This window comes from Pavona decussata, unplaced genomic scaffold, assembly GCF_977016875.1.
Source record: "Pavona decussata unplaced genomic scaffold, jaPavDecu1.1 SCAFFOLD_88, whole genome shotgun sequence".
Taxonomy (NCBI): domain Eukaryota; kingdom Metazoa; phylum Cnidaria; class Anthozoa; order Scleractinia; family Agariciidae; genus Pavona; species Pavona decussata.
This window is the reverse complement of record NW_028145505.1, coordinates 664,689-736,777: the sequence shown is the minus strand read 5'-3', so window position 1 is coordinate 736,777 and position 72,089 is coordinate 664,689. Positions and strand designations below refer to the sequence as shown.

The 72,089-nt window shown below is 37.8% G+C and overlaps 3 protein-coding genes across 4 annotated transcripts in view; 1 reads left to right on the top strand and 2 right to left on the bottom strand.

Moving 5' to 3' along the window:
- LOC146474577 (uncharacterized) overlaps nucleotides 1–10,773 on the top strand; it is an 18,733-nt gene extending 7,960 nt beyond the window's left edge. The window contains exons 5-10 of the mRNA XM_085116906.1: nucleotides 1,968–2,025; nucleotides 2,498–2,601; nucleotides 3,200–4,173; nucleotides 5,242–5,426; nucleotides 5,762–5,849; nucleotides 6,154–10,773. Of these exons, the coding sequence (XP_084973032.1) occupies nucleotides 1,968–2,025; nucleotides 2,498–2,601; nucleotides 3,200–4,173; nucleotides 5,242–5,426; nucleotides 5,762–5,849; nucleotides 6,154–6,253 (1,509 nt within the window). The 3' untranslated portion in view covers nucleotides 6,254–10,773. The remainder of the gene's footprint in view (nucleotides 1–1,967; nucleotides 2,026–2,497; nucleotides 2,602–3,199; nucleotides 4,174–5,241; nucleotides 5,427–5,761; nucleotides 5,850–6,153) is intronic.
- Nucleotides 10,774–14,274: 3,501 nt separating this feature from the next.
- On the bottom strand, nucleotides 14,275–41,465 carry LOC146474576 (uncharacterized). The gene is made up of 17 exons (XM_085116907.1): nucleotides 41,311–41,465; nucleotides 32,442–32,587; nucleotides 31,106–31,351; nucleotides 30,053–30,217; nucleotides 29,501–29,614; nucleotides 25,502–25,627; nucleotides 24,659–24,755; nucleotides 24,146–24,364; nucleotides 23,277–23,653; nucleotides 22,767–22,934; nucleotides 21,913–22,023; nucleotides 21,099–21,218; nucleotides 20,549–20,639; nucleotides 19,845–20,219; nucleotides 19,141–19,272; nucleotides 18,097–18,333; nucleotides 14,275–14,999 (listed from the first exon to the last, which is right to left on the bottom strand). The coding sequence occupies exons 1-17, from the start codon at nucleotides 41,378–41,380 to the stop codon at nucleotides 14,656–14,658; spliced, it is 3,138 nt and encodes a 1,045-aa protein (XP_084973033.1). The 5' UTR covers nucleotides 41,381–41,465; the 3' UTR covers nucleotides 14,275–14,655.
- Nucleotides 41,466–53,017: 11,552 nt separating this feature from the next.
- The window catches only part of LOC146474575 (uncharacterized), a 19,527-nt gene continuing 455 nt past the window's right edge, over nucleotides 53,018–72,089 (bottom strand). Inside the window, exons 2-9 of one of the 2 annotated variants that reach the window (XM_085116910.1) lie at nucleotides 70,654–70,799; nucleotides 69,815–70,060; nucleotides 67,271–67,435; nucleotides 66,697–66,810; nucleotides 66,297–66,422; nucleotides 61,645–61,741; nucleotides 57,933–58,172; nucleotides 53,018–53,994 (exon numbers count right to left, since the gene is read on the bottom strand). In XM_085116910.1, the coding sequence (XP_084973036.1) occupies nucleotides 53,651–53,994; nucleotides 57,933–58,172; nucleotides 61,645–61,741; nucleotides 66,297–66,422; nucleotides 66,697–66,810; nucleotides 67,271–67,435; nucleotides 69,815–70,060; nucleotides 70,654–70,799 (1,478 nt within the window). In that variant the 3' untranslated portion in view covers nucleotides 53,018–53,650. Of the gene's footprint in view, nucleotides 53,995–57,115; nucleotides 57,237–57,932; nucleotides 58,173–61,644; nucleotides 61,742–66,296; nucleotides 66,423–66,696; nucleotides 66,811–67,270; nucleotides 67,436–69,814; nucleotides 70,061–70,653; nucleotides 70,800–72,089 lie in introns of those variants that run through there. The other variant, XM_085116911.1, reaches the window with a different exon arrangement.

Genomic DNA, 72,089 nt, shown 5'->3' with positions numbered 1-72,089 from the left:
TGCCACTCTTCATCCACTCTTGTTTCTGGCCATTCATCCAATGGCTCTAAGAACTCCACTCAAGCAATGATTGTTAGTAGCATAATTTCCTGTTGGTTGTCACTACTAAACAGAAGCTGCATTCAAATACAATACAATACAATACTTTCTTTCACATATTTATTGGTAGAGCAGTCCTAATACATGTTGTGGCTAGTTACAGTACAGCCCTTTATGTGGACTGGCATATTTAATTAACAATTCATACGTATCACAACTGGATTATATGAATGCAAACAAATTTAACTGCGGATGAAAATGATAATTAAAAAAAAAAAGGACCATTGCAGTTACATACGCCAAGATATAAGGGTGCTATCGTGGAGATTTTGCTGTATGTTGGCTAAAACTACTCAAATTTTTGTCAAAGTACTCCTTCTTTAATGAAATCGCTGTTAGAGCATCCGGGAGGAAAATATGAAATTATTTCTCCCAGGAATAAGAGAGAAGTAAGCTTTGTTACCAAGAGAAAAATAAAAAAATGAAATAAATAAATAAATATATATATAAATATTAAATAAGTACCAGCTGAAAACTAATGAGCATCGACAATAAGACTGCAAGACGTTTTCTTTGACTTTGCGTTTAAAAGTTTTAAAGTGCCTATCACCCTTACACAGTTTTAATGAATTTCGAAAATTTATGCATGTCTAAGACGCTTTGCGAAGAAATAAGTCGTATTCCATGTTTCGTTTTGTTTTTATCAGACGACAAAATCCCCAAAAATACTGTAGGCCATTTTCCGCCATATTGAATACAAAAAAGAGCAGTTGAGAGACTGGGAACTAACAGAGCATTTCTCATTTGTCACTACATTCTCTGTACTGAATTTGGAATGTGCCAGGAAGGTCACCGTGCGAGCAGAGCCTCCTTTCGTCTACTTTTGAAAATGAAAGGAATTGGGTAAGGGTGATAGGCACTTTAAAGGTTAGGTGTTTAATGCTTTTACATTGATTATTCCAAACTTTCACTGCTGCAAACCGAATGTTGAATTTTTCCATGGTTTGAATAATCAACTAAAATCTGTTTTTAATCGACTATGTAGCACGACGACGCCTTTGGGTCACGTCCATAGTCCCGCGTCGCCGTCCTGTAGAAATTTGAATTTACGATTCGCAGTAAAGACAACGACGTTGGTGCGCGTACAGCAAATTTTCCCGCCATTTCTGAATTCTTCTTTCTTTCTTTCTCTCTTTCTTTTATTTTTTTTTCGTCACAAACCTGGTTGTTCAAACCAAAATGCCTAACGTCAGACAAAGGAGAGCTTGTATTGCATATGCTTATCGAAAGAGCTGAATAAACGAGCAAGAATTTGTACTTTCATACAATGCTCACAAGTCAACAAGTCCAGAGGTTCCGTACTGGAACTGTTCGATTCAGACGAGAAAACAAACGACGAATTCAAGGCCGAGTTTCGGTCAACAGCAACAAGAAACGGGTAAAAAACTTTTCATTTAGTAAGAACGCTTCTTTTGTTCAGCGAAGTAAATTTCCTAGCTGTCTAACTGAGCTATCTCGGCTCTGTTTCTGACTGTTCAAAAAAGATACACAACTTTTCAGTCCTTTCAAATTTCGGTTGTAGAATGTTGTTACTTGAATAAAACATACAAAAGAAACAATAACATATGTCAAAAACACCTAAAATTTGAAAAATAACCTCACGTCCTGCTCTTTCCAAGACGCCGGCAAATTGCTCTCACCAACGTCTCAACTTTGGTTCGACGCCGGTAAGTGATCTGATAGGCATGCGTAGTAGGCATGTCGAACAATTCAACGGCGCCGTCGTACAAGAGTTGTCGATTCGTAAGCTTCTATTATTCCTGGCCAGTCGCATTTACAAAACTTTCAACGCCAGCCCTGTCTCACAAAAAATGTACTTACGTTTTTGTGGATAAGTTATTATCAACATGATATTTTTTGTCTTGAAGATGTTGAGTAGGCAAATGACGAAAGTGATTGACAGTATCAAGACAGCTTTTGATTCAGGTAAAGTCGTGTACTTTTTATTTATTTCATGATTTTAAGGCTGCGAATGCAAGCGCAAGAGATTTTTACACGTGACGTAAAAATAATGCAAGCGCAAAAGATGTTGACACAAGACGCAAATCTGATTTAACGCAAGCACGAGATACTTTTACAAGTAACACTAGTACAAACACTAGGAATCGCGTGCACACATGTGCAGTTCAAGTGGTTATTCAAGATGGCGAATAGGTCATGCTTCAGTCCCTTGCAGCGCGATTTGTCCTAATTTTGTTAGCGATGTTCATGCTTCACACAAATGAAAATACAAGCGCAGCCCAAATGCAAAAAAAAAAAAATTCTTTTCCTTGTGCTTGCGTTTGCATTTATATTATTACTTGTGCTTGCCTTTGCGCTTACACTTGCGTTTGTGTTTGTGTCGCTGTGTATTAGAGTCAGCAAATTAAGTTCAATTTTCTCGTTGCTTTATTTTCAGTCGAAGAGGAAGAAAACCTACCAGAGGACTATTCTTCTGTGGCAAATGAAAAAGCTCTTGTTCCTTGGAAACTGGCAGATCAAGATGCCACGATTACGAGCCCAGTGAGTATAACTTGTGTTGATGATGACGCTCATCATCATCATCATCATCATCATCATCATCATCATCATCATCACGGCGGCGATGCTGTCTATAGTAATGATGTTGATGACAACGATGATGGTGATGTTTATAATTGCAGTACCAATAACGTAGTGGGTTAGGGGGAGGAGACGGCTGACATTTCAGACTACCAATAACGATGCTAACAGTGGAAATAATATTTGTGGTGGTGGTGAAGGTACTTTTGGTAGTGATACCTAGGATACATAGCGTACCGCTTCTGATTTTCAGTCGCTTAGAGCAGGTTCTTTTCTTACTCGTTTCTTGACCAACAAATTGTAGGTCTGACAATGAGAAAATGATTTGTACAATATTGGTCAAGAAATAACTATTAATGAAGCTCTCACCTTATTAAACTGAGGTTTTTCTTGCGATATATGGTTGGTCATTACATTATGGAGCTCCATCAGTTACAAAGAATGGACCACATTCTGCTAGAAGGAAAGCTCAATTCTTTAATTGGAATCTCATTCTCAGCACTCCAACTAACTCGTGCAATACATCAAGAGCGTACTAAACTGGATATCTCTTTTGTAGGAAGCTGAGTTGAACCAAGAGAGCCAGTTTTCAACGTATTGCTACTCTGCATTTCTTACTGACCGCGAGGAGTTCAGACCCCCCACCCCACCCTCCCCGATGGTCTCGTTCTCTGAAGAAAAACAAGAGAATCTTGATGAAGAGGACGCAGGCAAACTGTGGGGAAGAAAGTGGAACAACAAGGTGCTGCCGTTTGATTCAGGAGAAGATGGTTGGGATGTTTATCTTAAAACACATCAACCGCTGGGACCCCGGACAGCTGGTGATGGGAGTGATAATCCTGATGAGCTCACTCCAGCTTCCTCTAACAATCAGTTTCCATCCTCCCAGTCAACAACTACGTCTGTGTCGCAGTCAGGTCCACTCAACAGGGAACGATCAGGGGCGATTTTTAAGAGGTACCTAGATGTGCAGTCAAGTGCTTCACAAGGCAATAGGCCTCCTGGGCAATCGCCTACTCACTCTGTGCCCAAGAGCAAGTCTATGGAGGGAATTGCATCCGCAGCTCCCACCAGTAAGTTCCAGTTCAAGCCTCAGAAGATTTTGGAAGCTGCCAAGCGAATTGGGCAAGGTGGTAAGAGTGGGTCAATGGAAAGCCTCGATGTACTGCCTAATGAAAAAGAGAAGAAACAGGGAGGTTTAAAGAAGTTACTCAAAGAGTCCTCCATTCCTGTTTTGGGTGAAAATCCAAAGAAAAAGAAAGCTGCTGTTGTCGGCAAGGCAGAAGCTCCTTCTCCAACAACACATCCCCTGAAAGCAGATGAACCATGCGCATTCTCTGAAATGGACCAGCCAAGTAACTTTGATGATAGCTCCCTTGCAGAAGGGACTGCCACTGGCTCCGATCTCCAGTGCCCCCTCTCTGATGCCATTCTTGCTTTGCTGTGTGAGCTCCTTAAGGATCGTGGGTCATGGCTGACAGTGGATCGCGTGCAGCAGGGATTCTCAGGAACGTTGGCAGGACTGCTTGAATGGTATGGAAGGGTTTAATGCCACTGCCCTCTACCCTCCTCCTCCCCTGGGCTCGGATGTAAACCCTCCTAAATACAAGGCTCTTCATTAAGGACGTTGGCTCCTTTTGCTACTGTTCACATGTTCTGTGCAGCTTGTGATGGTCTGAGAAACGCGGGTATCTTAAGGATGGTTTCTACTAAAACAATTACGATATTGTTGCGCGGTTTACCACTATACCGGAAAAGCACATTTTAGCAATCATTTCTAGGAGATGATTAAGCTTCAATTTGAAGAAAAATAAAATCGTCATTGCTATATATTTTAGAGCTTTAAGAATTATAATTGCTTCGTTTTATCTGAAAAAATGCATGGCTACCCCTAACTTTGGGGGGGGGGGGGGGGGGGGGTTCAACATTCTTTGCTAAGATCTGCTTTTCCCGCATAGCGATAAGCCGCACCTCAGTTTTAGGAGGTACCTTCCATTATTTGAGATCCTAAATTCATTCTAGCAATTAGGTACCTCTTACTTGTAGAAAACGTAATTGATGTTTGGTCCAAATTGGGAGTTATTGGTCATGATATTGTTCTTTTCTTGCAAGTTTAGAAATTGTGCCTCCGGCCCAGTCTAAAAACTTACAGAAGAAAAAAGAGCTAAACTGTATCAATAATTGTCCACTAATGACCTCAAACGAGTTGAATAACATCTTTAATTATTCCACTATTATGTCATTTCACAAAATAAGGTCAAGAAAACGCGCAAAATATAAGACCGCAATACACTTTAGTTTGGCCGGTTTACAACAGAGCGAATACGGACAAACACAGTTCACTGGCTTTCTGTGTTGTTACGTCATTCGCACGCGCCGATACTGATGAACAGATAATGCCGGGTGTATTTCAACACTCTTTCCAGAAAAGAAAAGCCAAAATAACAAAATATTTTGTAGTGAAAAATAAATCTCTTATTCGATGGTTTTACATATAATACGCGCGGACATTTTGCTCATTGCTCGTATTTTCGTTGCCCCGATGTAAAACCATCGTATAAGATATATGAATGTTGATGTTTTTGTGTGTTTAACTGAAAGGTGCGTTCAAAGTGGAATAGATGACATCACAAGTGACGAGTCATGGACACTGTATCTTGACAAGCTTAATGAAGCAATATGGCCGGGAGGAGAACTCAGTGAAGAGGTCAAGAAACCGAAATCAGAGATGGAGAAAGCTCGGACAAGGAAGGAAGCTGCATTGGCTCTGATGGATGCATTCCCAGGTAGATATTAACTTTTCAAACTCTTTAATAATTCATGAGGATGATACATAGGAAATGCCTACCGTTAGGGGGGTTTGGAAATGTGATCTAAGTAAGTTATGAAGTCATAAAATTTGGTGAACGTTTGCTTTGAATTTCTTCAAGAATTATTAATGTGTTCAAGAGGCTATATCAAACACGAGTAAGACGATGCAGGCGAGTGTTTATTTTTATCAACTTCGAGGCGTTGAAAATTAGATGAAACTCTCTGTTGCTGATATGTTACTTGAATGTCTTTCAATGTTTCCAATAAATTTCTAACAGGCAGTTAAGATGTGCATCAAACTGTGTTGCAGGTTTCATAAGGTTGTTGATTGGCCCCAGACTTTACCACCAGACCGCAGTTAATGTCATTGACTCACTACAATACCCACAACTCAACAAGTAAGTGATGGGAATGAAGTGAACGGTAAGAGCCCAGTTCTCATGCAAATGCTTAAATGTGCTTGCAACGCAAATGAGGAGTTTATCCTGCACAAGAGTGCAAACATTATGTTCAACTTTTTGAGGTCTGTCTTATTCTATTAAATCTTAACTTCTCATTTGATTTAAGTTTCAGTTGCCAAATCTTTATTTTTTACCTAATTTAATCATTAACTCCCTCCCCGACTCTTGTTTTTTCTTGTACATATAAATGTTCTTGAAATGTCTTAAAAAATGACGCACAAAAAACCTGTTTTCCTTGCAGGATCTTGTTGTACATTTTGTTGGAGCTGTTACTCTCAGAATTTGTTCCAGAAATTCAGGAAACGTCACAGTTCTTCAGACGCATTACGGCGCAAAAGTAACGTTAATTAGTCCCGAATATATGTACTGTGCATACTATAGTAGCTTTTAATACTTCCACTCTTGAAAGAAATTTACGTTCAACTGTTGGAATGCCGTCTAATTTCAAATGTCCTTGAAAAACGTGGAAACAACCAGTTTCAATATCCGACAATACAGCGTAGTTGTAGCGTCATGTGGTTGTCCCTTTGTATTCTTTGCCCAACCTAGCTCCCAAGGCCTCCTATCTTCCTCTCTCGACAAAGATTTGTCACGTGACTTATCAGGTGACTACCCCCAGGAAACGTCTCCCCACTGTGGGTAGACCTGCTCTCACATTTTGTTCATCTTACCGGGGAAGGGGGGGGGGGGGGGGGGGAGAAGACAGATTTTTACACGTGCACGAAGCCGAGAGAAAGCGTGAAATTTGACGCATTTTCTCATATGTAGACATCTGGGGTGCTTACCATTTGCGCAAACCACATAACCGGCACAAATACGACATGATTTAGCTTGTCTTAACAGAAGATGGATAACATGCAAAATGTATGAACATGAGCTGTAAATCCCAAAAAGAGAAATAACAATCCATCACTTTGACTAGAAGCCCATAATTTCTGAAGTACTCCAAATAGAATGATGCGTACCATTTGAGTTTCCAACTGGAATTTTCGGGTTTTCCATGTAAATGGTAAACACCCCAGGTCTGCAAAAATCTACGGTTATCATAGTGAGTTTCAGAGAGCATCTGAGAGAGGTTAAAGATACAGAGCCCGACGCTGAATTGAAGTAGGCTCTGATTTGAATATTCTATTTCTCAAGAAAATCGATCTGCAGTAGAACTGTTTCCAGAAATTATACCAGGAAAAAACTGAAGTTTTCGTTGCCCTTTTTACGTATTTTAATCCTTCAGTAGCAGCGTTACCTTTTGCCGCGATCAACGCGTAGACGAAGATACAACCTTATTGTATCTTGTATATTTCGTATTTACAGTGATTTCGCAATGCCTATGGTAACTGCTTTACTGTGAGAAAAGGCGTAGTTTTCAAAATTTTCTTTCGTCTTGTTTAAAAAGAAAGAAATGTTTTTGGACCTGATTTTCAGCAATTGAACATAAATTTGTTGTAGCAGTGGAAGTTAGCTTTAAGAGAAGCTTCGTGGTGGTTTGTTGATCTTAAATTTGACATATCTAAGGAATAATTGTGGTTCTAAGAATTGAATAGTGTAAGGCCAACGCTTCAAATGGTTTTATCTTTTGCTTTAGCATTTTATCAATATTTATCAAACCAAGTGTTGCCTAGAAGCTCTCTCGGTGAACAGAATGCTTAGTATTGTTGAAAGTTTTGAAAGTTTGTTGAAATGAATTTAAGGACGGCGCCTACTTTTGTTACTGCGCATACGTTCTGTGCATCTCGAGATACTCGGGTTTCCTATGGGTGGTGCCTACTAATACAGGGATATTTTGGCGCGTTGCAAAAATATACGGGGAAAGCAGAACTTAGCAAGTGCTCTTGGTATCCGAAAAGAAAATTTTGGAGTTACCATGCATTTTTCGGAGATAATAGAGCTTCAATTTGGAGGAAAAAAAAAACGCCATACATTGCTTTGCATTTTACAGTTTTTTATTTTCTTTTTTTAGAATAATTGTTGCTTCATTATCTCTAAAAAAATATATGGTTACCCCCCCTTTTTTTGAGGGGGGGGGGGGGGGCGAGAATTTCGAAAGCCCTTGCTAAGATCTGCTTTCTTCGTACAGTCATAAACCACACAAACATACTTCTTTATTAGTAGGCACCCTCCTTAAGTTGGGTTTTAGGACGGTGCCTTGTCAGACGGAGGGGTTTTTTTTGCACACTTTCAAGGACAAAATTGTGTCAAACCTACGTATTTTTCAGAGAAAATTAAGCAGCAATAATTCTGAAGAGGTTTGAAATACGTATTTATTTCCAAACTGAAGATTTATTTCTTTGAAAAATGCGTGCTTACACCCGATTTTCTTTTTGGATTTCATTAACTCTTGCTAAGGTCTGCTTTTCTTGCATAGTCATAAACCACGCAAAGATACAAGTGTATTGGTGGGCACATCCCTGATGCGTAGAACGTATGTGCAGTAGCAGAAGCAGGCACCATCCTTAAACTGTGCTCCAACATCGCTTTAACCCTTTAACCCTTAATATCTAAGAACAAATTCTCCTATCTTGTCCCCATACTTTTCTTATAAAAGTACTGGGGAGAAGTTATAAAAATATCAAGATAATTCACTTAAGGTGATCATATCCTTAATTCTCATGACCACAGAGGTTGAATAAGCATTGATATTACAAGGAGAAATTTTATTCTTATCACTGTTAGGGCTGAATGAGTTAACATGCAGTTAAAGACGTTTCAACTGTGTTGAAAGACTTCTCCAAACGGTCTCAAACTTAGCTTCAATGATTTTAAAATGTTGAGCGAAAATTGAAAAAATGGTCAAGTAGTTTTATCGTGTCAGAAATTTCTATTTAATCAAAGAACGAATTTATCAAAAGAACTATTTATTTTATGAGATTTGCGATAAAGAGTAATGTATGTTCGTAAACCAGATCATAAACGTTTTTCGTAGAATCTGATGATTCTTAAAATAAATATTTTACTATTTTCAAAGGGGCAAAATGAAATGGAAAGACCCGCACAAAATTTATAGATCTGGCACTCGGTGAACCCTTATTTGGAGTTTTAACAAAGTAATCTTTATGCTGTGGTCAGAAGGTTATAAACAGCTGAACCAAAGAGACCCAATTTTAATTATGATCTTATTTCTTTTTTGGTGACAGTGCAGGATTTTTCATGTATTTTACATGTTCCTAATTTACAAGTATTTATCATTCGAGATAATCTTAATATGTATAATATTAATATTCCTCTGGTTAAAAATGAGCGCTGTAAATGCTGAAAATGTACGTGTTAAAACCCGTGTGAATTCTTATTTTGAAGGTCTTACCAGAATTTTCCTGAAGGTTCAATTCTTTTGGTCAGTTTTCACTTTTCGGTGAACTTTACTCTTTTGGGACGGAAAGTTGTTTTGTGTATGGTCCTACCTGGATTTTTCTTTACCTCGTCGCGCTATTGACATCCAAACAGCGTGTTGTGTGATGATGATGATGATGACTCTTAGGGGGTGGGGTCCACCCTCCATCCCGCTGATTATTACTCCAAGAGTGCTTAAGGCATGAGGATGAGGCTAGGGCAATTACGGCAAAAAAATTAGTTTTGCAGCGGGAGATAATAACGTCACATGACTTGGTATTACGTCATGAACATTTTCCAAACGGTGGCCATCTTGGATCCTCCATTTGGATTTCTTTATTTTCCCAAAACGCTAACATGACATTCTCTATTCTCAGTTAAGGCGGTAACGTTAACCCGTCGTAAAGATGACGAGTCGACATTTGAAATTCGTCGGATTTACTCATCTTATGCGAATTCAAGATGGGTCTTTCATGTAAGGCCATAAAACATGAACGTGATTAGTTTTCAACGGGGATATTTTCTTAACAGACACGTTTCATTTCCTGGGACGAGTTTATTACAATTTTTTACCTCGGATGTCAATTCGACAGATAACCTAACAATAAAAGCATTCTTACAATGTTTGTCAAGGAAAGTTATATACTAATTTCTGTTCATCAATAAAGTGAGATAGTGAGGTGTGATTATTGTGTAGGCCAGCCCTTGGCTTTGCCATTCAAAGAACAAAAAAGAAAGAAACTGTTCCCCGCAACTTTTGAAGTGAAACTGGTCTTGTTATTGGGTAAACGAAAGAAACTTCAGGCCGTAAGTAAGTTAAGTAGCATTTTATTAGCTACCTCGAAAAGCAACCGTAGGTTCTCTTTTCGAGTTGGGCTGAGCGTGAAGCAATAGGGAGATGCCCTTTTAAGAGTAGCTAGGTTCCAGGCCTTACCGGAAAGGCCAAGTTTCACCACGTTAAAACGTATACGCATGCGTCAGCTTAGAATCATTTGGTGAATCAGTTTTCGGGATGCAAAGCATTCGAACAGTAAACAAAGGTACACAACGCTGGCCAGTCTCCACGGCTTCGCTTCAAAAAATTGGCAAGTCTCAAACACAAAGAAAACGTTCGAGCTTTGAGCTTTTTTTTTACGTCTTTCTGACAATCACACGAAACTTTTTCATGACACCGGTTTGTTTTACGGTTTACTTTGATTTTTTTTTTTTGCGCGGGAAATTTTTGCGGCTGTCGTCTTGAATTAGAGCCATTGCGCATGCTCTCCGTTTTACCGCGGTGAAGGGCTGGGTTGAGATTTCGTAAACAAGATAAGTACATGAAACGTTCTTGAAATAAATATGTTATGACTTGATGAAATTAAAGAGTAACTAGAGATATTTATCCATATACTCAATATATTAAAGATACACTAAAATTTATTTTATTTAAGAAATTTTATTTGAATTTGGAATTAAATTAGTGACAAATTATTGGTAGCTACATGATGACTGTGAAGACCGTGTAAGAAAAATATTAAATGCTTATACAGATATCTAATATGCACGAGTGTCTTTTCTTAATTACATTTATCCTGTTCTAGAAACGGTTGACTGAAGCATAGTTTGCAGTTTCGATCTTGTTGATGTGAAAACAGAGATTTGTGAAACTCGTCGTCAAAACGTTCGTTTATGCACACGAGTTTTCATTCACATTTTACTCATCACGTTTCAGATATTGAAAACGAGCAAAAACGGTTCTTTTGGATTTGGTGTCTAAAGATCTCAGTTTCAAAATGTGTGGAGTAACTTGATTGCTCGGGAACACAAGCGTACAACCATAACATGAACTTCGAGTATCTTCACTTCTTTAATGACACGAGAAGCTCACACTCCAAATCTTTGTGACACAGCCTAAAAACTTCAACCTAACCCTCTGCGCTAAATGCGCTATAGAGAACGCTTAACGAAACAGAGAAAGAAGAATTCCGTCTTTGACGAACCTCATACCACTTATTGCATCTCTCGCACAATGCCGGGGGTAACAACATAAATTATCATAATTACAAAAACCTGAAAAGCGCGGGGAAAAAAACAGGACAAATTGCAATCGATTTTTTTCGGGCGCTTGGACCAAATAACTAGCCATTTGTACGAAAAAATCCCGGACATAAGCATTCCATTATCAGTAACATCAATGAGTAATCAATACTAATCGAAGATGGAACGTTTTGTGGCCTATTGAATACTCAAATTAGTTATCGATGTCATTGATTGGTCGTTGATGTTGTGGATTTTTTATTGATTACCCATTGATTACTCATTGGATAATCATTTCTACTATCCAGCACAAATGTTACGAATTTCCCGCCTTGTACCCTGCCAGCTCTGTTGGCTTGTTTAGGTCCCTGCGAAAGGCTTCTTTTTCAAATATCTTCTTTGTTATTGGCAAGACTGAGATCGTACGATATTTTCACATTTTTGGCGATCTTCAAATTGAAAAATTGGAGTAATTCACGCATGTTTCTATGATACAATATTTTTTTCCCTTATGTCCGGTACTTTACTTGAGCCTACTTGGAAATAAAAACATTCACAATGTTTCTCATTTGAGTCTTTGAGTACTTTCTATTTTCTAAAAAAAAAAATTTCCGTTGTGTGGTTGTCTAATTATCTGGCAAGCGTTTCCCCTTAACATTACAACTATCAAATAATCTCGAAACAATCCATTGATATTCTTCTTGATGTACGTGTTTTTATTTATTTTTTTAATTATTTTTATTTATTTTTTTTTTATCTCGGTGTGATTCTAATTTCGATACCCCACAAAACAGGCGTTTTTATGCGTTTTAGGGCAAGGAACGATCTCGAGGTGTGACTTTCGAACGCTGCCTTACGCTATGTGATCTCTCGCCCGTAAACGCATAAAAAAGTCGAAGCAAGGTCGAACGATCGCGAGGTGTGACTCTCGAGCGCTACCTTACGCTATGCGGATCTCCTCTCGCCTGTAAAATGCATAAAAATAACGTTTGTTCCGCTGGCTGAAATTTCAATGACCCGATCGATAATCATGATATGTAGCTGTACGTGACATCGGGAGGGTGTTAAGAGAAAAATTACAAAGCAGTGTCTCAATCGGTCCCTATTTAGTCTTCTCTTTCTCCAAAACGAACCCAAAGCAAAACCTTCGGCGGTTTTGGAAATATCACAAAGTCCCCCCTGAGGCTCAGAAACGAAATAAACGCCTTGGTTGAATGGGTTAATAACGGTTTTTTTTTATTAAGTGTCGCAAAATCAAAAACCCAAAGTAACTACAGTATATAACTCTGACTGATAACAATAGACATAAACAGAGCAATGAAACAATCAGAACTCGAAGCAAACACATGTAACTGGCGCAAAGCGCGGGAAAACGCCAACCTTTTTTCCAGGGTCCTCTCTCTTTGTCCCTCGAGAAAAAAACCCTGAGAAAGAGAGAAAAGGACCCTGGTTGCGGCTGAAAGAGGACCCTAAGAATGATGGAGGTTAGGGAAACGGGCTTGCGACAAAGGTCACGTTGGTTTTGCCTTTGCTTCTCATTGGTTGAGGTTTCGCTTTCATAGCCAATCACAGAAGTTTTAAAATGCAAAACTAAAGAAAACACTAACTACTTTCGACACTCAATTGAAAACTAATTAAGGAAGTGGTCAAAACTAATATACTCGAAAAGGACCCACCAAACCACAACATAAATGAATAGTCGTCTCTTCCTCAACCTTAAAAGATGATGTATTTATTGCTAAGCCAACCTTCTATCCAGCAGTAAAATTGTCGGTATTAGTCCTCTTCGAACAAACTCGTTTTGACCAGTTCCCTTAATGTGATCCCAAATGAAACTTATTCCCTTACACTGCATGATCGTGGTGACTCACTTCGTCTTAAAATTAAACAATTACTAAAGAATGAAGACCGACATCATTACTTGAACTAATCATTATAGATTTTACTCCATTAGTGTTTGTAGTCTAGTTTACACGACGGGTATTGAACTAGGTCACATTACTTTTTTCTCCAAAGTTATAAATAAACCCACAATAGAATTTGTTGAGAATTTTAAAGAAATAAGTGTTTTGACGGAACTCGATTTTTGTATGTCTGACAGAAGCCAGTTCAGTCCTTGTTAACTAGGCTCCCAACATTCATTGCGGTAGATATCTGTTCGGAAGACCTTAATCGCCTCAGGATTTTGGGGTTTTTCTTAAAGAAAATCTCACAATTTCTTCATCGTCTAAATGACTGCTCCATATTTCGTAACGTTGGAAAACAAATTTATTTCGTTTTAGAAGCGGCAAATATGTTATTAAAATTTAAAAATAGGCCAGCTCTCATTTTCGTAAAGCATACAACTGTTCCCAAATTCTGAAACGTTGTGCAACTTAAATTTTCAGTTAAACATCCGAACAGATCAAACCGATCGAATCAGCTCACACAAATACAGCTTTACTGAAAAGGCCACAAAACGATCTGGGAACACAGGACACAATATTTTAATTATTTTGCTCAAATGTTGTCGTTGAGCCGGCCCTGTTCGTTCACAATATTTTTTAGGCTCTAATTTTAGTGTACTAACGGACAAACAACAACAAGATATCACACGTGAATAAGGAAGAAACAAAGATTCGGAAAAAAATCCGAGTCCCAGATGGGATTTGAACCCACGATCCTCCGTGATCTAGTCGGATGCTCTAAACACTGAGCTACTGGAGACTCTATGGTGAACAAGGGTCAAATTGTGTGTATCGACTGGAACCGCATCGCGCAGTCAGTACGTGACCGTGTAGCTCAGTCCCCTACGCTGAAAAGCATTTCGCATTGATTGACTTTTTCTTTTAATTTTAATGTTTAACTAGTGAAAAAACTACCATATGACATGAATTTGCCTGACTATATTTTTGAAGGTCTTAGTTTGCCTAGACTATATTTTTAAACGTCTTTGATATCCTGGAAATCACATGTTTCTGACACCCCCCCCCCCCCCCCCCGCCAAAAAAAACAACAACAACGAAAAAAAAAACAGAAGGCATGCATTAAAATATTCCTACCAGCTAGCATTGCGTAATTCCGTGAGTTGTTCCCAAATGCTAATACCATATGGGAGATTCAGTTGTAGGTTTCTTACTCAGCCGTAGTTTTTGTCAATAAGATTGATATACGAACAGGTTGTTAACAATATATTATTCTACTTACTAATTGCCATAGATTTTGCTTTGTATCTTAGCTTATGGCACTTTTAAAAAGACAAATCAATGCTACGTATCTTTTAATTATAATATAACAGTAACTGATTATGGCTAGAAGTATTTGACATATACTATCATTAATCAGAGTAAAATGTTACCGCTTTGCAATCCTTCAATTAATTGCTATAAGCTGAGACACCAGCTCGGTACCAGTCTTCGTTTCCTTAAGTTGTTTCATAAAATGTTTCTACTTCATCCGGTTGAAAGTTGTAGGTCCCTGCGAGGAATGTGTTGGCGAAGGTGCTGCTAGCGCTGTACCCACTCGGAGGGGCGTAGGAGAAGCCAAAGTTTGTGTGTGAATTTGTGTTTGATGATGCGTAGTCAGATATGTAAAGATCATTACCAGCCCCGAATACAGGTCCAAGAGATGAGCAGCCGTATATAGCATAACTGTAAGAACTGGAACCATGCGCTCCTGGTGGAGATAACTTAACAGGCGCCCATCCTGGCTTGTTTACAAGTGAGAATATAAATGATTTGGAATCGTATATGTAGCTACAACTGGAACCTGATGGGAAGAAAAAGAGTGTAAAACATGTGAGTTTTTAACAATAACTTACAGGCAATAAATTCTTTTAGAAGCTTCGTTTACCAGGCGGTTGCTCAAATGAGCAATGCTAAATTTTAGGGAGGGTTAATCCAATGGGCTATACGGGGAGACTTTTCTCTAAAGGTCAGACTTTTGTGCCTCCTTTCAACATGTGAAACGGTAGCGAAATTTCATAGGATAAAAATATACACCGTGAATGGGTAGAGAATGAAAGAAGTGGACTTTTTCATGGTTACCGATGTATATCTTGTTTAGCGGGTGAACCTGTATAAAATTTGCTGTAAATACGAGGGAGTTCGGTCCTTTTTGAGAATTAGATTTAGAAAAGTAAAGCTATTTGTCTTAAGATTATTTTCGTAAGAGCGCAGATTGAGTCTATGATGACTGCAAATGAAGTTTTAAGTTCGATTTCTAATTAAAATATTCAAATTGTGGCTACATTACAAACGACATGAGACCTTTTTGGTATAAAGTTTTGCGAAAGTCGAAACGTCTAGATCTATGAAAGCATAAGTTTCTATCTGATGAAAGCGTAAATAAAAATGCACAAAAATGATTTTTAAAAAAACTTGAGTCCATCAATTTCGAGATGAGTTACAGGGTCTCCGATCCTTCAAAGTTGGCTTAAACTACATACAGTTGCTGCAATGTTAAACACGTGTGAACCTGAACCAAGATAGCGTCAGAAACCATGAAAAGGTCAAAGGCAAAGTGTGAACAGTCCTCCAGTACAAATTCATCCTTTCTGTAAGATCTTATAATAATGTTACTGATCTTTTGTTTTCTCTTCAGTTAGTTATTCATACATTTTCACTTCCCTGTTCTTCCCATATTTGTATCGTCAATTTTAGTTGTTTAAAAGCTGGATTTACGGTTTGGTCCTTTTCATCGCGTAACAGCAATCACTACCTGCTTGTAATTTCTGTCATGTCGGTTACTCGTTTGTTTGAACTCGTTCTAGTTTTAATTTCAAATTCTCATGTTTGTTCTAGTTTAAACTTTCTTTTCCTCATTTCGGTTGGCTTAGTTGGTAGAGTACCGGACTACCGTGCGGGAGGTCGTGGGTTCAAACCCCGGCCGGACCAACACTCAGGGTCTTTAAATAACTGAGGAGAAAGTGCTGCCTTTGTAACGACATCTGCAAATGGTTAGACTTTCTAGTCTTCTCGGATAAGGACGATAAACCGTAGGCCCCGTATCACAAACCTTGTTTGTAAATAACTCTGTGGGACGTTAAAGAACCCACTCACTGTTCGCAAAGAGTAGGGAAGTAGTTCCCGGTGATGTAGTCTGGTCTTTGTGTGTATACTCTCATGGTTGGGTGGGTAAATGCTCGGAGATATTAGCTGCATTAAGCTACTCTGTAAATCCGAGGGTAAATAAAGATATGATGATGATGATGATGATGATGATTTGATATTATTTGGGACTCGCCTGCTAGCTGATAAATTCCTCAGTAAAGAAAGCACACCACACTGATTTAGACTTCGAAGGTTTGCACCATTTTGCTCTCTCCCGTGTTTAGACAAGAGATACAACAGAGAGGTTAAGCACCACGTTTACGGCAAACGGCAGAAATGACCACGTGACCATGTTTATCCTTCATTTGCCGCTCGCTGTTTTCAGTTTTTCAGAAAAATTGAGTGTTTTTGCGTTAGAATTAAAGACCAGAATTATCTTGTACTATTTTCATCTACGTACTCATATTTTCAAGAAAACATAAACGCGAATCTCACGTTTGCCGTTTGCCGTAAACGTGGTGCTTAATCTCTCTAATAGCATCTAAACCCAGACATGCACATAAATTAGACTGACATTGTTTTACTAACAAAGTAGTTTTCAGTCAAGTAACTTCACAGTAATTTTTAAAGAGTTGTTTTTACTTCAGCTACAGTCGACCATCCTGCGAGCAGACCAGCTTTATTCCCAGGGCCTTACGCGTTTATCGGGCCATCCGAACCTTATATTAGAGTCCTGGGGCTAAGCGCGATCAGCTCCAGCGAAATCACAATGAATAATACGCCAAGAAATACTGGGGACGAGACTGCGCAGGCGCTAGTGTTTCTTTCCTTCGCCGAAAGGAAGTTGGAGATCTCTGCTCACAGGCATAAAGGGAAGTGAGGATTTTTAAATTTAAAATGATTAAAAGGGCGTTTAAGTTCAGTGAGAATTCAGTTTACTACCCTGTTAATAGCGTTTCGTTCCATGTCGTTCAAAAAATGGAAATTAACGGGGAATGGTACTAACCGAGAAGAATAATTTTTTTTTATTATTTTACTTTTATAATTGTAGTTAAGTAGATAGATAGTTAGTTGATAATGATAGTTACGTAGCTGATGGAATGACCGTGACTAAATCAAGTTATCGTATCACATCGTAAGTAATTGACATTTACGAAAATGAATGAATGAACGAACGAACGGACGGACGGACGGACGAACGAACCAACGCACGAATGAATGAATGAATGAATGAATGAATGAATGAATGAATGAATGAATGAATGAATGAAGGAAGGAAGGAAGGAAGGAAGGAAGGAAGGAAGGAAGGAAGGAAGGAAGGAAGGAAGGAAGGAAGGAAGGAAGGAAGGAAGGAAGGAAGGAAGGAAGGAAGGAAGGAAGGAAGGAAGGAAGGAAGGAAGGAAGGAAGGAAGGAAGGAAGGAAGGAAGGAAGGAAGGAAGGAAGGAAGGAAGGAAGGAAGGAAGGAAGGAAGGAAGGAAGGAAGGAAGGAAGGAAGGAAGGAAGGAAGGAAGGAAGGAAGGAAGGAAGGAAGGAAGGAAGGAAGGAAGGAAGGAAGGAAGGAAGGAAGGAAGGAAGGAAGGAAGGAAGGAAGGAAGGAAGGAAGGAAGGAAGGAAGGAAGGAAGGAAGGAAGGAAGGAAGGAAGGAAGGAAGGAAGGAAGGAAGGAAGGAAGGAAGGAAGGAAGGAAGGAAGGAAGGAAGGAAGGAAGGAAGGAAGGAAGGAAGGAAGGAAGGAAGGAAGGAAGGAAGGAAGGAAGGAAGGAAGGAATGAATGAATGAATGAATGAATGAATGAATGAATGACATTTCACTTACTCCATGAGGCACTGGTGTATCCTCCAAATATATACTGGCCGACCTTTATTATCGTCACAGTAGGACCCTTGTTATCGCACCCGGAGTGAAAGGTAGATGCAGCCCAGCCATCAACGGACGCACGCCAACATCGCTTCCAGGCAGATGACTTGCTTTGCACTACGGGCTTTAGCCATGTGCTTAATACTGTCAGGTATTTGTTGTTCTTTCTTAGGATGGTTGAACTTGCTAGTCCGGCTAGAAAATAACAAAACGTGATATAAATCGATGATGCAGCTGTCATGGAAAGTGAAATATGAAATTTGTTTGTCAGTTACTTAAATTATGAGAAAGCCAAATAACAGTAGTACACTCTGTTCGGGAAAGGCGGTGTGAGAGTCAAGAAGTTTACCTTAAACATGGAAGCACAATAGAAAACTGTTGATAAAATATTTTAATATATTTGCATTGAGCCGCAAAAACTAAATCCTAGATTTATTCACAGGGAAAAGACGCATACGTATTTTAAATTTATATTCTGTCAATATTCTCTTGTATCTTGCCGCACGGACTCTGCGACTTTCTTTTTAGAATCCTTTCTTTACAATACAAAGTTCTTTAATATTAAAGCGAGTAGCACAGAACTTCATGAATTTTTCAAATATTTATCTGGCAATAATTTAGTCATCATTTCCCGATATGGAACTCAAAGAACACATCTTGGAATGTAACATCCATCCTGCGAGTTTCGTCTTCGCTTCCCATTTTCTGGCCACAGAAGACAAAAAGAGTCCATCCTCTAATGGTGAACATTGAAGGAAGAAGGGGAAATAGAGCGAGTCCACGGCTGATACGCCAATAAACGTGCATTAATTTAATGGATACCTCGTATTTAAGTTACAACAATTTTGCGTGGACTTTTAAACGTAGGTCAGTGGCTCTAAGGACTCATGTGTGTAAGCAATAATGAAAAGCAATTATAACTGATGAAACTCAGTATCGTTTGAAAGGAGCACTACCATAAGTACAAAGTGTGCATCGACTTAACACCGCTGTCTTACTCACCTGCGTAATTATAGCATTCAAAGCCGTCTCCAAGGTAACCCTGGTTACACCTACAGGAGTATGAACCCCGTGTGTTGGAACAGGTGGCGAACTCATGACAATAGTTTCGCTGCCTTGAACATTCGTTAAAATCTAAAGGTAATGTTTAAGAAAGATTGCAAAATCAGTAAACATTGCATTTAGTTCGTCTTTTTCTTTGTTGTTTTTGTCTGAGGTGCAAATACCACCGACAACTGTGACAAGCACAAAATTAAAGATTGCTGCAGAATATAAAGGTAGGTGAATCAAGTAATGTCGTTCTAGAGCCTATGGTTTCAAGCCTATTTGAAGCCAAAAGATTCTAAAAAGAAACAATTTATGGCATTTGTTTTCCAACATGAAGGTTAATTATCTTTGAAAACTACGCGATTACACCCTATTTCCTTTTTAGATTCCACTAGCCCTTGCTAAAAATTTTTTAAGCCTTTGTATTAGATGTTACCGCCCTTAAGAAAACCAAACCCAAATGCGCAGGACGCGTGCGCAATGCCAAGAAAAGGTAGCGGCCTTAAAAGGGTTATTGACGTGCGATGATTAAGAATTCGTCATTCATGTTGTCATAACTATAAAATGTAACATGAGCCGATGAGCCGTTCAACAAACTTGTCCGAGGACAAGATGGCCATTATCCACCATTTTGAATTCAATTAAAATCAATAGCCTACCTTTTTTACAAGTATACTGATGGCAGTCACTGCATTTCACGTCATTCCATTCATAGATGTGCTCCACGCCAAGTGTGTGCACGCAGTCTTCTTCTCTAAAATTATTTGGTTGATTTTTAGCCCAAGCTGTGAAGTTCCCAGCTCCACGATCCGCCCAAGTGAAGCTACCCTCTGTGGAGATGTCATTCAATCCCAGCCAGGATTTTTCGCCATTATGACGATGCTGCAAAAACACGTTTTCTTCATTATTACTGATGTAGGCAAGGACTGAGTTTTTTTGACGGCATTTGTTCAGCGCTGTGGTCCAGTTTGCGCATGTTTCACTTGTATAGTAACAAAATCCATTGAAATAGCTCCAGTCAGAATCACAGATATCTGCAAAGATATGATTATACAATAAGGAAATATTTATAATGTGATGTAATGATCAAAGTCCAACTGAATGAACTGATTTGCTCTCGGAGTTGTGGTTAATAAATTATTGACAAGATTATTGACTGTGAAATCTTGAACTTTTGCTCGAAAATTATAAACTAAAGTACAATACAATACAATGCAATACAACAAGTAGCCAACACATGAAAATTCCGGAGTCTTTTTAAAGTAGTTCAAGTGATTTCAGAATTGTGGGCTTTTAGGGGTCATCAAAATGCATTCTCCACTTATCAAACTATTTATTTACTAGGTATACATTATTTACTGACCTGTAAGTACTGCATAACTCACTGACAGCGGATCATATCTTTTTACGTACAATTCTTTGACACAAGCTCTGAATCCGGAGGAATTCATGTTCTGTAAAACAAAAGTTAGCTTAATGCTCACTGGCTGCATTTACTGCAGGTTTGCCACTGGACAACGCATACATTCACAAAAAAGTTTTAAATAACTTACTTTCGTTACAGACGTACGTGCGTAATTTTCACACCTAAATTAGCAACCTACGGTGCTATAATATTAGAAAGGATGAGAAATGCAGGCTATGATTTAACTGTTTTACACATCTCATACCAGCAGTTTCTTTAGCTGCTACGACATTGATAGAGGTCTAAAGGATCAAAGTTGAATTTTTCTGAATTCGTGCATAGACGACAGGCATGGCTAACAACGCCCTTTTCTCGGGCTTTGTTTTTAAGTAGATTAAAATCATGTTTTTTTAAACTTTTCGAAAGGAAAATAACCGTGAAAATGGTAAAAAATATTTCCAAAAATTTCAATGTCTTCCCTTCAGGAATATTGAAGACAAAGTTTTACCTCGATCCAAGCTGTTATGCCGTTGTGAATAGGAGCCGAGTTTCCACTGGCCGTCGTGCTGTGATTAGCGGATATTAAAATCGTTGGTGTTGAGTTGTAAGCTCTTGTAAATGAAACAAACTGCAAGAGAAGCAAATCGTATTACTTCTATTTCCATTTTTCAAGCCAATATTTTCAGGTCCTCACAGTTTCACAACAAATTTCCTCTTATCCGTGCTAACCACCTCCCCATGACAACTGTTCTTCTCGACTTTGTAAGACTAAACATTCTTTCTTCTTTTTGAAACTCTCATAAGTTTCATTTGAAGGAATCCGTCCATCTCAACTTGAAAAAAGACAAGATTATTTTCTTGGTGTTTTCCTAGCATATTTTACCACGAGTCTGCTCAGTGCTTGTAGAGGACGGCCACTGATTGTTACAGAAGAAGTATGCTGGCGCAAATTACCTGGAATAGTCAGGCTTCCTGTATAAGCAATTTTACATACACAGAAGTATTTTATATGACAGAAACCCATGGACTAGAAATTCATCTACATACATATACTACGCTGCAGAAATCTATATGCTTGCAAAGTATTCTACACAACTCCATATGTGTAAATGAAATGATGCAAGGATCCATATGTGCGTTTTTAAAAGTCTGTATTCTATAACAAGGGACATAAATGATGTGGCTCATGATTCTAGGCTGATGTACTAAGCTATAAGACTCTTTGCATTTATACTGCACCACAGGATTCCTCCGCGCACTTCGTCTACAGAAATTTAGTATAGCCTTGCAGTTGGTTTAATTGAATGTCAAGTTTTTCTTACCTCGCAGTAAGCGTTGTTGTTTTCGTCTGTTGGAGGGTTAGTATTTGGAAAATCGATCACACCGTGCTCGTTAAACAACGGCTTGTGAAGTTTGGCGAACGCGAGCCAGTTCTGTTAAGTAAAATAAACGGCCATAACTTGCAACACCTTCCAACAAATACATTTATTAACAAAACCTCTGGAAAACTTGTGTTTTACGCCTACAGCTTTAGAGGAAAAACGAGGCCTTCCTTAAAATTAATGTGTCTTCTGCCTTTGATTTGAAACCAGCTGCTTGTAGTACACTCTTTACCTTAAAGTCCGTTGAGCATTTTAGCGCCGAGAGTTCATGCAAAAGCTTGTTGTGTGAATTACAAGGGACTAGGGAGATAAAACGCTTTGCACCCCCTTCTCGTCTTTTCCAAGTAATCCTTATTTTACAATAACTATCAAAATTCCCGCCTAAGTTTCTTTTTAAGCATTACAGATTATTTTGAAACGAGCTGCAACAGACATTGCAAGTAAAGAAAACCATAAAACAATTTCACTCTTGGAAAAGGAGACTTGATAATGTTCCTTGAAAATCACAGATTGCTTTAGCTGTGGTTCTTTTAGATGTTCCTTTGAATTCGTTACAATATTAATACCAAAAAACTAAATAGACCTAATATTTAAACAACACTCAAAATTTCTATTTAATAGTATTTTGCATTTTGTATAAATTTGGGCCAAAGAAGAGAGATTTTTTCATAGTAAAAATAAGCTCCATCGAAGCACATGTTTGCTCATGTTATCACAAATTAGTTTAATCAACAAAGTCTAAAATTACCAAAATATTCCCCCTGCCTTGTAGAAGTTGTTTATTATGCACATACCACAATAATATCTTCATGCTTGCCATCGAAATTTTGCATTTCCCGAAGACAGGCCTTAAAAGAACTTTTTGTGGAATCCTCGACCCAAATGAGAGCGGCATCATACTCCTTACCAAGCCTCAGGTGTTCTGAGGTCACAAGAACTACGGGCGCTTCAGAAAACTTGTCCTGCAATATCAGAAACAGAGAAATATTTAGGGAAACTTGTTTGCAGTTCTTAATTGAGCAAGCAATAGCTTCATTGTAATTTCTCAGCGATAGTTTCGAGGCGAATGTTTTTTAATCGTGTGGCACATTTTCTGAGATTCAGGGAGGAGATCAGTGAGAGTAAATTTTAGGTTCAGACCACTGACTCAGCATTCATATCACTAGATACACTGTGGCCATAAGTTGTGCTTTTTTAATATCATTTAGGAGGCAACACACGACCTTCGTTTACATCTTTTCTTATCAGTCGGTAAAACACGACGAAAAGAAAGATCTTTGAGATAAAAAAGTTTCAAATCCTACCTTTGGAAAAGTTACATCTGCACAGTTTGTCCCAGACCACCACTTTTGCAACTGAACCTTTCCCGTTAATCCATCCCTTAGTGCTCCTTGATAGGCAAGCCAATCTATGGTAGCAAACGGATTTACGGTTTCTTCTTTTCTCCCTGTTTGCATCACGCAAACAGTGAAATTGTTGCTGTTAATTTTTTCTGTCCACGAGGTAACAGCGTCATGGACGGTGATCGCGTCTTTGAGTTTCATGTGATTGACAGTGACTTGGACATGAACCTGTTTGTCCGGATAGAAGCGGTATGGTGGGAATGCGACTGTTTTGCAGCTGGAATCGGACCATTTTGGAACATGGAGGAGTTCTACTCGGCCTCGAACAATCGGAAAACCTATTAAAGAGTTTAAGGAAAGTAAAAAGAATAATTCCTCTACTGCTAAACTGTACGTTGTTCGCGATGTGATATTCATTACAGACTCATGTTTTGATGTTATGACGGACACCCTTGCCAGCAAAATGTAGTGAATGTATAAACAAGAGTGTGCGATAGGGGCATGTGAGTTTCCAGTAATATTTGCTCATATAACTTTAGCCATTATGTTAACTTCTGGCTGAAAAAGCCAAAAATGGTGTGTAATTGTCCACGGATGTTTCTGGAGGGAGATGCCACACAGGCTGTCAAACACTGATCCTATAATGGAAAAAGTATTCCCTGCTGACGGGCCTATCTATGACAAACGCATTGTTAGGTTGGGGATTTTGGGTAATAGCAAGTTGTCGCAACGACATAGTAAATAACAGTAGGACAAAGAGGACAGTTGTACTATTGTCTGTGGTCTAATAATGAGTTTCAATATAAGCTACATTAGACTAACTCTCTTACCTTCACAACTTCCTGGATGGTACACAAGGTTATTTTCCAGTCCTCTACAGTAACTTAACTCATGCCAGCATTTGTTGTCGTATGTTGTTCCATTCGCAGTACACACTGGATCTTGATAGGAGGGACATTGTTCAAAACACTCACAGCGAGCGTCATGCGCACTGTAGGTCTTGCATACTCCAAACCGTGGACAGTGCACATTAAGACAGGGATTGAGATCTGTGACAAAAAAATATCGTTAATTTATCTTAATTAGTAATGTCCTTGACAAGTGGTGTAAAGAGATGGGTTTGCCGTAAAATCGTTCAAAAATAATTTCATTGTTATTGACCATGAATCAAGTAACCTATTTTCTACGCTGCAAAGTTTTACGGACAATTTCTTGCATTCTTAAACAATTTTCTCCACTGCTTGGCGAAAAGTGAGACGTTAAATTTCTCTGAAAACCCTGAAAACTTTAGGAAAGTTTTTAAATACTGATTCAAATTAGAGGAAAAAAGGAAAAAAACCAACCTCCAATAACAGCATATGTTACTGTTAAAGGGTCGTGACCGCTTCCTGATCCCTGTAAGTCTTTAACACAAATCTTCATACTCTTAAGGCCAACATTCTACATAGCAAAACAAAACATTTGTGATGAGGTTTGAAATCATTACAACGATTTCCTTAGCAAATATTGGTGATATTTCCCCAGCAATCTTTTTGCATTTCTCATTAGCGCGATCGCCAAGGAAAACGGGCGGGAGAAATAAAATGGCGGAAATGTGAATGAGAGCAAACAACAATAGTTGGAGATGGGGAATGGAAACGATACTGTTTGTACACCTATTTTGAGGATGTTAATTCGCTTCTTCTCAAGAAACAGAAATTTTCCTTTTGTCAGGTTCATAAAATGTGTTCAATGAGATCAGTGACAGCTGCTATTTTCACTCATTTTTCAGGCCGTGGTTTTCAATCTTGGGTGTTTACCTTACTGACAACGCGAAAACAGCAATATCATTCGTTCTGCTGAATGTTTTCACTGGAATGTTGCAAACCGTGGAAAACGCGCTGAATGTTCCTCCTGCCAGTTTAAGGGCCTTTACGTGGAATTTGATGGAAACTAATTTTTTTAACGCGATGTTGTCAAACTGTGAAACGGCTAAGTTCTGTATGGAATTGGTCTTCTTGCGAGTATCGGGGCCTTTTCATCACATTTCGTTAAAAGTTGAATTTCCCTTAATTAAGGCTCCGAAACGTAGACGTTTTTACGATTTTAGCAAAAATTAATTTAAACAAATAATTCTAAAACGATTAAGTCAAAGTAAAAAATAGGTTGTTGTTGTTTTTTGTCGTAAACGAGCAGTGATATCATACCTCCACCCAGGCCGTGATGATGTTGTTTTCTGGAGGAACGAAGCTTTTTGCTTGACGGTCATATTGATGGTGAACAGACACAAGTACCACTGGCGACGCGTAGAACGTGGTATTGAAAGGCACGTGCTGTAAAAATTATACAAAAAGGGCGGGTTGTTCGAAAGCCGATTAACGCTAATCTACGATTTAAAGTTAATCGAGGTTTTCATCTCGCTCTTTAAATGTGATTTCAAAGCCTAATTTCAAGCTAAAGGTAAAGAAAAGTCGAAGTCAAAACTGAGGGCCAAAACTAATTTGGAAGAATCTTTTTTGACTAGTTATTAAACTCGGATCAAAGCTCACGTTAATCCAGGATTAGCTTAATCGGGCTTTGAACAACTGAGCCCAAAAGCATACATATAAGTTAAGACGTAAGCATTGATGGTGTATCTAAGTATAGAAATATTAACTGATATTTACAAAAAGGCATTTTGTCAATCAGTGACACATGTAGGTTCAGGTTCATTTATTTCACACTATTTACATATCATTAACGTAGAAAGAAAAGTATAGTTACAACAGATGATCACAAGATAAAATAATTACAGTACAGGTTATAAAATGTGTGCGGGTAGTCAAAGTAGCAAAGGCTTTTTAGTTGACCACCATATAAACTAAATTCGATTTTGAGACGGCAATACGACTTTATATTGACGGCTAGTTGGGAGAAAATATATTCCGTATTGGGCGGAGTCGCGAAGCGACGGAGTCCAACACGGATTATATTTTCTCCCGACGCCGTCAATATAAAGTCGTATTGCCGCCTCAAAATCGAATTTAGTTTTTTATCGCGATACTAACATTTTGTTGGAGAAAGTAAATGGATAAAGTACAAATCGTGCGCTGATTGAAAGATAAATTCTTACTTCAGTTAAACTGCAGCCATGGTAATATCCTTGCGCGAAATTTTTTTTCTCGGGGCGGGTTATTTGAATTTTTGGCTTTAATTTTTACGTCAAAACATAGAAAATGCAAACATTTACAGTCCATAAAGCACCTACCATTGATGAAATAGACGAGCTAGTAGGTTTGAACATTTTACCAGCAAATTTTATTGAAAATTTGTTACCGCCGAGACAAAAACAACAACATGAAAACAGTGATGAATAAACCTCACAACCAGAAGCAAGAATAAAAAGAGCAACCATACTAGTACCCAAAAACGAAAACAGAGCATTGTTATCCTAGCTTAGATGCCGTGGAGATTTAGAAATTTGAAAGAAACCAAGCGGCGAAGAATACTGTAAAAATTACCGAGTCTGCCGTTCGGCGCTACGACAAGAAGATCAAATTGACAAACCTGAGCCATGAAAGAGAACGCAGCAGCGCTCTTGGAGCAATTTTTTCTAGAGATAAGAGAGATCAGAAAAGAAACAGATCCTTTTTCTTTGAAAATGCCATAATTTATTGGAATTTAAGCTCATTGTTATTTACCGTGGCCGCTTTCACACTCAAGAAAGTCTTTTAAGTGAATTTCTCTTCATCGAATTTATAATCACTCTTTTTCGCTTACCTTCAAGAAAAAAGTTGTATCCGCTGTACCGTGGTACATGTTCACAACAAAAAAAATATTATAAGTGGTCCTTGAACAGTGTCAGAAGCTTTGTAAACTCAAGTGAAAAGAAATAAACAACACCATCCAACGTCGCATGTTCATTCACAAAAGTAAAATTTTGATCTGTGCGCGCCAAACCCATTTAAGTGCCGTGCTGTCAAGCTTACATGACAGTTTTTGAGCCAATCAGAAACCGTCATTTTGAGACAGCAATACGACTTTTTATTATATGGCTGGCTCCGCGAGCGGGCAAGATGAGTCAAATCCTGCGCTGTGATTGGCTACCCGAGCGGGCAAGATGGAGCTATCTTGCCCGCTCGGGATTACCCGTTGCCCGTCCGCTTGGCATCGAAAGTTTAATCCCAACAACAATGCGGGTTTTCTTCGATTTTCCCGTTGTTTTGGCGGAAAACGCTCGCTAAAAAGTTCGGTAAACTCTCAACATTTACCTAAAGGAAAGGAAAGAGAATGGAATCGTCCTGGTGTAGTGAAAACTTTGTTTCAGCTACAATGAATGTGAGTTGAATCGGTGAGTTGCTCTGCGTGTAGTATTTTAGATAGAATTGATTTTGAAAAACTTATTGTCTCAAGTCGAGTGCCAAATTGATGAGTTCTCTAGGTTTGCAATGACTGTATTTAAATCATAGCGTAGTGGAAGTTGCGGTCAGTGTTTAAAGCAGTTCAGAAAAGTATTTTTTTTAAGTTCGCCGAAGAAGCTCACGTTTTTAGTTTAGCCGCGTCTTGCTTGTTGTAAACAAGAAAATCTTGTCAAAGTTTCGTCCAGTTTTCTGATTTACCTGCTCTTTTTTTCGGCTTATGTTTGCATATAATCTCAAAATCTATTGTTTCATTCAAGAATTAATGATTGGAGGCCGAAAACTGTGTAAAAAATTTTATTATTTACGCCACCGCGCGATCGGCTGAAAATGGCGAGTTTGCCGGATTCTATTCAAATCTTCCCGTTCTTGCGAGAATCTAAATTTTTCGTTCTCAATAATTGTATACTCCCTTTAAACCATTATAAAGTTAGAGCCCTAAGATAATTTAGGATTCGTTGTTTTCCACGATTACATGCTAATCCAAAAATGCACTGACAATAAATCTTCCACCGGCCGGCTATGAAGAATTTCTTTCCGAGTAGAGCAGTTTCATGCCGTGTTTTGTTTTGTTGTTGTAGTTTTAACTTGATGGTAAAGCCATATAATAAACCCTTTATTGACCAAGCTTGTTCGGTCAAGATGGCTGGATATTGGCCTCGTTCTTTTTTTGCGTTTTTATGGACCTCGACTTCGTCTCGGTCCATAAAAACGCAAAAAAAGAACTTGGCCAATATCCAGCCATCTTGACCTCACGCTTGGTCAATAACGCATATATATTGACGTCTCAGCGCAATGGGAAGATCCCCATTGATCGCGATAACCTACTTTAATTTTGAGTAAACAAAGAAATGGCACTGCGCTTTATTGGGATATGATATAGTAGAAAATGTACGCAAAGTCTGTAGAGCCTAGGATTAATGTTCAAGAGAGAATTACAGGTATATAAATTAAGGTATGTTAGAGATATACTGAACCAAGCAAAAAATCTAAACAGGACAAGCTTAATAAAAGAAAAGTCAAAAAAAAAAAAAAAAGCGTACAAACAAACAACCAACAACAACAGCAAAAACAACAAAAAAAAAAGACAAAAAGAAAGGAAAAAACAACACATCATCAGCAGCAACAGCAGCGACAACCAAGACCAAAATATAAGCAGACAGTTATTATTACTATTATTATTATTATTATTATTATTACTATTATTATTATTATTATTATTATTATTTTTAACTCTATTATTATTATTATTATTATTATTATTATTATTATTATTATTATTATTATTATTATTAGATAGTTACATACTATTTATTTGATCATTAAAGAGAACATATATTATATGATTGACAAGAGATCAGGTGGGCCTTATAAAGTTTCTTAAACCTGTTAAATGTTTTTTTTTTTAATGTCATGGGGACAGTTTCCCATATGAGAGAAGCAGAGTACTTAAAAGTAAATTTGCCTATGTTAATTCTAACTTGTGGTCGGTGAAAATTAAGCTTGGTGGAATTTCTGGTGTAAAAAAAGAGTGGACAGTCGCTGTAGGTATTAAAAAATTATGGAAGATTGCTGGAACAGTTGATGGATTGTTATATAATTTAAATGCCAGTTAACAGATTTTGAATCAAACAACATTTTTAAGTATTTTGTAAACAAGGTAAAACGGAGAATAGCTGTCTCAATGACAGTTTGTATGGAAAATTTTACTGATTATAAAACAGAGATGCTGCATAAGCATGTACAGAGGGTAAGGATCGAAGGCTATTATAGGAAAAGAAAGAAGGGAGACTGAGTGTGATGACTCACCTGACAGAATCCATAGTTGTCTTCAGCTGCAGGTTTGCCCTTGTTTGGGAAAACCGTTTCCCCAGTGATGGTAAAATTAAGATCAGATCCATTTCCGAGGAAAGCAAACCAATCCTATAAAACAGGAAAGGTTTATCCGGGGTGTAATTTGATCATTAAAGAAAATGGATGGTTACTGACATGCAATCAGTAACGTTCAATCCAATTTGGTTGCAGATGGTGAATGTGCAGTATGGCACACAACGCTCTGCACGTTAGACACTTGACATAAAATCGGATTAGCACACGCGAAACTCATCCTATTTTACCACGCACGAAACTCGGCAGCTGGTCTCATTCAGTACTTTGTGTACATTTAACTGGAGAAATTTCTTCCGAATAATTTCTTTTAAATTGAGGGAGCCACTTCACCAGCTACACAATTAAGGAAAGCACAAGAATATAGAGTTGCTGTTGTGCTTATCACTTCAGTTAACGTTTTAAAGGCTGATTGATGTACTTCGTAAATTGAAAGTTAATTAATTTATTTAGTTGTCAACACTTCTAACTTACCACAATTGTATCCTGGTGTTTTCCGTCAAAAGGCAAGAATTCTCTGACGCAGACTTCAAATCCCCGACTTTCGATATTTTCCAACCAAAAATAGACAGCGTCGTTCGGTTTTGTACTACGAGAGTATTTAGCGGTTACAAACACGGAAGGTCTTCCACCAAAGCTCTGCAAAACAAGTGTTTAAAGTGTCTATTAAACAAACGAAGTGGATAACTAATTAAGTTCATCATTATTGGACAGGCAGACCTTTCTAGTTTCCCTTTAAGACTATTCTCCTTAATCACGATTTTTTGTGGGCCGAATAACGAAAATCCATTAATATTGTTGGGGAAAGTCAAATTAAATTAATTGATGACCGATTCTGAGATACTTGTCTTTGAAAGTAGTGAAGATATAGTTCCCTCAAGTTTTAGAATTATTTAAACGTGTTAAAATTTTCGCGAATTTAAGGAACTACTTTTAAGGTGTTCTTTCCAGTCGTTGACTTACCACAAATGACTGTTTGTGACTTTATTATTGTTCCAAGTGATTTCCAGTTTTCTCCAAGGTATAGCAACTGTGATGGATATGGGATTGTTTTTAGGTAATGATCACAAGATATTGTAATCCAAGTAAGCGCGTGTTCAAATCTCTCAGGAAATTTGGGTGAAGCAAACCTATATTTTATTCCATGTGTCCTACCACGAGCACTCCCTTGCTTTACAAGGACTAGCTTGTTAATTAGAAACTTTCCAATTACTAGACCCTGAACCTCTTGAAGATTTAGGATAATCCAAGATGGCATATCCAAGAAGGTCGCCATTCGCAAACATGAAGTATAATTACTACGTAATAGAAAGCCCTCACTTTTCGATCGTTGGGTTTATAGTCGAAGTGTCGTTGCTATAGTTTTAATAATTGCAGATTTATATAGGGGGCAGGGAGCGCTGTTGGCAGAATCGACCATTTCACCCCCCCACCCCCGTACCAGAAAACAAAAAAATCCCTGTCTAGATAGGGTTAAGCTGTGATCAGTTTTACGAGAACACTTAGTAAATCATTCAGTTGTCTTACCTGAGAAAAGGTGACTTTATCGCACTTGGTTTCCGTCGTCCATATTCTACTAAAAGATAAACTTCCATGTGATATCCCTGGTTTGTCTTGGAAGGCCACCCAGTTGATTGTTCCTGTCCCATTTGTGGAACCTGTTGCACGCTGACAAAGCTGAAATCCTGAAGTATTTATCCCGGTTGTCCAACAGGCTGACGGTGAATGAACAATAGAGGAATCCCCATGACTCAGTGACACAAAAACTCGAACCTAAAAGGTTAAAGATTGAAAAACACATGAAAATTGAATACGTACACAATTTTTTTGAAAATAAAGTTTATTTGTTTAATTACGTATTACAAATCCAGATTAAGGAGGTATTTACGCTCGCCACTAGAAGATATTGACTGCATATCTAAATGGAAATGTCACACAATGTCTATCGTGCCTCCACTCTTTACATACAGATTACGTGAACTCATTTACATGCCCAAAACGAGAAAAAATAAAACACTTCAGACAATCAATAGCTAAAATAGGTCTTACCCCTGTTACATAATTTTACCCTTCCTATAGGGTTTAGAATTGAACTCTACTTTGTCGAAATTTAGTTAAACAGCTTATTAATGGATTACAACACTTATCAGCACTGAGACACACGTACCATCCCCGTAGTATGGCCAATACCGTACGCATACGCACAACTATATCACCCGGGCAGTGGCAGCCATGGACAGCTGTTTCGCCCTTATTGGGGCTCATCAGCATGGCATAACCGTCGAAGAGCGGGAGTAAACCCGCGTATCGGAGACCCTTTACTGCCGACGCGGGTGCATAGCACTCCTTTAAGCGCCAGCTCCACCGTAGGCAAGTGGTAGCTGTTAGTTGGGAGCCGCAAAACAGTTCTCTCACGTTAATGCGTATGGAGATGGGATCACTTACAGACCTGTGTGCTCAAAATAAATTGTAAACAACACTTATCAGCACTGAGACATACGTTCCATCCCCTTGGTATGGCCAATACCGTACGCATACGCACAACCAACAGCTACCACTTGCGTACGGTATTGGCCATATTACGGGGATGGTACGTGTGTCTCAGTGCTGATAAGTATTATTAATGGATTAGTCAGTTCCCTTTTAATCTTCAAGGTCATAACAAAAGCCTTTTTCAAAAAATCAAAAGACTGGGGGCATAAAACAAACCAAATCCCTAGGGAATCAATGATTCTCGTTTAATATCCCCAGGGGTTCATAAAGTACTTGAAACTCTCCGACAATTTGATACATATCAAGTTCCTCTGAAATCACCTATAACCTCACTGTCATTCCCTGCAATCAGGCTCGCACGTATCCTTACCGTCCCCGATCCACTAAACGTCTGAGGGAATACCACATTGGTGCAACGTGGCAATGTACAGTGGTTAGGTACATTACAGCCGCTGTTACAGTTCCATCCCTGTGGTGTCTCAGTTGAATTTATTCTTCCTCTCTGCATGGTGACACCTTAACGTTGAAAGACATAAACTGGTTAGAAGGTATTGAAAGACATTGAAGCACATAACGTATTAATGTTTAGTGTTTGAAGAGGGAATTGTTGACGGGGAGGGGGGGGGGGGGTGGAAAAGTACCGATGCATTAGAAAAGATAGCAAAAAAATGTATTATTCTTTCAATAAATGGTAGTTTTACATGAGGTTGAGAGAGATTTGAGGCTGAGAAAGTCGCGCAAAGAACTAAAATATTTGGCATCCTGTGTGTTATCATTGGAGAATTAACTTAGATTGACTGGTTGTGAAAAATTCAATAGTTCTATTATGAAATGATTCTCTAAGAATTGTTTTTTTTTTTTTGGCAGGATGCGATGAACAGAAGGGGAAAAAAGCACAATGCCTTGTTAACATGAAGAACAGAATATGTCACTCAAGAATGAAAGCTATCATTCTTCGTATTGGGTATTAGTAAGATAACGTGTCTACATATGCAAAAATGGACAAAATTTATATTAAGTGTCATTGTCTGAGAAAGTGTTCCAGGGGCCAAAACTTGTGGTCAACCGGTTTGGCTGAAACTTGGCACAGAAGTTGGTTAACATGAGATATTTGAAAAGCCAATTTGGCTCACTTCCCTGACTTTAAGTTTTAGAGTTTCAGGGGGGGTCTCATTTTTTGCCCTTTGAGTACAAAAAATCCAGCCTTTCAGGGGTCATTTTGAAAGTGCCATAAAACCCAACTGGTAAATTGTGCTGCCAAATGAATTTGACTATGAATATTACTATAATAGAGCTTTCATTTCATACATGTAACTTTGCCCTCAAGGTATTGGACAGAGAGGAGCCTGAGGCTAGAGTTTGGCCAAAATTAATGTCAAAATTACAACCCAAAATTGCCATTTTTCAAAAAATCAGTGTATCTACCTGCCTTCTTGCATAACATCCGTACCTATACCATTATTTACATTATTGACCCAGTTATCAAAATCAGTTGAGAAAAATTTGGCTTATCACGGTTTGTTGAATTTTTGCCACGAACACTCCATGCCCCTCTAAGGCCCTGCAAAATGGAACTTTGAGCATAATTAATGCCATAAACAAACCAAATTGTTGACATGAAGCCCTTATTCTGTATTTAGTAAGTGAAAATGAATTGTTAAAGCCAAATCAGTTTGATTGTTTAGAATTACCCCGACTCTTACCGTACAAGTGCTCTTAAAAGGCCTTTCATTGGGCAAAAAAAGGGTGATTTTTTTCTTTGAAAACCTACTACAGTCAACTTTGTCATAACGAACCGACTTTTCGTAAGCGACCACCCGGCATGATCACGTATGACTGTAAGAAAACCATTGCTCAAATATCACAAAAGTTCAGTTTTAAAAAGTGCTGACCAAGTGTGCTAGAAGATTATAACAGTTGACTAGCAAAAAAAGCTGTAATACGATCTATAGGTAAAATTGGATTGTATCATTGATGAAAGACGTTATGTACAAATTTTCAACAGTTCTAAGCGCCATTCGATTTGAAACATTATTGGCATTGTCTGTTTGCCTTAGTTGTTACTTGTTAGGTAATAATTTTATGTAATCACGTTTAAATCACTTCGGTTTGAGCTTAGTTTCCTAATTTTTTCCCGTAGATCACCACCTCTCAGCATAAGCGACCACTTTGTCCTGCATCAAGGGTGGTCGCTTACGAGAGTGTTACTGTACTATTCATAGAGCACAAATGACGATGTTCTTACCTTCATATAAAAATATTTGAGTTTTTCTCTGACTTATATTTTTCATGTCATATTTCCATGTATTACCGCAAGCATGGAAAGTCCCCATAACTTTCCAAGCCATATTTTAAAAGATAAAGTAAGCTTAGACAAAACGATCGTTGTCAGATAATCTTTGTCTGACGTTTTAATAGCCTAAATAGCTCTTGCATCAGTAATGAATCGACCAAGCGTAGATCCAGTGTACATACAAGCCACAATGATTAGCATCTAGGTGACCCACGATCTATCAGATTTCCCAAATACTTTAGCGCTCAGTAAGTGAAACCGCAGAAGGGATCCACAGTTAGGAGAGCTTGATGATAAACTGCAACTAAAAAAAACCAACAACAACCAAACGTAATTTGCGCAATAAAGACCAATCAGCTCTGCTCGGAAATGACAGGGTTGTAACCTGGGATTGTAAGCTGTATTCCTATGAACTGAACCTTCAAAGGGCCTGCCTTAAAAGGTGGGTGTCCTGTGGTATGTTATAATGCCAGATAAGACTCACGCATCGATCAATCCTTTAAAAATCTCTATTCATTACCTTTGCTTTATAAAGCGTAGTAAGTTGAAGCCGATGCTTTGGGCACACGGTCATCCTTCCAACATCTACCTGGTCAATTGCTCTTCCGGAACGATTCAGGATCAGTTCCCATTCAAGGACACACGTGGACTCATTGCCTATGCATTAGCACGCAGTTTAATTAGGTTTGGATCTTCCAAGCAAATCTCATAACACAAACTAATTTGGCAGATTTTGCGACAATATAAGGACTTCTTAACGATGCGAAGCAGAGAGTCCATATACGGGAAAACATTCTGTACGTATGTCATGGTGTCATTTTATCAAGTCGTAATACCGTCTCAAAATCGAATGTAGTTTCTTTTTATCGTGATTCATCTATTTTTGTAGAAAGAAATGTTTAATCAATTAGTTGAGCTTCAGAATACAACGATAAATCTGAGATAGGTTTTAAACTGAGTATAAGATTCCTAAAAATTATACCGCCTCTATTTACATACTAAAATAACTAATTATAAGTAATTAAAAAATGTATCCGAATAATTTTTGTTACCAAGAAAGTTATCCGTGAAACAAGACATTTTCTCGCTCAAAATGTCAATTTCATCGAAAAGCTTCGATGCAGCATGTTTGCAAAGATTTTTCAAGTTCTCTTAACTTAGACGAAACTGGCAAATATAGGAAACCGGTAGGGTTTCACGCTCGAATTGTGATTGCGTGATAAGAGTCTGAACAGGTAAAGCTGAATGTAAACAAACAGAGCGAGCAGACGAAAAACGGCCTTCAACTTCAAGTTATTCTTATCGTTGTTATTGGTCATAGAGATTGTTGCGATAAAATAACTGCGCTCTTACCTTTCAAAGTTAGGGTTTTAGTGAACCCCTTTGCCCTTCCTGTGAACAATTTGTTGAATGTTTGTTTCTCTTAGCAATTGCAAGAATCAAGTAAATTACCTCGGGAAATCTTGAATCAGTCATAAACAAACAATTTGAGACGACAATATCGTAAAATATCGTGGTCTCTCTTCAACAGTAAAGAGTCCACTGGATCGCGATAAAAGCCATTTATGCGCGTGTATGATCCCTAACAGATGTTTTGAATCACCTGCTGCTTTGGTATGACCAGGTCTTCCTCTTGCCCCGGACGCACCTGACCCCTTGTACTTTTCCTTCAACCATTCAGTCATATCATTCTCGCAGGATAATGAAGGAACCATTCCTGTTTCGTGCGGAGCCCATGCGGTGGCACCGCACTGACCACTTGCCCCTCCAAACGAACAAAGTGCCATCGTGAAATTACCCTTGAATTTCTTACACCTGATAAAACATACCCGCGAAACGGAAGAACGTAACCTCGGTCCAGTCCCCACTCTCTCCTATGTCCAAAATGGCGCGCCAGTTGATTTTGCATCATCTCAATGCCCTGGCCTCGTTTGGTTATTATATTCAGCAACACAAGTTTTCTGTTTTACTATCGAGCTCTCCTAACTGTGCATTCCTTCTTGACGGATGGTTTCATTTACTCCGCTCTAGAGGACGCTGAAGTAACGGGTCACATCGACACTGCTATAAACTGCAGCTCGTATATCTCTACGTATATATCTATGTATGCATGGCCATGCTCCTTTACTGGTGGGTATTTACAAGAACTGTTCAGGCTGTTAACAGACACAGATTATATGCTAACGAACGTTTTCGTTAAGCTAACTTTATCTTGTAATCATAATAAAAATCAGGCCTGACAAAATATAGAGACTTTCCATGCTTGGAGCAACGGAGAAGAATTATGACTTGAAACTGAATATATTAATCAATGAAAAATTCAAGCATCGTTTAGAAAGATCGTTATATCGAGGTAAGGCCTTCATCATTTGTGCTGTTTGATGGGTACTAGGTCTTCAAATTACAAATCAACCCTTGTTTTGCTAAATAAGGGTATTTGTTGTGCTAATCAAAGGCCTTTAAGAGCAATTGTAAGGTGAGAATCAGAGTATTTCTAAACAATTAAACTGATTTGGCTTTAACAAGTCATTTTAACTTACCAAATACAGAATAAGGGCTTCATGTCAACAATTTGGTTTGTTTATGGCATTAATTATGCTCAAAATTCCATTTTGCATGACCTTATAGAGGCATGGAGTGTTTGTGACAAAAATTCAACAAACCATGATAAGCCAAATTTTTCTCAACTGATTTTGATAATTGGGTCACTAAAGTAAATAATGGTTTAGGTACGGATGTTATGCAAGAAGGCAGGTAGATACACTGATTTTTTGAAAAATGGCAATTTTGGGTTGTAATTTTGACATTAATTTTGGCCAAACTCTAGCCCCAGGCTCCTCTCTGTCCAATACCTTGAGGGCAAAGTTACATGCATGAAATGAAAGCTCTATTATAGTAATATTCATAGTCAAATTCATTTGGCAGCACAATTTACCAGTTGGGTTTTATGGCACTTTCAAAATGACCCCTGAAAGGCTGGATTTTTTGTACTCAAAGGGCAAAAAATGAGACCCCCCCTGAAACTCTAAAACCTAAAGTCAGAGAAGTGAGCCAAATTGGCTTTTGAAATATCTCATGGCAACCAACTTCTGTGCCAAGTTTCAGCCAAATCGGTTGACCACAAGTTTTGGCCCCTGGAACACTTTCTCAGACAATGACACTTAAGCATTACAAATGAGTTCGCGTTTATCAAAGCTTTCTAAGAAATATTGTTTATTTTTGAAGTCCCAGAGGTCATGACAATTTGTAGCTAGAAATAGCCACATGACTCAAAACACGATTTTCTTTAACTTCAAATATAATTGTCTCAACCATGATTTCTCTATTGTTAACATAAAAGGATTACATCTACGTGTACTTTATTTGCTAATTAAACAGTATGAACTGCATCAAATCAGTTCTTAGAAGCTTTGTTTCTGTGATTTTATTTTGAGCCATGCGACGAGTTTTAATCCCTGGAATGTTAACGAGATAGGCAAAATACAAAACAGATTAAAGACTGAGAAAAATGGATTTTTTCAGGTTTAAAAAAAGTCCTCAAAGCGAATTTGAACCATTGGTAGACAGTTTTGACTTCCTACAGATTGAAGTATTAGGTGATTAGCATCGCATTACTGCGGTCAATTTCACTTAGTGATTTATGGTCACCATTCCATACAATTTATCACAGCAGCGCAAACACCTCAGATCGCCTCTAAACCGCTTAACCTTTATCTGTTTCCTTTCAAATCAGAGGGTAATAACTTTTTAAAGATTAAAACAGAACTGCACGAAACAAATAACTTCCAAATCTTATTTTCTTCTTCTTTTAAACGAAATAGGGCTGGAATTATCTTAGGTCGATGGAGGTTTGTCAACCCGGAAGTATTATGTTTTGTCTCTGTATAGAAGGTATAAAGCTTTCTCTGGAATGAATACCTATGGAAAGAACTATAATGGAATACTTCTTGAATTATATAAAAAATAAATATAGACGGTATATTATTTTTTATTAAAAACTGAATCATTGTATAATGCAATTCGAGGGATTTGATTGGCTTAGCCGCCATGGTATATGAGCCATTATACCATGGCCGAGAAATGGCGACCATTAAATTGTCTGCTGGTTGTTCTTGTACAGCGAAATCAGTAAGATCTGGAACTATTTCTTGATTGTTTTTAATAAAACAATTATTCCACTTGCGCTTGTTGGATATGAGATGATTATAGCCAACTCGGCGCTACGCGCCTCGTTGGCTATCTATCATCTCATATCCAACGCGCCCTCGTGGAATAATTGTTAAAAAGACAACCATCTTTCTGGTTTTGAAAGAAGTGAATTACATCGCGCGCCATTATTCGTTTTGCTCTTCAAAGTCCTGCTAGAATTTGGGTGCGTGTACTCAATTTTCCATTGGTTTCGTAAAAACGTTTCCTTTAATTACCTCAAATCACCAAAAAATACAGTTCTCGTATTAAATGATGCTCTATAACTAAGGAGTTTTGAGGGGCGAATACAAGTAAAGAAAAAATTAAAGTGTTTTACTGTAGCTAAGTTAAAGTTGGTTCGGCGCCACACACTGATGAAAACTATTATTCTCCAAATTGCGTTGCAGGAAGATAAGAAGATGACACATGCAAAAACTGAAAGAAAACTGTATCAAAACTCTGCAAGTTCGAGTTTTTCTGAGCCCTTTAAGAAATATTGTTTACGTTTGAAGATAAATAGAATACATCTAGGTCTACTTTATCAATCGATATAACATTTCGTGTTTTTATCTTGAACCATGCGAAACGAGTAAAGCCCAAAAGTGTTTTTTACAGGTCTTAAACAAAACCCGAGAAGCCAACTTGATCACCTGGTAGACAGTTTTAGCTTCCTATAGTCGTATAAAGTGATTAGCGCCGCATTTCTGTCAACTTCATTGACTAACTTATAGGCACTATTAGCATTCATCACAGCGGCGCCGCCACGCTAGATCTCGTCTAAACCACTTCACCTATAGCTGTTTTCTTTCAAATCAGAGGGCAGCAACCTTTGCAAGATTAAAATAGAACTGCACGAAACGAATCACGGAAAGAAATCGTTGGTCAATTTCGAAATGGGTCTGGAATTATTTAAGGACACTAGAGGTTTCTCACCCGGAATTACTAGGTTTTATCTTTTCAGAGAAGGCTATAAAAGCTTTCTCTGGGATGAATACTTCTGGAAAAAAAATAGAAACGAATGATTCTTCGGTGATATGAAAAATATGTATTTTAGCTAAAGTTAAACCCAATCAGCGTTCTAGTTTCGAAAGAGGCAAAGCCTATGGCTGGCGGAATTTGTGGCCTTTCTGGAGGTGGACGTGTACTCGATTTTCTATTGATTTCATAAAAACGTAATTTTTGAACACTTAAATTCCAGCAAAATTCTATTGTTCTCATCATATGAATGACGCATTAAGGTGACTCAACCCAGTTATTTTTTAGCAAACCGCCCTACTTTGAAGCTCTCTGGTATCCCCACCACCCGAATACACTCATTGGACATTGCACGCGTGCTGAACAAGAATGTTGTATCACGACAGACTCGAAACAATAGAAAACTCCCAAACTCCCAACTCAGCCAAAACGCTAAAAATCTTCAATGTTTACTCAAGTTTGGGCTTATAGAAGATAATGTCACCGTTTTTTAATGACCATGAAATTCAGAATCTTAGTAGATAGTTAATCAATTGTGGCCCTGAAAAAATCTGAAGGAAAAAAAACTACGAATTTTTAAGAAAATGCTTTTTTTGTGTGAGAAGGACTCTGAAACTCTGACAAGCGTCAACAAATAGCTAAAACTATAATTTCTATATGTTTGCATTGCTCAAAATCGCACGCATTCACAAGGCCATAAAGCTTTTTGCTGACTTGCAAGGACCTATCTGTTATAAAGATCCCAAAATAAAGGAATAAATCTAATAGTTTATTAGATATAATCGTGTAAAGTTTGCTTATCATTTTTACATAAATTATGAACTAAATTTGGAAAGCGCTAAATTTCTCGAATTGGGTCTTTGCGATTTTGTTGAAACTCTGTTCAGCGCAAGGCACTAATGCGCACTATATGTAGCCGAGAGATCTTTACGAAAAAAAGCCAGCAAGAGCAGAATTTCGACTCAGACCTCAAAAGGGCGTGGCACTATAACCACGTGACATTTACTCTGATCGCCAATTTTTTTTTTGCTATATTGTAGATTGATCTATATGTTATCCATTCTATGTGTTACACTTACGATAAAAGTAAAGGTGGAGATACCATAGAGCTTCAAAGTAGGGTGGTACCGCCAAAAAATTACTGGGTCGAGTCACCTTAAGACTTGTGTCGTTTGAAGCGAGAACGCATACAAAGAATGAAAACAAAGGAGAGTGCGGTAGGTAAAATAAACTTGGAACGAGGTCACACACAGATGAAAGCTGACACTCAATGAACAAAATTGGTCATCACAAGTCTGCAATTTCGATCTTTCCTGAGGTCTTTCAGAAATGCTGTTTTAGACCCAGGGGTCAGAAAAATTTGTAACTAGAATGAAAGCTACAGGAATTAAGTCAAGAACGTGATATGACTGATTTCTAGTTTGGAAAAAACTAAACTACTTTGCGTGCCATATTTTTTTTCATTCTTCAAATTGGTACAGGAATTTAGGTTCTTGCTGGAGAAGGCGTATACGTGATTTTCATTTGCTTCATAAAAATGTACTTTTTTTATTTTACATTACAAATTTCAAACAAGAAACTAAAACGAAGTAAAACACAAGCTAATCTCTATGAAACAACTCTTTAAAAGTTAAATTTGGACTTTGGGTGTGCGTTTTAAAATTTCTCGGAAACGTAGGTGTTTCTCCCAAACAACATGGACAAGAATATACTGCATGTTTCTTAACGACGTCGTGCGAACTGTTGTAGCGCGAAAAACATTTTTAAGTTATGAAACTCTTACCTTTCACAATAGAGGCGAAATTCCCAAGGTATAAGAGAAAAACCAATGCTGATAGTTTCCAATGATCCATCTTGACGCAAATCGTGCGGAATCAAGAGAAAATTAAATGTTGGAATTGGCCCTGCGAACTGCTTTATAAGCCTTGTTTGACAAACACGTGATATCCCATTTTCCGAAGAACAATACTAAATGGTATTAGGGAAAATAACCTTAGGGCTCTGACGTCTTTTATAAGAACCTTTCTTATAAGAACGTTGAGCCTGGAATTCTCAGAAAGTATTAAGAACATTCTAAGAACCTTGCCAAAGCAGAAATCGACTTAAGAACTTTTTTTAAAATATTTTCTTAGTTAAGAAGTTGAGCAATTTGTCTTAAATGCTTATGGAATTTGAAATACCTTTAAGTGTAATGTCCGCTACAAAACACAAAAAGTGGTAACATTAATGCATATTCTAGAAAACAAAAGGTAAACTGAAATAAGTATTTTTTCTACACTATATACACATAAAAACATTGCGTCACTGCTCAGCCTGAACTCCAATTTTCGACGTTCGTTTAATAACTAAGTACATACCATAAAAAAGTGGCATTGTAAGGTGATGCATGGTTGAACCTGTTCCAGTTTTTGTTTTTAAACAACAGTGTGAAAAATCAGTTTAATGATCATATCGTGCACGTATTTTAACTTTAAATAAAAGACCGACAATTGAATAGTCCTTGTTTTCCTCAAAGCGGAAGATATGAGCCATAAACTTGTTTTCGTGCCCAAGTTTGCTTGCATACAAGGCTTCTTAAATCTTCTAAAAACTGAACTAAGCTGGATGTTGTTTTAGTCCGTTTGTTCTTAAGCGTCCTATAATCTGTAACCACCTGCAAAGACGGAATTGCTTTTGCCTGCCAGACCCAAGGGCCATTTGAAGACTGCCTGACCCATTTTAGTCCATAGGGGAGGGGGGGGGGGGGGTGGGTGCGGAATTTGTACAACAGAACGGGTAATGTAACACACAAGCGTCACAGACGCGAATGTGGCCATAAATGTTAGCAATCATCGTTTGACGTTTATATTAAAGTAACAAAAATGGAATGTTGAAAAATCTCAGGATGGACATTTCCTTTCTTGTCTAGATTCGCGAGGATAATTTCTGCAAAATTCTTTTTTCCAATCAATAGGACAATAAAAAGCATATGTTTAACCTGGCTGCAGCATGCTGTAGGGTCGGTTCTCAATTGGCGCAAAATCGCAATTTCCCGCTTAAAGGATGAAGTTTGAAAATAGTCAACTTTGAACCAAAAAAAAGGACAATTTCATAGTCTGATTATTTGAGGTAGAGAGGGAAGGCTTATGTTAGGCGGGGGAGGGTTGGGGAAGGAGAAAAAGGGAGATATTCACAAGAGTGGTTTCCGAGCTTCCTGTTTCTTGTAAACTTTGCTGTTTTTTCCCACCTCTTCCTCGGTAGTTCGCTTGTCTTTGTCCTTTATTTGCGTTCAAAAAATGTATCATCCATTTCTTTCCAACACAAAACAAAGAAAATAGGAAAATGCTTGCAATTTTTACAGTCTGATTAAGTGAAGTAGAGAAGAAAGGCGTAAGTTAGGCAAGAGGAGGGGGTGGGAGGAAAGAGTCGATTGTTTCCCGAGCTACCTGTTTACTGTAATCTTTCCTGCTTTTTTCCCACCTCTTCCCCGGTGGTTCGCTCGTCTTCGTCGAGAGATCTTAGGTAATATCGCAAATTATTTTTCCATTGCTACTGCTCCCAGTGGCCGCCAATTTGGAAATTCTCCCTCCCAGTGTCCTTTTCCCTTAATGTTTTTTACTTCCGTATTGTTTCTCACCTCCGTAACCCCCCCCCCCCCCCCTCCCTTTTCCTCTTCCAACCCCGCCGTTCTTCAACTATAAGAACAGTAGGTATGTGCTTGCGCCGTTACAAGTATTAAACCTAAGCTGATGATAACCGTTTGTTTTTTTTCAGTGTACCTTAGTCTTCCTGTCGGTATTTCTCAGGGGTCTTATCGTTTGCAAATCATAGTTTAAGGTCCTGAATGACGCACGCGTATCACGAATGATTAATGTCTCAGAAGAAACATGTCGAATTTCTCTTAAATTAAAACTTTACATAACTATTCTTCTTTAAACAAACGTTGTACGGTCACGTTTTTAATAAGAGTTACTGAAATACAAACTAAACGACGAAAAGTTAGGACCTCGTCAGTTTGCCTTCACCATTTTAGCATTCCTAACATGTCGGGTACTGTGCGTGAAAGAAAGTTAGGAACAGAGACACGTTCCATTCGGATCAGAAATCTGTCCGACATAATTCAGTGTTTGGGCGAGAGCCAAAGTGCTCGAGAGGATACCACAACAGGAACATGCAACTTCTTTCTGAGTGCTAATGAATAAGGATACAATTTATTTTATTATTTGGCAAGTTATGCTAAGCCCTTCCGCAGAAAACTATAGTTACTCACAGAAAAGTAAAGGTACTTCCTCGATAAATATTTCCTGTTTATCTTGTTTCAACAAGAAACATAGATTGTTTGTCAAAAGTACATCATCGTGCTATAATTAGCGCCCCAAATAAGTACGTCAGTAGACACCTTTAAACTAGGTGGACTTCTAATACAACTATGGCTTTCTATAAACAGGTCAATGAAACAACAAGCCTCTCGCCATTGGTTTTTTGATTAACTGTCTTATGGCAATTTTCCGTGACAATATTCTCTCAAGTTACAGCGCCGCCACCACGTACAGCACTAGGAGGTCAATAGTTGCTCAAATCACCTCAATTTTGTTTCGTTTACTTTGAACTTAGAGGTCACCAAACTTGCAGCATTAAACCACTACTGCACGTGATAAATTTCTAAGGAAATTTGTTTGTATTAATGAAGCAAATCGCAAATCGTCTAAGACGTTGTCTGAGTAGTTAATACGTTTTATATTCTGTCAGGGAAGGAGTAATTGCCAGAAATAAGTGCAATTCTTCTTTAATAAATTAAAACAAAAAATCTCTCGTCCTGAATGCATCTAAATTTTCTTCGCAGTTACGTTGGAATAGGGTTTGTATCCTTCCAGATCTGTAGATACATTTGTTTTGTCGTCTAAGAGGACAAACTTTCGTCACGTCCAGTGTGAATGTGACATGAAAAAGTACAAGGTACAAAGTTGAATGGGTACAAAATTTTAACGGAAGTTGAAATGCTGTCTCACGGAAGTACAAGAAGGAAATTACGGCACAGAATGGTCTGGATCTCAGTAAAATATAGTATCATTGATTCCCCATCAAGATAAAATACGAAGTAATTTCCGCCACTGTTGGATTAACGAGGGATCGACGTTGTTGTTAGGTAGGTGGGTGGGGAAGGGAAAGGGATAGGGGGAGATAGGGATTAGTGGGTTAGGAACTTCCCGTTTCCTGTACCTTTTGTTTTATTTTCCAATCCCTTACTCGATGGTTTAATTTTTTTTGTCCCCTGTCCTTCACGGGAAGTATTAGACACTGTTAATAGTTATTTTCCCATTTCTCCCAGTTTGTCGTCAATCTTAAAGTCTTGTTTCTCGAGTGCATTTTTTCCTCTTCTTTTGACTTCCTTCTCCTTTGTTTCCTGCATGTGATCTCAACTTCCTGTTATTCCACTCAGAGTAAATCGTGTAGCACGCTGCGGTTTCAAGTATTAAATTAGGGATGATGTTAATCCTCTTGTTGTTGTAGTTTAATTTACTTTCGTCTCATAATTCAATAATGCATGAATCAACATTCAAGCCCTTAATGAGATAAGCGTCCCACGACTGTCAAGAATTTAATCTATAGACTCAAACGTTTTAACCAGCTTGGTCGACGCTATAAACAGCAATGCGAGAAAGGCAAAGCAGTAATCATAGCCGCTTTAAACTGTATAGTATAAACCAGCACCGCCGCTGCATGTATGACCATAAATTTGCAATTTTTGGGTGCTCGTTTCAAACAATTTTATTTTCCTGCTTGTTCTTTCTTTCTAGTGTTGAGGATGAAATATGGAATAGTTAACTGCTGTATGAGTTCATTTTATTTCTAATAAACTACTACAGGAAACTGATTGCCCTTTAACCGGCCGCAATCTTCACTTTATACCTCTCAACACGCCAGCCGTTATCGCAGTGACATTTGGCTAATGCGCCTTTTCTTATTCTGTAACAACGTTTTCTACAATCTTTGAAAAATTATATAAAACACTTTTGTATTTAAGAAGGCCGGGTTTTAAACAATGACTTGAGGTTTTTTTTAATGTATCTTACGATTTTCTTTTAACGTTACTAAAAGTGCGTTGAGCTCTTAAATACTCAGATAAAAACGTATTTTAATTAATTTGTTGATTAGCTAATTAGCTAAGCTATCTAGCCCGGGAGGGAGGTGCAGACGGATTCTGCCCTCGATGTTTTTGAACGTGACTACTATCTAAATATTTTGAGCAAACTCCACTAAACTTCGTTTTTTTTTTATCTGAAATTTATGTGAGAACTATCTGCTGGGGTCTGCTATTGTTTGTTGAATTTGGTGTTAACATGGCAACCAATTATTTACGGCAAATGTTACAGAAAAAAGGAACATTCTTTCAAATGAACAAAAGTGAGATTTAGTTGTCCTATATGAATGTCTCCCTAGAAATGTTTGCTGCTCTAAAATACCGTCACACTAGAACCATTTCAGTCTCCACGTTCTTGGCGTAAAATAAATAAATAAATAAATAAATAAATAAATAAATAAATAAATAAATAAATAAATAAATAAATAAATGAATGAATGAATGAATGAATGTATGAATGAATGAATGAATGAATGAATGAATGAATGAATGAATGAATGAATGAATGAATGAATAAATAAATAAATAAATAAATAAATACCGGGTATAAGGAGTCTCAGACTAAAAAAAAATTAAAGCTTTGAGCTCTTTTACGTCTTTTCAAAAACGTTGTCCGCCTAAAAAGCATTAATCATTAACCACAAGACCCAACGGCTTTATGGGTATAAGTATATTATATTTCATTTGCATAATTTTCTGTTCTCTTCCGACGGATGATAATTAAAATTAGTTGCACGTCGTGCATGCTATTTTTTTCAGCCCTGCATTTTTTCCACAAGGAATGAGAACATTAAATCACTGGTTATGAAGGTGAAGTTATTATACGAACACTTCCCATAAAGCCGTTGGGTCTCATCGTTTATGGTTTACGCTTTTTAGGTGGCAACGTTTTTGCAATCGAGTGTGAATAATTCAGAGTTTGAGAGAGAGGCAAAGAGAGGATACCGCAACAGGAACAAGTAGTTTCTGAGTGCTAATGAATAAGGATGCAATTTATTTGGCAAAATAAAAGAAACAGATACTTTGTCCTCGATAAATATTTTCTTTTTATTTTGTTTTAACAATAAACATAGATCATTTGCCAGAAGTACATCATTGTGTAAAAAGTAGCGCCCCTAGACCGTAATGTAAAATAAAGACCTTAAAAATACTTCCACTGTTAGTACAACTTTGACTTTCTATAAACAAGCGAATGAAATAACAAGTCTCTCGCCATTAGTTTTTTGAGTAACTGCCTTACGGCAAAATACGTGACAATATTCGCACAATAGTATAGCGCTGTCATCACGTAAAACTATATCAAGTCACAACTTTACCAAAGCCAGTTGAACTATTTTGTTTTTCTTGAACTCAGAGGTCAGAATTAAAACGGAGCTGCACGAAAGAAATTAACCTTGTTTTTCTCAATGAAGCTAGTCCGGAAATCCTATCAGAAATCTCCTCAGCCGTAAATATTTAATGTTGATTATTTGTACTTTACGGTGCACTAGAGTCCGTATCTTGCCAGACTTGTGGACTCATTTGTTTTTAAGTATTCGACGATAAATTTAGTTAAGTCTATTTGGCATGTGACATGGAAATGCACTTGTTTTAGCCCGCATGTTGGCGGTAATCGTTTAGCAGGCGCAAAATCGTAGCGGAAGTTGATTTTGCTATACGGAATCCAGTGATCAGACAAACACGTACTATGCAAATGTTGTAACATACAGAACGATTAAAAATTCGCAAACAACAGCACTCAACTTTTTACGTTTACGCACGCGGCTCATACATCGCTTCTTATTATATTTACGTACGTAAAGCCAGCTAAATTCACGTCTGTACGGACGTAAAATTTACGCGACAGTGGAAATCCACCTTTCCTGTCATTCTACTCAGAGTAAATCATGTTCCGAGCTGTTACAAATATAATTTCAGGCTAATGATAATCCTTTTCTTATCACAGCTTAGTTTACGTTCGTTTAAGGGTTCAATAATCCTTAAATCCGCTTTTGAGATGTAAATAACGCACGCGTCTGTTGACCTTTAATAATTTCATCCACAGACTCAAAAGCTGTAACCGTCTTGTTCAAACACAATAAACAGCACTAAACGAAAGTACTACACAGTACCGCTTTAAAATGGACATCAAAGCTGCATGTACTGTATCACTTTCGAATTGCCAATATATTAGGGTGCTCTTTACAAAAAACTATCTTTTGTCCGCCTTGGCTGATGTTTATCGAACAATTAATACATGTGCATCTTCCGCGAGGTTTATTTTTGTTTTCATTTTTTTTAACGGAAATTATTTTAGCAATTGTTATCGCTCATTCTTAGATGACTAAAAACAAGAGAAAATGCAACTTTTCGTAGACTTTTCCTTCTCTTTTAGCCACGCATCTCGAAGGCCCTATTTTCAAAATATCTTCAATCAGTTTTTTTTTTGGTGGATCACATAAGTGACTGTATCACGGCAACCAGTATTGTCGTCGATTTATACATGTTTTTTTTTAATGGGAAATTTACTGCGGTTGTAGAAATGTTAAAATTCAACCATGAGTAGAAAAATAAGTAAATAAATAAACGACCTCAACGAGGTGTTATGCTGATTTGTCGTATATGTAATTTGTAGCTATTTTCTGCAACTTTTTTGGTAGGAGTTGTCCCACGCCTACTTTTGTTTTTTCCTTAACTGAGGAAGAGAAAACGAGGCTCTGCCTGAATCGCGTCAACTCTTTGAAGCCGCCGCAGCCCCAACTTCTAGACTAGTTAATCTTGTTTTTTTCTTTCGTCAAACTGGTTTTTCTAGAGCGAGCATCCGTTTAGTGATGAAATCGATGGTTATAATTGAGCCCGCTGTACCATGAAAAATTAAGATGGCGGAGAGATCTGCTAAAAGCCAAGGACCAGTTATTTTCTCGGCTTGATATGCTGTTAGTTAGGCCTGGGTTCGAAACTGTATCCTGGCAACATGCAGCGCATGCTCAATAAAGATCTTACTAGATTCATGCAGAGTCTCTCTCGAGAACGCCAATATCTTCCAAGCAAAAGAAAGGCTCTGCTGCAGGGTAGGGTTGTCCCCACAATTAATTTGGATGACACGTCCGGGAGAAACAACAATGGATTAAAATATGTTTTTTATCGTAACTTGCCACTTAACGTATTAAGTTTGGGACTGATCAGCTCTCACAAATGAAAAATACAGTATCTGTTCCTTCGAGAACAACAACAGCATATGATTATTTGGGGTGTATAGGGTGAGTGGCTCTTTCCTATACAGTATTTCGTAGTTGAAAAAAAACCTACATCCTTCACCGTATCCTCCCTTCCAATCTAATATGTTGGTCTTGTGTCGTGCATCATTTACCTGATCCTTATGATGTAGTGATAAGCTCCTACTCTGGGCGACTTTTCTTATTTATTCAGTAAAAAAGAGAGATGAGGTACTCGGTAAATAAGGGAAAATGACTAAAAGTGTAAAAGTGCAACGCTCATGAGTGAAAGTCATAAAGTATTGTAGTTTGGTCAGAATTGAGTTTTTGTGATCGTTTCTTATTCCACCAATTGATAGTGACATCACAAAAATCGTTTGAGTCGGGGCACTAGCAAAACAATTGGGTTAACCGGTTTCCAACTGAGAGTCATCTCTAATCATTGATGGTAGCTCTGTAAAGCATGTTCCTTCCTCTAAATCTAGGCGTTTATATAGATGAAAATTTATCTTGGATTAGATATATAAACATGGACAGTGTGACGAACCCATCAGTGCCATACTGATCTTTTTGTGTGTGTGTGTTTTATTTAGTTGTTTATTATTATTATTATTATTATTATTATTATTATTATTATTATTATTATCATTATTATTATTATTTATTGTTTTGAAAGTTACGTTTTTGTTTTCTTTTCAGCTCACGAGTGACAACGTAGCAGAAAACAGAAAACTAAAACAAAGAAAGATAACCGGCCAGGAGTACGACATATTATGTTGCTTAGTGGCGGAGAAGGCACCAGGCTCCGATCTCAACAGTGCAACAATAAACAATATGGTGGCGTTTGCTAATAAGAACTGATACCTGGCGAGATGATCAGCAACTGAGGCAGGATTTAGTGGATAAAAAAAAAAAAAAAAACACAACCAGAACAGGGAAGAAATGCTAGATTTCAGTTATTTCGACAAAAATATCCAATGTATGCTTGGAGTCTCCAATCTCTCTGTCATCATTTTCATTGGTTTAATATATTAAAAGTATATCGACTGAAAGGAAAAGAATCGAAATATTTTGAAAAATAGGCTAAAACTCTTGGCTAAATATATTAAAATACACGCCAAAAATTCAGTGGCACATGTGGGCCAACATTGGGCTACGATAGTTTTCCCTTTTACTGAAACTAACCCAAAGAAAAATTTTCTCTTCACGAATTGGCTATAACTTTCTCAGTTATTTTTCAGGTCACTTAAAACGAAACCAAGTCTACTTTTTATTATTTTTAGATATTGTAGCTCGCACCGCCACTCTAAAGGTTCTTATATGTAAACCAAAGGCGGAACCAAAATTCCTTTACATGGTTAAAGTTCTTTTTGCGCTTCAATCTGAAAACTCAACAAAAGGTTTAATTTGTCCACTCTTCGCTCATTTCTAAATTATTAGAAAATTATTAGTTTTCTGCTTGATACAATTTAACTGAACGTTGCCACCTTATTCATGATAAGCAGCACTGAGCGGTTACGTAAATGACGTTGATTACTGACTTTTAAGTGAGTGTTTTAATGGGTATCCATGATGACAAAACAGATGAAACGGCCGAGTGCTTTTCTTGTTTTTGAGTGTTTTTAAACGCAATGAAACACGAAAGCACGAGCTTTTTAAATTACTTCTCAAACGAATATAATTCGAAAATGTTCTGTTTAATTGGCGGTGCCTATTCAGAAAGTTCTTTGTTTGTTATATGTGCTGCATTGGAATTCGATTATGTCACCTTAGTGCTAGGTTGTCTAGTTGTTGGGTTTGTCACGGCTATCTGACACTCACTTGTTATGTTTTCTCAATCTCCCGCTTAGTGGTCGTTTGATTGAAGCGCAAACTTTGCTTAGTGCTTTGTTTCATCATGGCTGATAGATTTACACCAACAAAGACAAACTAAGAAGAAGTGCTTTGCTTAGAAAGGGCTTTACTAAAGTCAACATTCTACGAAAACGAATAGGGGGCTTCAATGTTTTTGGAATGACAAATAGTGCGGACGTTAAAAGTGCTCAAGTTGGAACCAGGTGGTTGATTCAAAGATTACGATCTTCACAAATTCCAGTGATTGGAAATGCCTTTAGTTCAGATGGATACTTTAATCCTAAATAACTGGATGACGAGATTTGTTCGAGAAGTGGCAGAGCCGTCCAAGGAGAGATATCATCCAAAGACGCTCTATCAGATTGTGTGCGGCATACGTCAGTAACCGAGTGAAAAGGACCTCGGCGATCAAGAATTGAAACCTTTGGATTAAACACACAAAAAGGTTCAGTTTTGCTTCGCAGTTAATTGTTTGAGATATCCACTGAAATAGTTTCGATATATATTAATGCTTTTTTCTTCCTTCACAGATTTATATCTTTCATCGCGCGCTTCAACGCTAAGATGAAGGACGGAACAAGGAAAGAATTGTTATTACTATTAGCTAAGTATTTTGTTAGCATTGTTGCTGTGTTGGTTTATGAATATGCAAATTAAGAAACATTTTTCACATGTGTTTCAAATCTGTTGAAACACATCTTGTTTTCAACTCATGTTGCACTGAGTTGCTAAACTCATCCACCTGACCAGAAAAGAGCGAGTTATCTGGTTGGCTTATAGAATCATGAATATAAAGAATCATAAAAAAGCCATAATCCCAATCCCATCCACTGAAGTCTTAAGATCGAGACTAAAGCGATTCATAACACCTTTTCAAGATTAGTCGTAAAGTTCCGACCTTATATCCCTTACCTTCTTACTCTCAGGTAATTAGGTTTTTCCAAGAGAGGATCAAACAACGTCTTTCTTAACATTCCTGTTGTTTGTTTACCCCATTCAGCCAGGTGGTGGGGTGGAGGTACTCGGCTGTGGCCGAAAGTGTCCACACTGACTTTGAATTATTGGTGTTGGTGGGAGGGGGAAGAGTGGGGGGGGGGGGGGGGGGGTGGAAAAAGACCCTGGCATTTTCTTGTCATGTTTCCCACAAGCAATCCAAAATTTTCGGAGTAAAAAAAGTCTAAAGGATGATAACCTAGTTCCTTGTTTTACCTATCGTAAGGCAAACGCTGTTCCCCCCCCCCCCCCCTTGAAGTCACTAGTACTATAGCTTTTCACGCTAGTGACTCAAACTTCGACCTTTAATCTAACTGTTATCTTCTACAATGCCGTAAAATTGGACTAATTTACTTCTCTGTTAAAGGGGCCTGGTCGCGGTAATTTTTTCCTTGCCATTGTTTAATCAATTACAGACAATATTTGAAATCGCTCTCACAGCTCCGAGAGGAAAACTTCAATTGATTTCCAGAGGGAAAAACAAACCACAATCGATGTCATTTTATAATGATTTTCCTAATGCATTAAAGGGGCAGTATCATGGGAGATCGATGGGAGATATCAGGATTTTTGGCCAAAATTCACTAAATTTAAACTTTGAACACTGTTTTAATTAATTTATCAATCGCCAATTTAAAGAAATATTAATAGTGATTCTAAGACGAAAGGTTGAACCAAAATATAGTACAACCGGCGATTTTTAGTGCGTTACAACAACGAAATTTGAAAACGTCCGCCAGACGTTTTCAAATTTGAACCCCTCTCTATCTTGGTCATCTGCCGGCGAAAATATTCGTGGATAGTTTCTTTGCATTCTGATAGCCTTGTAATGGAATGTTGTCATTATATCTTGGTTGCTATCAACCAAATAGCGTCTTTCCAATTTTTAATGTGTTACTAAAAATAGCATGATACTGTCCTTGTATTAATTGCAATCAGAAAAATCAGCTTCAATCCTTCTCTACCCTGGCCATCTGAAGCTGATGATAATCAATATCATTTTTTTAATCTTTTTCTTCTGAACGCATATGAACACCAAGTTGTTGTCGCTAAATGTAATTTACTACCTCCCTATCTCGCGTTGCTTTTGAATTGTTTCAGCTCCATCTCCTAAGTTGAAAACAGTGAAAAGCATTTGGCATTTATTGACTTTTGTTTTTAATTTTATTTCATTATTAATGGGTTAACTACTGATAAAACTACCATATGGAATAGGTTTACCTGACTATATTTTTAAAGGTCTTAGTTTGCCTATACTGTAAACGTCTTTAATATCATGCAAATTACGTTTCTTCCCACTGCTAGCACTGCGTAATTCTGTGAGTTGTTCACAAATTTTAATATTTAACAATTAGATTATGAGCTCGAGATTTCTATCGCGTGATAGTTGATGAGGGCGAAGCCCGAATCAACTATCACGCATAGAAATCGAGAGCGAATAATCTAATTGTTTTAGTATAAATCTACTAGTCGTTCAAAACTAAACAAGTAAATTATCTATTTCCTCATCGCAGACACTTCGAAAACGCGAAGAAGCGAGCGCCATTTTGTTGAAAATCGCTACTCACTATCTATCACAGAATAGATAGCGAGTAGCGTAGCCAATCAGAGAACGGCATTCGTGATAGAACGCTAGTAGATTTATACTAATATGTGGTAGATTCAGCTTTATAGATTTTTTTGTTCATAGGTTGATAATGTTGTCAATATTATAGATATACTATTAATAGATTATTAGTACTACATTATTATACCAACTAATTCCATAGGTTTTTGCTTTGTATCTTAGCTTATGGCACTTTTAATAAGAGAAATCTATACTACCTTCTAATGTAACAGTAATTATGGTTAGAAGTATTTGACATATACGCTCATTAATCAGAGTAAAATGTTACCGGTTTGCAATCCTTCAATTAATTGTTATAAGCTGAGACACCAGCTCGGTATCAGTCTTCGTTTCCTTAAGTTGTTTCATAAAATGTTTCTATTTCATCCGGTTGAAATTTATAAGTCCCTGCAAGGAATGTTCGGGCGAAGATGCTCTGATACGTGTACCCACTCGGGGGGGCGTAGGTCCAGCCAAGGTCTGTGGCTGAAGTCGTAGTTGATGATGAGAAGTAATATATGTAGATGTCTTGACCATTCCCGAATACAGGTCCAAGAGATGAGCAGCCGTATAGCGCTTGACGGTAAGAACCGGAACCCTGCGCTCCTGGTTGAGATAACTTAACAGGCGCCCATCCTGGCTTGTTTACAAGCGAAAATATAAATGCGTTGGAATCGTATATGAAGTCACAATTGGAATCTAATGGGAAGATAAATAGTATCAAACATGCGACTTCTTAACAATACTTACAGGGAATAACAATTATAACAGAAGTTTTGTTTAAGAGGCGGGTACTCATTGAAGCAGCGCCAAATTAATTAACAACCAGCGAATCTGCAAGAACTGGAGGGGGGAGGGGAGAGGTGTAATCCATATTGCGAAACTGTGAAACCAGAGGTGTGTGTGCGTCAGTGGCGGGGAAGGGGGAGGGTTGGGGGGTTAATCCATATAGCGTGACTGTGAAACCGAATTGGGTACTCTTGGCGTTTAAACCTGTCTAATATTTGCAGTAAATATGAGGGAGTCTGTTTCATTTTGAGCATTAGATCTAGAAAGGTTATTTTCGTAAGAGCGCAGATTGAGTCTAGACGACTGTAAACGAAGTTTTAAGTTCGTCTTCTAATTAAAATATTCAAATTGTGGCTACATTACACACTACATGAGATGTTTTTGGTATAAAGTTTTGCACAGGTTGAAACGTCTAGATCAATGAAGACCTAAGTTTCTATGTGATGAAAGCGTAACTGAAATGTGTATATATAATTTTTTTCATTTTTGAATACATAAAAAGCCCTGGCAAAGAGTTTTTGTGTTACCCCAACGCTGACGTCCTCATTTTTGGTTTATTTCTTTGTTCTCGGTCCCCTGGGAGGCCTAAAAGGTGTCCCGGGGGACGTTTTAGGACACACTGATTCGATTGGCAACTTTTTATATGAATATTTGTTGTCCATTACTTTCGAGATGAGTTACAGGGGCTCCGATCCTTCAAAGTTGGCTTAAACTACATACAGTTGCTGTAAAGTTAAACATGTTTGAGCGTCAGGAACCATGAAATGGTCAAAGGCAAAGTGTGAACAGTCCTCCGGTACAAATTCATCCTTCCTGTAAGATCTTATAGTAATGTTTCTGATCTTTTGTTTTATCTTCAGTTAGTTATTCATACATTTTCCATTCCCTGTTCTAAGCCCATTTTTGTATCGTTAATTTTAGTTGTTTAAAAGCCGGATTTACGGCCGGTTAGGTCATTGTTATCGCGGAACAGCAGTCACTGCACGGTTGTAATTTCTATGATATCGGTTACTCGTTTGTTCTTTATTTAAACTCTTTCTAGTTTTAATTTTAAGTTCTCATATTTGTTCTTATTTAACTTTCATTTTTTCCTATTCTTCGTTTGTTATTTTTTGGGACTCGCCTGCTAGCTAATAAATGTCTTAAGCCAAAAGAGTTTCTCTTTCAGGTGTTAAGAAAAACGGTTTTTCTCCCATTTGTCTACTGACCCTGATATTTTTTGAGGTTTGAAACGGTAAAAGGTAAAACTTTCAGTTCATGAAATATTTTGAGCAGACATTGAACCAAAGCTAGAGAAAGCACGCCACACTGATTTAGACTTCAGAGGTTTGACTTTTCAATTGGTATTTACCGTGTTTAGACAAGAGATGCAATAGCAACGAAACCCAGACATGCCCAAAAATTAGACTGACCTTATTTTACTTATAAAAAGTAGTTTTCAGTCAAGTCACTTCACAGTAATTTTCAAACAGTTCCTTTCTCTTAAAGTACAGTCAACTATCCTACACAGAGACCAGTTTCATTTCCAGGGCATTATGCGTTTAACGAGCCATCCGAACATTATATTAGAGGCCTGGGGCTGAGCGCAATCAGCTCCAGCGAAGTCACAAGGAATAAAACGCCAAGAAATACTGGGGACGAGAGTGCGCAGGCGCTAATGTTTCATTCCTTCGCAGAATGGAAGTTGGAGACCTCTGCTCACAGGCTTACAGTTATGTGAGGATTTTAAATTTAAAATAATTAAAAGTAAATGGCAGTAAAAATCAAAGAAATCGTGGCCACGGTCAAAAAATCGATTTCGTTCATACTTTGTCAGTTTGAAGGCCTTGGTAAGTAAGTGAAGGATATAAGTTTAGTTTTTTGAAATATTTCATACAACGACAGAAAATCACGAGAGAAGGCCACCGGAAGCTCTGGGCTCGAGAACTCGCGAAATTTTACACTTTTCAGCTTCCCGCTGCACAGACATTTACATAGTTGTGAATCTTTCTTCAGTATAATTTAATACATACAGTCAGAGCTCCGAGCTCAGTTCTCTCACAAACGAGCAGAGATGAAAACAATTACGATGTTTTGGCTGGGGATGAATCAATGTATCAAATTATACTAAAGAAAGATTCACAGTTATGCAAATGTCTGTGCAGCGAGAAGCTGAAAAGTGTAAAATTTCGAGTTCGCGAGTTGTGAAATCCGCGCGTCCTGTAGGGTGACCGTTTTTCATGGTTTCCTGCCGTTATATAGAATATTTCAAAAAAACTAACCTTATATCCTTTACTTACTTACCTAGGTCTTCAAACTGACAAACTATGAGCGCAATCGATTTTTTGACCGTGGCCACATTTTTTTTAATTTTCTTCGATTTTTCTTGACATTCACTCTCAAGGGCTTTTAACTTCAGCAAGATCTCAGTTTACTTCTCCGTCCTGTTGAGGTGGCCGAACACAGTTTTCCAGTATACAGGTGTTACTTCTTGCTGAGCAAGATGCCGTTGCCATGGTAACGTAGCAAGCTATTAACCGTCCACAAATAATGGTTTTCCTTAATTTTTAGAAAATACTCTGGTTAGATTTTTCCATTTTTGTATCCAGGAAAACTCACAAAAAACTGACATAGTGATGCTTCTTTCATTATCTAATTTTAACAGAAAGATCTCCTGTAAATGTTGGTTTTGCACTTTAACGTTTTTTGAAGATACCCTCTGTTAGATTTTGGGTTTTATTTGTAGGCGAGTCACGCTTTTAGAGAACTACTAGCACTGTTTTGTCAAATTTAACGAAACTCTAACGTGCGGTTCCTTAGAAAACAGTTTATTTCCATTAAAATAACTAGTCACATTTTTTCGGTCAAATGCGCATGCGAGGCTTTTAATTAGGTTTTCTCAACAAGATGAAAAGCGTGCAAAAAGGCTGAGCTCTTCGTGAACTCACTTCCTTTGTTCGGTGCGAGAAAACGAGAAACTGAGTTATTTTAAGGGCAAAACTCACCTTTGTGATCCAAAACCAATCAATACACCTTACATAAACAGTGTTTTGTATTAATCTCCCCAAATTAAGTTCTAAGAAGAATCCCGAATGCAGATTCTTTAGTTAAGAAATTGAAGATCCTGGAGCTTGCGACTGGCCAAGGGCTTTCGCCTTCCGTGGAGCAAAAATCTACAATAATTTATCGAAGCATATCAGAGACACGGGAAAAATGAGCGTTTTTTAAAACGCGACTTTTTAAGAATTTTTTTAATTCATAGGTTTTTTATTATCATATTTTCTTTCTTTCTATATTTGTATCCAAATGTAAATAGTTTTCATTATTATTATTATTATTATTATTACTGATTATTATTATTATTATTTTTATTATTTTTATTATTTTTATTTTCATGAATGGCGGAAGAGCCCCCAAAGGGGAGCTATACAATAAAGTATGTATGTATGTACTATATGATGTTATGTATCCAAAAATAACCTGTTAAACCGGTGATACCGACCATGACTGCCATAAGTTAAAAATAGAGAATGACATCATTGATAAACCTGTCAAACCAGTTCATAACCTGTGGTTAAGACTAAACTAAAATATGACGTCATCCTATAATGAGTGATCAAGACAATAGGCAATGACGTCATCATCGTTAATTTATTCCCCCGCAAGAAAAAGGCCTAACTGGTTCCCCCCCGCCTCACTACTTACGACTAGACTGATTTGCATAAGCTAGTGAAAGTAAGTGACTATTATAGTAAAGCTTACTGTTGATTTTCACTTTTATATTCATCGACGGGTTTGAAGGGTGAGTGAGTGAGAGAGTGAGTGAACGAACGAACGAACGAACGAATGAATGAATGAAAGTCACTTACTCCATGAGGCACTGGTATATCCTCCAAATATATACTGGCCGACCTTTATTATCGTCACAGTAGGACCCTTGTTATCGCACCCGGAGTGAAAGGTAGATCCAGCCCAACCATCAACGGACGCACGCCAACACTGCTTCCAGTAAGAAAAGTTACTCTGGACGACAGGTTCGAGCCAGTTGCTTAAATTACCCAGGTAATTGTCGTTGTTTTGTAGGATGGATGAGTGTCTTAAGCCTTCAACTGATTGAAAAATCAGAAAAAAAATGAGTGGGTTAGGGTGACATCATGAGGTTCCTACAGTAACTTCACCACTTGACACCCTTTTAATATCGAAAAACGGCCACCAAACTCGTGAGCTTCCCTAAAATAATTTGGTATGACATATTTTGTCCACGCGACTCAAATGAGTATGTGATATCGGCAGGTTTTTACAAAAAGGTATGATTTCAATAACATGCCACTCTAATAACTTCGGACCCAATTTTTAACTATTTTATGAAAACGTTTCGAAAATCAAGAAATCCAAGGTCGCGGCTGTTCAGAAATTATAAGGAAACTTACGTGATATGTGACAATAATTGTTTTGGCTATTTTTTGGTTTCGGACGCATAATGTATTCTCCAATTCTAAGTTAGCTTCTACGAAGACGCTTTTGTGCTCGTCATTTAATCCTGTTTGCCTTAATTTTTCAGTGTTAAAATCTACTTGCTGGTTTCACTTTAGTTTGGGAAAAAATGAAATACTCGGAACAGTGTTTCTGCCTAGTATGGAAGTTACTCCTTATATATTTCATGGACGTAAAACAAGCATAAGGACATTCTCTCACTTCTTGGGATAACATTTGTGTTTAAAAATATCGATTTTACATGGAGAAAAAAAGCTCTACTGTTTAATTAAATACAAGACGCTATACAAAATTTTCAATTATCTGAAAACAGATCTGTATGAGTTTTCAAAAACCATACCCCAGAAATCTTGGCTTATTTTATCTTTTTCTGAAGAGATTAGTTTTTTTTACATATCCCATCCGATTTCAGGTCAATTAGTAAAAAGAATACAGGTTGGTAGATGTTGATAAAATCAAAATGGTTTTCTTCTGCCTCCTTCTCTGCATATAAGCCTCATTCTCTGTCAAACGTGATACAACCGCAGAAGGATCTCGCTTTGAGTTTTTCTTTCAGCTTAACAGTTAACTTTACTCTTGTTAAGAATCAGGGTTGATATTTAGAACTTTTTTCAGGAAGTAGCAGTCTTTGACCGTAGAAAGTAGGCCGTACGGTTGATTTTTAGTCGGTCAGGGTGAGATTATTGGGCAACTTTGCGGCCCTATAGCATTTCCCGTTCAAATGTTTTGATCAACATCTTGGACTTGGAGTAAAATGACGAGCAAGAGCAAGGCTTGAGAAGGCTTTTCTCTTCAAAAATGAGACGTTGAAACGTTAGTAGATTATTTTCCTCTCTCATAACTTTAGCGATGTTAGCTAGTGAACGATTACTAGAGAACTGTAATTTTGTGTCAGATTTCTGCTCAAGAGTTTCAACATTAGCCAGATGTTCAATAGCTGTCATTGGCGTGTAGCAGGAATCTATTAGGAAGATGAACTATTGATTTTAAACGCTGTCTTCCTGTGATTATGGCTGAAATGGCGTCCGATTTGAAATAAACTTTGTTTTCAACGAAGGCCTGTGTCTCAATAAATGAACTTCTCCGAGAAACAGTTGCTCCGGAAGAACCGCACATCATCCTTCTTGTCATGTAGTGAGGCAGGTAAGCAACGCAGAAGTACAAACGCTGCAACTCATGCTAATAAATTGTATACTAACAATTGATTTCTGGATGCTGTTTCAAGACTGGTGTACCAAAAAACAAATGAAACAATAGCATTATCCACAAGCCATATACTCTACGGCTGGCATGATAGCGCAAAGCATTGCCAAGTCCTAAATTATTGTTTACTAATAGCCAAATATTGCATTTTTTGCAAAAGCCTTCGCGGAGATGTTTTGGATTTTCAAACCTTTCTTTTGTCCCTTTCCGGAAAACTTGAAATCCTTAAAGAAATTGCAGTTGCTAAAAAAGCACTCCCGAATTTTCATCGCACGTGGAATCTTTTACTTTAATTTTATATGCTGCTGATGTTTATGATTATCTGTAATAAAATTAGCAAAGTTATTAATCAACCCTAATTTAAGTAGTGTTTGTATTGTAATGTACATGTATAAATTGTATAAGTAGTGTAGGTTAGAGTTTGCGCAAGTATCGTGTAGTTTACGTATTACTACTGTGTGTTGTGTAAAATTTGTACCCTGTAAATAAAATTGCTTTAAATAAAGAAAAAATGTTTTTGTTTGCCTTTTGGCCTTTACCACGCTAAAACAACAATAGAATTTGGAATGTGTTGGAGCAACTGACCAATGGAAATGCTTTTGTTAAGATATTCAACTGTGGTGTGAACGTTAAAACAAAGGATTGTGCAGGGTGTCGGCCCTTCCAGCATAAATTGCAGCACCATATATTGTTTTCATGGCAAGGTTTCCTAACAAGTCCCTCAATGAACTATGTGTACACGCACTCCGATTCCTTTCGATACGCAAAGCAACCAAAAGGTGGACGTGTACGTTCTTTTGGTAGTTTTACGTGGCTGCCAACCGACAAAAAAAAAAAACAAAAAAAAACGCCCAGTTTATCTTTTTTATGTTTTCAGACAAGGGTATTGTAATATTTCTTTCATGTGAACGTCAAGCGCTGCGATGATTGTCACTGGGCATTAGCAAAATTTTAGAGTTTAAATTTGTTCTGGTGAATAGATCTTATCGCTCACACTGGACCCCGAATGAAATTTACTTCGAAGCTTAAGTTACAGTTTCCTATTTTACCCTTAGCCTTTCACCCACGGAATTGTCTTGAATCTTTAAATTTAATTGAATGTTTTCTTTTTTGTATTGCGACCAGAGAAATGAAATGTTGTGTTCGGCTGTATGTAAATTCAGTGTTTACGTCCTGATCTTATCGATAACGTTTGACAGTTTTTCATATTTCACAGTGCAAAAAATCCCCCTTCGGGATTTATCCTACTGTGGAATTTCGTATTCTTTCAGTCACGTCGTTTCCTCGGATTTTTACTGTAAGCTCTTTAAAGATTTTCATGTTTGCCTTCGATGTTTGCTAAAACGAGCAGTTCCGCCTATCGAAGTGTAGCCTCTCTCGTAGATGCTCTTTTGGCTCGTCACGCAATCTTTCCTCCCCAACAAGAAAAGCCAAAAAAGTCTGCGGGAGAGGTTAATCGAAATCGAACTTTTGCAAAATATGTGTCCTTAAAGGAAAGTTGCCCCTTAGTTTCGGTCAATGGACGGAGATAGCAGACAGTACACATACTAGCTGTTTTCTTTTAAGAATACGTTATACGTTGAGTTGATTTTACGTACTATTTTTTTGTCCCGTAATGGAGGCTGATGGTAAATACATGCGCTATACGCAGACTCATGAATAATTTAGGACTTTGATTAAACTCCGATAAAATTGATATAAAGTTTACATCTTATCGAGCGAGCGAGCGAGTGAAATTCAGCCCACATCACGATAACTCGTTCATTGCGCATGCGCGCATTCACGAGCTAAAAACTGAGACTTTAAATTTCTCTGAAAACCCTGGAAAGTTGAGTAAAGTTTTTTAAGACTGATTCAGATTAGAGGAAAAAAGGGAAAACCAACCTGCAATAACAGTATATGTTACTGTTAAAGGGTCGTGACCGCCTCCTGATCCCAGTAAGTCTTTAACACAAATCTTCATACTCTTAAGGCCAACATTCTGCATAACAAAACAAAACATTTATGATGAGGTTTGAAGTGATTAAAACGGGTTTCCTAATTAAATAATGGTGATATTTTCCCAGCAATCCTTTTCATGTTTCATAAGATCGCTTCTGAAAACGGGCGAGAGAGATAGAAACTGCGGAAATTTGAATGAGGGCGATCATAAATAGTTATAGATGGGGAAATAAAACTACGCTATTTGTACACCCATTTTGAGGATGTTGATTCAAGAAACAGAAATTTTCCTTTTTCTGGCTCATGATACGTGTTCAACAGGATTAGTGACAGCTGTTATTTTCTTACTCATTTTTTTTCAGGGCGTGGTTTGCAAACTTGTGTGCTTACCTCACAGACTACGCGAAAAAAAAGCAACATCATTCGTTCATCTGAATCTTTTTACTGAAATGTTGCAAATCGTGAAAAACGTGCTAATTTCAGGGTGGAAATTGTCGTCTTGCCAATTTACGGGCCTTTTTAGTTCTTGAAATTTTGGCGGAACGTATTTTTAACGGGATGTTGTCAAACTGTGAAACGTCTAAGTTCTCAATAGAAATGGTCTTCTTGCTTGTATCAGGGCCTTTTCATGACATTTTGGGTAAACTTGAGTTTCCCTTAAGGCCGAGAATTAATACTGAGAAGATCATTTCCTGACTACGTAGACGTCTTTCCACGATTATAGCAAAAATTTGTTTAAATTGCCTATCACCCTTACCCATTTCCTTTCATTCTCAAAATAAAGTAGACGAAAAAAGTGAGCCAAAACAAGCAAACTAATGAAATCTGAAATTATTCTCGATTTTTAAAACGCGATCGAAATCACAATTTCCGAAGTTAAAACCGCGCTATTAGAGGACTGGCACTAGTGAGTTGGACGTCGACCCGGTATCTCGATAACAAGCACAAACCAAAACAGCATTGAGTCGGAGTGAATTGTACGCGAGCTGATTGGGTTCCTGGCCGAATCTTTAGCCGAAATGCCGAACACTGACTCCGAATCCGAGGAAAGCTAGAACTCAGATGATTCAGAATTTAACTACAACCCCGGCTACGTGATTGACGCGATCAAGTACGTAAAATAGGAATGGAAGGCCTACTACTCCTATTCCCATGTTTAGCGCTTCTATCTCAGTCTTTTGATCAATTTAGCTTTTTGTGTGTTTACAGCGGGTTGGCATGACGATTTAAAGGATTTGTATAATAAACATTGAACAAAGCCATGTGCTTAACTGTTAGTAGCATGTTTTGTATTTTGATCTAAAAGAACATTTCTGGGTTTTGGGTTCTAAGTTTAGCGCCTGTTTATTTCACTTATTGTTGTTTCTGTTTAGCGACTGCCGCCCTTATGCCGTTTTATTTTACTAGTATTTAGGTTCGGTTTGGCTCGTTTCAGTTCGTGGTCCGGTGACTGTACAGCTTCTGGTTTAGTTAGGATTTGAACGATAATCTTTTACCTCCGAAAGCGACCGCTATTGTTGTTATCTTTATTAGTATTTGAACTGTGTCATCACATCTTTATTTTACAGTTTTTGTATTGCCGGGCCAGGCCGTTTGTTTTTGTGGCAATATGTTGATTCTCTGATCATTGCTATTTGTCTTTTGATCCTTTCTTTAGCATTATAGATTTCTTCGAGAGCAATGCAATGCGTAAAATTGAGGGCTTAAGTCTGTTTAGTTACGGCTTCGTTTTTCCATAGCCTCGCTTCGCTCCGCTCTGAGGTTTGCGTTGTGGTAGCTTGCTATTTGCTAAATATTTGAAATCTTTGGTTTTTAAAGAATATTTTACTGGGAATGAGGGAAGTGTACTTCGCGACAACATGCGGACCGCTGAGGAAACAGCCCTTGGGATTGCATTTTTATGGCGTAAACATAAGCTTGTTCAGTTGATATTTTCATTATTTTTAAATTGTTTATTAGCTGAAATTGGTATAGTAGTAAGATAGGTAAAACCGCACAATGTTTGGAAAGCCGTTACGTGTATTATTGTTCAAAATATTTCGATTTCCAGATAAGAAAAGTTGACCTTTTGAAGCAATATTTTGAACATGTCAATCGATCGACATGTTCGAATGACTCTTAAACTCGTTCTTTACAGACAAATTCAAGACTGGAGCTTTTTAAAAAGAATGATCCTTTCTTCTTGGAAAGCCTACTCACATATTTATACACGTGGAACTTAGAAAGAAAAAGAACAAGCTTTATAAGGTAACTGTGGCCCTTCATCCGCTCGCCAACAGAAAAAGTCTCAGAATTAAAAGACTCCATTCGCCTCTTCGCATTCTTCAGAGTCTAGATCAATTATAAATTAAAATAAGTTTACTATACTTACCCCTATTGTTTTTTTTATAGGTTTGTTTTGGCTGCACCTATAAGCTTAAATAAAAAAAATGGAAACATTTCTTACTGCTTTTTCGCGGTGATGCTTGGCACTAGTTGAAATCAGTACACCTGGACACCGCTTTAGCATGGACAGTTTAATTGGCGTCACCTTTTATACCGATATCATCTCGTTTCAGTCTTGGGATGATTGGCTTGTTACTCACTTCATCAATAAATCAGAATGGACGCATGAAGTCGTCGTTCGTGATGTACTTGGAGGATATTGACGAGTTTCCTGGTCAACTCTTATTTAGCCCGCTTTTGTTTCATGAAAATCGGTCTACTTTTGCATTTCCTTCATCATTATCGAACCGTACAGCGTGCAGAACTATACCCTCCTACATAACTGAGAAGGCAACACATTCACCAACCACATACCTTCCTGGTAAATTCCAAGTTCGGAACAGAGAATGTAGTGACAAATGAGCGATTGTTCTGTGGCCGAGATACCGGGTCGACATCACAAGCTTGTTAGTTTCCAGTATCTCAACTGCTCTTTTCTTATGGCGGAAAACGGCCTATTTTGGGGGATTTTGTCGTCTGATAAAAAACAAAACAAAACATGGAATGCGATTCATTTCTTTGCAAGGCGTCTTGGACATGCATAAATTTTCGATATTTATTAAAATCGTGTAAGGGTGATAGGCACTTTAACTGAATTTGAAACGATTAAGTATAAGTAAAAAAATTGTTAAAAAAAAAACGGCCTGCGTGACGTGGATCTCTCCCTTGTGAGGCACGATTTAAAAGGGGACTGTACAAAACCCTTCCCGCAAACCCACTAAGTAATACAAGACTAAGTAATACAACAAATTTAATTAATTTAGTATACATAAACGCTTAGTAAACACAATAAACGGTAACGTAAAAAAAACTTTCTTAACCTAATTAATTATCTTAAACTAAATTACTTATTTCAGTTCAGTTCAGTCCTTCCTTGTTCTTGAGGTCTTCTCCAGGCACAAACAAATTGCTACTTCAACCACTCGCATAAACAGACCGCACCAACAACCGTTCACACAAACCTCTGCTTCTTCTCTTCTGGCGCCTTTTCTCTTCTTTGTTCCCGTCTTGTTTGACTCCTCCGCACTCAGTTTTAAATTCTATGCACACGCCTTGAAATCTTGTTCACTCGCCGCCGCCGACAAAAGGGGTTTATGTCAGGGAAAACACGGCCGGCTCCTGCCAATGGCTCTTGACAGTGACTTGAACAATTTCGCCTTCGACCTTGCAATACAAACTTTTTTGCTTCTCCTTACTTCTTCTTACTTCTCTTTCCTTTTTCTCCTTCCAAGAATAACAACCAACTGCACAACAACAACCTTGACCTCTATTTAAATACTGTACACAATTACGACATTACAAAGAAGATTCCAGAAAACGCTAGCTACAAGGTATACAATAAATGCTGATTACACAATAAGATACAAAATATACGGTAACGGGAATAATAATAGTTAGTTAGATTACATTGAAATTTACAATACTACACACCATTTTCTAAGACAATAACTACTAATATACTAGTGACATTTTTTGACTGATAAAAATACGACGAATTAAGACTACAAATAATTAACAATAAACCTAACGAATTTAGATAATGAAAAAGAAACGACTAAATTTCTACATGCAAACACGAAACATGAAAATGCAAACATGAAATGAAAACAACAAAAACATGAATAATATGAATTTTGTGACACCTCCCCCCTGAAGAAGTCTATTTTTGGGGTGGGCACACAAAAATAGAAATGGACAAAAAAAAAATGATGGGGATGGGGTGGGGTTGTGCGAGCTCTAGCAAGTTCAAGCCCTACTGAGTGCATCCACATTAGAATTCTTCTTGCCACTTTTATGCTCAACGTCCATATCGTATTCCTGCAGTGTGACACTCCAGCGAAGCAGCTTCCTGTTTTTGTCGCGTACTTGGTTGAGCCATACTAGAGGATTGTGGTCTGTCTGGAGCCTAAACTTTCTACCAAAAAGGTAATATCTAAAGAGTTCCACGGCCCATACTATACCTAAGCACTCCTTCTCTGTAGTCGATAGTTTTTCCTCTCTAGGCTGAAGTTTTCTACTAGCGTATGCTATGAGATGTTCTAGCCCTTCTTTATCTTGCTGACTTAAAATTGCGCAAAGACCTCTATTCGAAGCTAAAAGTGATTTCATACCTCCACCCAGGCCGTGATGATGTTGTTTTCTGGAGGAACGAAGCTTTTACTTTGGCGGTAATATTGGTGATGAACGGAAACAAGGACCACTGGTGACGCGTAGAACGTGGTATTGAAAGGTACGTGCTGTAAAAATTATACAACAAAAGCAAATAAATAAAGAGATAAGTGTTGATGGTGTATCTTATGGAAATATTAACTGATATTTACAAAGAGGCATTTTACCAATCAGTGACACATGTAAACTCAGTAAAACGGAGAATAGAGGAATCAATATGACAGTTTTTAACGAGGGTTTCACTGATTATAAAACAGAGAAACTGCCTGCGCATGTATAGAGGGTAAGAATCGACGGCTATTATATGAAAAGAGAGAAGTGGGACTGAGTCTATTGACTCACCTGACAGAATCCGTAGTTGTCTTCAGCTGCAGATTCGCCCTTGTTTGGGAAAATCGCTCTTCCAGTAATTGTAAAATTAAGATCAGATCCATTTCCGAGGAAAGCAAACCAATCCTAAAAAACAGGAAAGATATAGCCGGGACGTGCTTTAATCATCAGAGAAAATGGATCAATGACTGAAGTGCAACCCAATTTAGTTGCAGGTAGTGAATGCGCCGCATGTCACACAACTCTCATCACGTTAGACGCGTGACATTAAACGGGATTAGCAGACGCGAAACTCATCCCTTTTCACCAGGCACGAAACGCGGCAGCTGGTCTCGTTTAGTACTTTGTGTCTTGCGCTTTGTTGGAGATTAGAAGTTGAGCAAATTTAACTGGAGTAATTTCTTCCGAATAAATTCTTTCAAATTTCTGAGGGAGTCACTTCACTGGCTACAAAATTGAGCAAAGCACAAGAATATAAAGTTGCACTTATGCTTATCACTCCAGTAAACGATTTTAAAGGCTGATTGACGTACTTCATCGTTTGAACGTTAATCAGTTTATTTAGTTGTGAACACTTCTAACTCACCACAATGGTATCCTGGTGTTTTCCGTCAAAAGGCAAGAATTCTCTGACGCAGACTTCAAATCCTCGACTTTCGACATTTTCCAACCATAAATAGACAGCGTCGTTCGGTTTTGTATTACGAGAGTATTTTGCCGTGACAAACACGGAAGGTCTTCCACCAAAGCTCTGCAAAACAAGTGTTTAAAGTGTCTATTAGACAAACGAAGTGACTAACCTTAACTTCATTATTATTGGACAGGCAAACCTTTCTAGTTCCGCTGTAAGACTATTCTCCTTAATCACGCTTTTTTTGTAGGCCAGATAACAAAAAGCCATTAATATTAGCGGGAAAAGCTCTTTAAAGTTAATTAAGGGCCAATTTTGAGATTCTTGTCTTTGAAAATAGTGAAGACATAGCTCCCTCAAGTTTTAGAATTATGCAAACGTGTTAAAATTTTCGCGAATTTAAGAAACTACTTTTAAGGTGTCCTTTTCAGCAGCTGACTTTTTTACAAATGACTGTTTGTGACTTTATTATTGTTCCAAGTCATTTCCAGTTTTCTGTTAGGTATGGCAACTGTGATGGAAATGGGATTGATTATTGGTAATGATCACAATGTAGTGTAATCCAAATAAACATGGCGAGCCGCACGCCTTAGCAACCGATTTTGCCATCCAAATTTTTCCTCGTTCACTACAGGAGGCCTATTGTTTACGGGAGTGCTGTTGACAGTTTAAAACCACATTTCGGTGCAATACGAGCTCCAGTGCGTTGTAAAAAGTTTACAGCAATCAACATTCACTCACTGCGTGCAGACGAATATTTCCGGTCAAAACCTCTGGAAAATTCAAAAACCCGGAGAAGAATAAATTTATCGTCGATGTGCAGCGAGTATTAAACACGGCAAAGCAAAGGCGACACACCCGATTGCTCGTCCTTATCGGGCGACTCACCCGAGATAAGAACGGCCGAGTTCAAATCTCTCTGTGAAGAAATTTCTAATATTATTATCGGAGTTAGCTCACGAAGCAAAGGCGACGCACCCGATTGCTTATTGTTCTCAGGCGACACACCCGAGAGAACAACTGTGACCTAACTTACCTTTACACAATAAAACCGTAAATATTTAACCGTTATTTTTGGACACTTTTGTCGCACTCAGCGTGGTGAACATTGATTGCCAGTATCTATCATCTATTTTGGTCTTACCGTCTGAAATACTAACATGTACAGTAACACGGTACCGCAACAATATCATCATAAAAGGCATTTTAAAAATATATTTTGTATTGACTCTGATTGTAAGATTTCCCACACACGTGGGAAATGGAAGCTGGAAATCGACGCCGTTACACTTTTTTTCCCAAATCACGAATTCGCGAGTGCTGATCAAATATATAACGTAAACATAAAAATCGCACTTACCTTTGCGGACCACTGGAGGATGACGATTGACTTTATTTTTCATTCAATTATTAGAAAATGATGTAGAAAATTAGCTTGCCAAAAAATAAACTCTAAATTTGCATCGTAGAGACCATGGGCGAACAAATCATTCATGTTATGGTTCGTCGATTTAGGACCATTTAGCGCGCCAATTAGATTGGCGGGAAAACGAAAACTTTTAGCAAAACTTGTCATTTTTCCGTTTCCGACAGTCGATGTGTAGTCAGGCTTTTGGACAGATCACAGGAGTTTTCGTTTACAGTTAACTGTGCGTTTCCACAGAAGCCAAGCTTTCTAGTCACAAAAACTTCATTGCTTTGCGGCAAGCTCGATCCAGACATTACACGCGACTGAAAAAGATTCTTTACTATACTGTTGATAGATTGCTGCTTTCGAACAGGAATTCGATCATAGCAACCGTCACTCAACCTAATTAGTTTTAACACCTCTACGCGGCTCCTCATGGTATGTGCAAATTCTCTAGGAAAATTTGGGTGAAGCGTGCACTCCTTATGCCTATCTGGACTGTAAGGGGGAGCGGGGGGGGGGGGGGGGGATGAAATCCTGCCAAAAGTCGCGAAAAGCGTTTGCACAAATGCCTTGAAACCTGATTATTTTTTGTTTAGAAAATTCTTCTAGAAGCAATGTTATATAGTCAATAAGTGTTGATTGACTTGATGCCACCATATGAACTAAGTTTTCAAAAGCCGATTTCCTAGAAAATACAAAATCTCATCTTTAAATTTGAAAAATTGGTTTTCTACTAGCAAATATAACATTTTAGCTCATATTAGTGTTATTTTTGTGGTTTGGGTTACTTTTTGTTCAGATAATGTTTATGCTTTCTTGAAGTTTAAGGGTAATCCAAGATGGCCTCCATTCGCAATCATGACGTAATTACAAAGAAATTGATCACTTCTTGTTGACTTTAATAGTCGACGTGTCGTTGCTATAGTTTTATTAGTTGCCGATTTATGAAGGGGGTAGGGAGGGCTTGTGGCAGAATCCCTCCCTCACCCACCCTCCGCAGAAGAAGACAAAATAAAAACCTTGTCTAGAAAGGGTTAAGATGTGACCAGTTTTACGGGAACACTTAGCAAATCATTCAGTTGTCTTACATGAGAAAAGCTCACTTTATCACACTTCGTTTCTGTTGTCCATATTCCATTGAAAGTCACACTTCCATGTGATATTCCTGGTTTGTCTTGGAAGGCCACCCAGTTGATTTTTCCTTTGCCATTTGTGGATCCTGTTGCACGCTGACATAGCTGAAATCCTGAAGTATTTATCTCGGTTGCCCAATAGGCTGACGGTGAATGAACAATAGAGGAATCCTCATGACTCAGGGAAACAAAAACTCGAACCTAAAATGTTAAAGATTGAAAATCACATGAAAATTGAATGCGAACACAATTTTTTCATGAAAATAAAGATTATTTGTTTGTTTGATTAGGTATTACAAATTCAGATTAAAGGGACATTTGAGCTTGCCACTAGAAGATGGTAACTACACATCTAAATAGACATGCCACACAATGTTTTGCGTGCCTCCACTATTTACATGCGGATTTGGTGACCTCGTTCACATGCCAAAAAGCTGAAAGAAAAAACACTTCAGACAATCAGTAGATAAAATAGGTCTTATCCCTTTTGCATATTTCTAACCTTCTTATAGGGTTTAAAATTGAACTCTATTTTGTCAAGACTTGGTTAAACAGCTTATTATTGGGTTAGCTTTGCCTTTTAATCCTCAAGGCCATAACGAAAGTCTTTTGAGAAACCAAAAGACTGGGGGAATAAAACACATCAAATCGAAAGGGGAGGCAGTTATTCTTGTTAAATATCCCCTGGTGTTCGTAAAGTACTTGAACCTCTCCGACAATATGATGCATATCAAGTTCCTTTGGAATCACCTACAAGGTCATTGTCATTCAATCAGACTCGCACGTATACTTACCGTCCCCGATCCACTAAACGTCTGAGGGAAAATCACATTTGTGCAACGCGGCAATGTACAGTGATCAGGTACATCACAGCCGCTGTTGCAATTCCAGCCCTGTGGTGTCTCAGTTGAATTTATTCTCCCACTCTGCATGTTGACACCTTAAGGGTAGAAAAAAAAAAAATGTTTTCAAGGTAATGGAAGGCATTGAAGCACGTCGCTTATCAATATGTAGTGCTTAAATTTTGAAGAGGAAATTGAGGAGGGGGAGGGGGGGGTGGTGTTAAAGGAAAGCAAATGTTTAGACACGCCAATGCATTAGCAGTGATAGCGAAATGTTCTTCCAACAATTGGTAGTTTAACAAGAGATTAAGAGAGATTTGAGAAAGTCGCGCAAGGAACTAAAAAATGTGGCGTCATATGTGTTATCAAGTGAGAATCAACTTAGATTGAAAAAGTTGTAAAAAAAATTCAATAGCTTTATTATGAAATGATTTTCTAAGATATTGTATTTTTTGAGGCGAGAAGCCATGAAAAGAACGGGACAAACCACAATGCCCTTGGTAATATGTCACTCAAAAATGAAAGCTAACATTCTTCGTAAGGCCGAGAGGTCATGACAATTTGTAGCTAGACATAGCTACATGACGTCTCGGAACTTGGGATCTTTCTAAAGGTGGACGTGTACTTAATTTTCCATTGGTTTCATAAAAACAACTTAATCTTTAATCACTTCAAATTCCAGCAAAATTTAGTAGTTCTCTTATATGAATGACGCACTAAGACTTGCGTGGTTTGAGGCGAGAACTCATACAAAGACTAAAAGCAGAAGAGCATGCAGTAGGTAAAATAAAATTGGATCGAGGTCAAAAGCCCATGAAAGCTATCGTTCTCGAAAAAAAAATGGGCATAACAAGTCTGCAAGTTTGATGTTTTCGGAAGTCTTTACGAAATGCCGTTTGAACACCCAGAGGTCAGGAAAATTTAAAATTAGAATCAGTGAAAGCTACGGAAATTATGGCAGGAACGTTATTTAACTATGATTTCTAGTTTGGAAAAAAAAAACTTAACTACGTTGCGTGCCATATTTTATTTTTCGTTCTTCAAATTGGTACAGGTATTTAGGTTCCTGCTGAAGAGGGTGTATGCGCGATTTTTCTTTTACTTCACGAAAATGTGTTATTTGTTTTAATTTCACATTACAAACTTTAAATATTAAGCAACTAAAACAAAAGAAAACACAAGCTTATCTCTATAAAATAACTCTTAAAAGTTAAATTTGTACGTTGGGTGCGCGTTTTAAATTTTCTTTCAAATGTTAGGTGTCTTTACAAACGAACATGGGCAAGAATATGTTTCTAAACAATTTTATGTAAACTGCTGTAGTGTCGGAGACTTAATGACTTCGTGTACGCGCGTGACAGTTGTTTGAAATAAGTCTAGACATCAAG

What these genes read in the sequence shown, in the direction of transcription:
- LOC146474576 (XM_085116907.1), bottom strand. Translation starts at nt 41,380, where the DNA reads ATGGATCATTGGAAACTATCAGCATTGGTTTTTCTCTTATACCTTGGG. An exon ending in TTTCGCCTCTATTGTGAAAG is followed by an intron (nt 32,588 to 41,310) that starts GTAAGAGTTTCA and finishes TTCAACGTTAAG; the next exon opens with GTGTCACCATGCAGAGAGGA. An exon ending in GCATAACAGCTTGGATCGAG is followed by an intron (nt 20,640 to 21,098) that starts GTAAAACTTTGT and finishes TTTGTTTTACAG; the next exon opens with AACATGAATTCCTCCGGATT.